The sequence below is a fragment of the Lactuca sativa genome, chromosome 2 (genome assembly GCF_002870075.4).
Source record: "Lactuca sativa cultivar Salinas chromosome 2, Lsat_Salinas_v11, whole genome shotgun sequence".
In the NCBI taxonomy this organism is placed as follows: domain Eukaryota; kingdom Viridiplantae; phylum Streptophyta; class Magnoliopsida; order Asterales; family Asteraceae; genus Lactuca; species Lactuca sativa.
The window spans coordinates 170,249,176-170,321,264 of record NC_056624.2 but is presented as its reverse complement, the minus strand read 5'-3'; the positions used below and the strand labels follow the sequence as shown (position 1 = coordinate 170,321,264).

The 72,089-nt window shown below is 40.3% G+C and overlaps 2 protein-coding genes and 1 long non-coding RNA gene across 3 annotated transcripts; 1 reads left to right on the top strand and 2 right to left on the bottom strand.

The window, feature by feature from the left end:
* Window positions 1-5,201: 5,201 nt before the first annotated feature.
* Window positions 5,202-6,222, bottom strand: LOC111908253 (ribulose bisphosphate carboxylase small subunit, chloroplastic-like). Its single transcript, XM_023904084.2, has 3 exons — window positions 5,968-6,222; window positions 5,748-5,882; window positions 5,202-5,626 (listed from the first exon to the last, which is right to left on the bottom strand). The coding sequence occupies exons 1-3, from the start codon at window positions 6,142-6,144 to the stop codon at window positions 5,393-5,395; spliced, it is 546 nt and encodes a 181-aa protein (XP_023759852.1). The 5' UTR covers window positions 6,145-6,222; the 3' UTR covers window positions 5,202-5,392.
* A 140-nt stretch (window positions 6,223-6,362) lies between these two features.
* LOC111908254 (uncharacterized) lies at window positions 6,363-8,327 on the top strand. Its single transcript, XR_002855805.3, has 2 exons — window positions 6,363-6,617; window positions 8,041-8,327. It is a non-coding gene; the product is annotated as an uncharacterized LOC111908254 (long non-coding RNA).
* A 29,980-nt stretch (window positions 8,328-38,307) lies between these two features.
* On the bottom strand, window positions 38,308-39,332 carry LOC111908250 (ribulose bisphosphate carboxylase small subunit, chloroplastic-like). The gene is made up of 3 exons (XM_023904082.2): window positions 39,076-39,332; window positions 38,838-38,972; window positions 38,308-38,733 (listed from the first exon to the last, which is right to left on the bottom strand). Exons 1-3 carry the CDS (start codon window positions 39,250-39,252, stop codon window positions 38,500-38,502), a joined length of 546 nt encoding a protein of 181 aa, XP_023759850.1. The 5' UTR covers window positions 39,253-39,332; the 3' UTR covers window positions 38,308-38,499.
* Window positions 39,333-72,089: the final 32,757 nt, after the last annotated feature.

Below are 72,089 nucleotides of genomic sequence, written 5' to 3'. Positions count from 1 at the left end.
AAAATCTTTAATTACCATATTTAACTATTAAAAGATAATTACAAGATATGGGATTATCCAAATCCCTAAAATTTAGGATCTTATCTTGGGAAAGGAGGTTAATTCGAAAATCCTAGGGTTTGCAAACCCTAGATTTCGAAATCTTGGATTAATGGAAAGGATTCAAAAAACCTTTTCACAATTTTCGCAAATTAGGGTTAGGAAACCCTAATCTCGAAATTTCTTGTCTCCTAGGGTTTATTGGCAGTAAACCCTAATTGTCAAGTTCATACAATTGTATAATACTAATTGAAAACATGTTAACCAAAGGCTCTGATACCACTGATGGGTTTTATACAAACAATTATATGTGTGCATGCAACCCTAGATTTGGATCTATGTTTTCACTATTAGATACACAACATTATGAACACATGAATAAAACCCTAATGTAGCTTTCTATTTTAGAAATTCATATATAAGGTTAGATCACATACCTCTTGTTGTTATATTGCAATAACAACTCAAGTCTTCAAACCATAAGTCTTGAAAGCAAGCACCACAAGTGTAGTGCCTCTAATGGCTCACAAACAGCACAAGCAATTGGAGAGGCTATAGAGATAGAAGGAAGGAGGTAGAAATCGGCCTTGGGAGCTCTTAGAAGCAAGTGTACAATTTCTCAAGGCCTAGGGGTCTTTATATAGGGTTGAGATTAGGGTTTCAGTCCTTATCCTTATCTAGTTGCTTGCCCACCAAGCAATCATAAGATAAGCCTTGATAACCCTTACCTCTTGGACCTTTGGACGATTTCAAGGATATTCTATCCCTTGAATTCGTCCAACCTTTAACAAGGATAACCATTGCCCTATTTTGCAACTATCACATAATTACAATTCAGCCCCTCTAGTTTAATTAATTACACTTGATCATAAAATTAATTCCTAATTAATTATTGACCAATATTAATTAAACAAATATGATTTCTCATTTAATATATTATTCTTATAACATATTAATAAATCATAACAACCTCTTTCTCTATTTATTTCTCCAGTCAAGTTGCTTTGGTGAAGGCAATCCAAAAGGACCATGTACAACCAGGTCAAGTACTTACCAAATATGGTTACGGGCTTAGACACTAATCCAACAATTCTGGCTTAGAGAGTCATAAAGTATCGGTCTTGGGGGGTGTAGGTGAAGCATGGTTGTCTTAAACCCGAGTATGGAGTGTTTTGGGCCTAGATCTCCTTAGCTATACGTAAAGTTTGCAACGTTACGTGAGGAATAGGCCTTGGATGAGTGGATCTACAGTTTGGAGTCCCTGCATGACTCAAAAAGCTTCTGAATGTATGAATGACTGAATAGACTCGGCGAGTCCTTCAAGTGGACTCGGCGAGTAGTATGAAGATTAGGAGGAACTCGACGAGTTGGATGAACAACTCGGCGAGTCTGTTGAAGTTTGCCTTGGACTTGGCGAGTCTGTTCTTGGATTCGGCGAGTCAGGTCGCGAAACCCCGAACCCTTCGAGTTAAGACTCGAATCAGTGAGTCGGGTGGAGACTCAGTGAGTTGGTCAGGACAGGACTCGAAAATTGGTGGACTCGGCGAGTCATGGGCTGACTCGGCGAGTCGAGTCGCGAATGGAAGGACTCTGCGCATATGAACTCGACGAGTCAGTAGGCAGACTCGGCGAGTAGGGTTAACCTGGAAGGTTCACTTTGACCAGGACTTTGACTTCGACCAGAGTTGACTTAGTTGACTTTCGGAGGACAGTTAGACTAAGTGTTGCATTGATATTGGTAGCTCGGGGAGCTAGTGGAACAGAAGTTCAGAGAGTTGTCGGGCAGCAGCTAGAAGGGTTATCAGCAAGTTCAGCAAGTATAGGTGAGTTTCCCTTTGTGTGAATGGGTTTACCGCCACAATGTCAGCCCATGTAGTTATGAGTAGGAAGACCCGGGGTTAGACCTAGGCACAGTATGCTAGTATGATATTCAGGACGAGGTCCAATGTAGCGGGCGGGAGCCCAAGGAATGGTTTGCATGATAGTTATACTTGTTGTCTGTGTGATACATGTATGTGCCTGGTAGGAAGGTGAGTGTGGACGAGGTCCCGTATCTCACCAGCAGCAGAGTATGGACGGTGTTCCATATCTCATTAGCAGCAGAGTAGGGGCGAGGCCCAGGTTAGGGAAAGAGTGAGTGTGGGCCGGGCCCGTATCTCACTATCAGTAGGAGCATGGACGGGGTTCCATGACTCATCAGTTGCAGGACATGGGCGAGGCCCAAGATAGGCGAGGCCTTTAGAACATGATTCGGTAGTGTATGTTTAGTTTATGTGTTGTGATATGTTTATGTGTTAGTATATGTTAGCGGGCGAGGCATAGTGACAGGCGAGGCCTAAGTAAAATAGATCTGTATCCGAACGGGGCTCGAAGACAGTCGGGGCCTGGAGCGGCGGGGATGTTGTAGCGGGCGAGGCCCGAGGTATGGGGGCGAGGCCCAGAATAGCGGGCTTGGCCCAGTATGTGCAGTATGTGGTTATGCATGGTGTGTGGTAGGTTGGGGGAACTCACTAGGCTTTGTGCTTACGGTTTTCAGTTTTGGTTTCAGGTACTTCCGGTAGCGGAGGGAAGAGCTCGGGGTGATCGAATGGCACATACCATAGATTAGACAACATGGGATGTTTTACTCTGATAATGAACATATGTTTTGGAAATTAATACTCTGATTATGTTATTGATTGATAATTATGTTTTAAGTAATGTTTTATAAAAGAAATTCTTAGTCTTGAATTTTGGAACGTTACAATTTGAAACCTAACCGACCCTAAACCCATGGGTTCGGTTTTATGGTTTATCGGTTTCTAAATCGGATTTTCAGGTTCGTTTTAGGTTTAAGCTAAACCAAACCTGAAACTATTTTCCTATCATCTCATATCCTCACTAATTTAGAAGTGAAGATGGCTTCTACTTTGATACCTCAAGTGATGTGGGACAAAGCTAATAGATTAATAAAACTGAAGAGAATATCTGTTATGCTTATGTACAAGAGCATATGTAGCTACATTTCAATCATGTACCGATGTGGGATGGGTTTATCTAGCTGCGAAAATAAAAGAAGAGAAATATTAGACGCAGGTTTCGAACTTGAAACCTCCAAAAAAACATGCGAGAGCCTTACCCACCTGAACCAACTCATGCTTTTGACATTACTTCGCTAAACATATTTATATTTGTACATAAATTATATATTTTTATAAACAATATATATAATCGGTTCGGTTCGGTTTCTATCGGTTTTACGAAACCCAAAAACCGAACCCAAACCGAAATTTTCGGTTTTATAAATATATAAACTCAAACCGTCGGTTTATGCTTCGATTTCAGTTTCTCGGTTTCGGTTTTGTCGATTTTTATCGGTTTTTCGGTTTCCGGGTTTGGTTTTGCTCACCCCTAGACAATATTAAAAATTTAGTGTGTTTGTGGGTAAAATGTAAAGGCAAAGGTGATTTATGTAACCGGGAAGAGTGGCTCTCTTGTCCTTTTTCGTCTTAGTCTTAAATTTTCTTTGCATATGTAATATGTAACCGCTAAATTTCCCCCTATAGTTTATTACTATTTGGGTGCGTTTTTATAATATTGGCCGTTTCCAAAAAGAAAAAAAAACAAAAAAAACCTAATTATGCAATGATATGACGTTGTTGGGGTAAAAAAGATTTGCCAATGGTACAGTCTAGCAATTCTTTCAGTAGGCGCCGTCTATTTTTGAAAGGAGTGCCTATAGACACGACATGTCATCCCTATTTCTTTTTCGTTTTTGATCTTCTTTAATTTTCAATGTAACAACAAAGGCTATAGAAAAACATTTTTAGCGTAGCTACAACCTTCTAAAGATGAAGTCTAATGCTACGACATGTTGGAATCTATAGTGAAAATATTGATACATTCAACGACAAGATAAGTCGTCATAGTAGAGGTTGTTTTTTGTAGGGATGAACAAGCCAGACCAATTCCTAAACCTGAAACAGTTCTCTGAACCGAAACCATACAATACCCGAACCAAATGCATGCATTCGGTAATGTACGTACTCGACCGGTTCCAATTTCTGACCATTTTGGTTTCAGTACTATGGTTCCGATACGGCAGAACCCGAATATTTCCCAAAATCGCTAATCGAACCGAAAGCTTCAGAGTCATTAAGATTTTCTACATCTCCCAATCTAAATTTCAATCCATTGCTAAAATTTCAAGATGTAATTATACAACTGGATGTATTACATCGTACACAAAAAGAATAAACAATTATATATCTTTATGTTCTAACTATACTTGTGAGTATGTAATATTTGAATGGTCAAATATGTAACAAGAGTTGATGAATATTCTTTATATTTTAACATCAAAAGAAAACGGTCAATAAGAAGGGACAATAGAAACCAATATATGGTGCAGCTTGTAAAAAAAAGTTACAAATTTTACTTGGATTTTAATTATAAAGATAGGGATATGATGTGATATTCACAACGGACAGTTTACTAAACATGATTTCCAAATGAGAAATTAAATATCTTTTTCCTACAAATCATGATATTCAATTAAAAGATAACATATGTCATTTTGATATACTAAAATATCATTAAATGAACATTAAATATGATAAATATCATCATTTAATTGGATAGAAAAATTCATAGTAAAAAAAATAGAAAATATATTTAATTTCTCTTTCAAAATTGATTCTAGAATCGATTTTTCCAGTCCGAAACTGTAACTTAACCATATCAAATATGTATCAAGTATTCTGTACTAGATTTGGTCTCCAAAAATAATAATAATAGCACATCCCTAGGTTTTTGATTTTGTAGTACTACATGAGAAATAAAGAAGATTGTTTTTTCTATGCTTCTGATGCCCCATTTTTATTTTTATAATTAAAGACGATTCCTTTAATTAATATGGGAAAAGTGCGTTAATCTACCCAATATCCAGTTAAAAGGGTAGGTCAAAACTTTTTCACCTTCCAAAATTAGAAAAATTAGTTAATCAAGGATTTGATTTTGAATATAATTTGTACGATCGCACGTATATATAGATTTTATGGATTTGTTTTGTAAGAACATGATTACGTGTCTTTAGCACCACAAATTAAGGGGTCTATCCGTCTACAGTGATACACTCAATTTATGTGATGAATATTAACTATAAAGAAATATTGAAGCCTGAGTTAGAAAATACCCGTTTACTTATATTCATATAAAAACAAAACAACAATAAGTTGAGTTTGAACCATTGATCTTGAAAAGCCTTACACCAATCAATTTTGATTTTAATTCCACGTTGTTTAACTCAACCACAGAGCCTATAGTCTTGAAGAGACTGATCAATCTTGGTGCAAACTAGGGTCGATTTTGGTGCTTAGAGAACGCCTGGGGGCTTGGAGACAATGAAACTGATACACTGCACTTGACGAACGTTGTCAAATCCAATAACACGGATGAAGGCGTTGGGGTACTCCTTCTTGCATTCTTCAACCTCCTTCATGACCTGAGCTGAGTCAGTGCACCCGAACATAGGCAATTTCCACATTGTCCAGTAGCGTCCATCATAGTATCCAGGGGAATGGTGGTGCTCACGGTAAACGAAACCATGCTATTAATTATAAATACACACCACAAATATAAATATTTACTCACTTTACAATTAATTATGTTTTGTTTATATTAATCAATTAGTTAATAAAATTAATAAAAGGCGATTAAAAGAAATAGACCTCCAACTCGAATTCCAAGCAAGGAACCCACTTGTTGCGGAGAAGGTAGTCAATTTCCTTAGACAATGCGGCGTCGGACAATGGTGGTAGGTATGAAAGGGTCTCGTACTTCTTTAACCCTATTGGTGGCCACACCTGTATCACATAAAATTTGGTAAACTGATTCACATTCTGATACTGATTAGAATACTTAATTATGGTTTATCCACCATATATATACCTTCATGCATTGCACTCTTCCGCCATTGCTGGGGAGGGAGGAAAAGTCATTGTTAGCCTTCTTGGTGACTGGGAAAGCGACATTAGACTTGAGACCAGTGAATGGAGCAGCCAAGCTAGCTTGGGTGGCGGTGGTCCGGCTGACATTGGCGACAATGGAGGAGGAGATGGACGCCATTTAAGTAATTTGCTGTTCTTCTCTTGGTAGTGGTTAGGAATGGACTTCTAGAATCCAATGAGTGATTTTAGTCGCCATTGGTGTATAGGTATATATAGTAGTGATTGCCATCTAACGGACAAAAACACACACACACACACACACACACACACACATATATATATATATATATATATATATATATATATATATATATATATATATATATATATGTTGATTCTAACGTATGGTGTGGCTGAGGACATTACATGCATAATGTCCACAAAGATTTTAAAAGGATGTAATGCCTTATCATTGAGTAATTAACCATTTAGTAACGTATGGTGCATGTGGCTGATCATATCCACCATCTGTCAAGCTCTTCCTCTCCCTCTATCGTGTAACTTTCACTCTCTCATCCTCTCTTTCACATGTTATCACCTCTGCGGCCCTCCCTCCAGCTTCTCCCCGCTCCAACAAAAGAGCTATACAAGGTAATCATTTTGTTTTTTTATAACAATTTATTTGAGTTTTTTGTTAAAATTTATGATATTTTTTGTGTAAGATTTCATTATGTATTTTTTTTGCTAGATAAATGTGAGTCTGGTAGATATCTTTTTTCACTCTTGTATTTTATGTTTATGATGTTTTTAGCCAAATTACATGTTTTGAATTTTATTTTGAAAAATAAATCATAATTTGACACCTAAATAGAATGTTTTTCGTAATTTAATTAGGAAGGGGCACGCATAAACAATCATAGATTGCTTGTTTGGTGTTCATGTATATATGTTATTATGTGAGTTGCCAATTTGAAACTTATGTGGAATATGCATGTACTTGTGTCTTGCTAGAAATTAACACTTTATACACATTCCAGCTTGTTTCTTTGTTATATTAGTCTATTGCTAGTTCCGTGGATATTATTAATCATTGTTTAGTTCTGGCCTCCTTGGGGTGCATCTTTAAGGTATTTAAAATTTTATATTAACATGTTTGTGGATTTTTAGTGTATGTTTTGTTTTTTAGGAACGTTGCTTATTTTGTTAAATGATAAAGTATATTGCATATATTGGTAAACATGTAAAGTGCAATGGATGAAAGTTACAGTATGGTAATTAATTAATAGCTTATAAGAAAAACTAACATTTTGATTAATTTAAGAATTTTACCTAATCTATTTTGTATAAAACATTAATGTAAGTCCATGGCTATTATAGATAAAACTTTGAAGTATGTTGATATGTTAAGAAAAAATATAAGTGTGCTACTGTTATGGTATTACAAATTTTATATCTAGTTGTATTTTTTAACATTTATATATGACGATTGATAAGAGTTAAACTAGTTTAAAATTGAAACTCGGAAGAGTTATTGAATGGTCTCAAAAAATTGATTGGGATTGTGAATGGAGGGACGAATTTAGGGTGTTCCCGGGGTAGCCTATGGAATCCTTAAAATTTTGCAGAACAGTGTAACTTCTTTCAGATATTTTTCTTCGTAATGTAATTTTTTTTGGCGTGCAACTCCTAAAATCATGTATGCAACCCCTGGAATTTTTTTCTATGTCCGCCCATACGAATGAGCATTTTGACGACAGGTCGTTTCGTGTATCCTTTGTGCAAAAATGAGTTTGAATTCATTGCTGAAATAAAATATGGCTCATGAAAGGATGGTTGCAATTTTAATGCATAATCATAGCATGTAGGATATTCATCTCCATCTTCATTGGATGAAGCTGGAATCTTCATAAATATGCTTCATGAACATCATAGTTGTTGTCATGGAGTTTCATAAATCCTAAGATGTCCTTCGATTTATACCATTGATTTATCTTGATACTACATCCAAAAGTTGAATGAAGGAATCGTTACTAGGCTTATGATATTATTACTATGTACTATTTCATTGTAATAGTTTTGTAATATAATGGCGAGCACCAATCCTACATTCCAATGGCCATCAAGGCCATCGCCGCTTACATACGACCTTGATGCGCATAAGACTAGCTTGAATCGACCACCATCACCACAACAATATGATGAGAATGACAATCAGGAATATTCAGATGACAGAAAATTAGATTTTACTATCAAACTTTAATGATATGTATTTAACTTTGAGAGACTTTATATTAAACTTTAAATGGTTTGTAATAGTATGTAGGCATTAGACATTGAATGATAGTATATTTTTGTGAAAAATTTGAGTTGTTTTATTACTTTTATGGAATAATAAAAAATAAAAAATAAAAATCAAAACTAGGCCATACCTAAACCGACGATATGACGTTGTAGGGGGACAAAAAGATTTGCCAATGATACGGTCTAGCAACTCTTACAGTAGGCCCCGTCTATATTTGAAAGGGGTGCCTATAGACATGACATGTGTAACGTCCCCAAAATATGTGTAAAAATTTTGTTTGTAAATTCATTCAAAACATATGTTACTCATATCAACTCAGTCAAAAGTGTATCATATCAACATATTATCATAGTGCAAATTCCCAAAATCTCAAAATGCAGAAACCGTAGGGTGATGCGGTGCGATCAAGCCAGGCCCTTCCCCTTCGAACTGGAAGTACCTTAAACATAAACCAAAAATTGTAAGCACAAAGATTAGTGAGTTCCCCCAAAATACCTCATATCATACAAACATACAACCAAACATATTTGGGTGCTTGCAATCCCCTTCAGTCTATTTCAACCGAATACTGTCAAACATATCTGGGTGCTTGCAATCCCCTTCGGTCTATTTTAACCGGATACCTAGTCTATTTCACCCATTACCACTACTATATAATATCATAACAAAAAATCACAGAGTCATTAAGCAAACACAAGCATAACTAACAGTTTTCACGAAGTCAACCATTGTACTACTACATGAACTAGTGGGCAGACAATATTGGTGCCTTCGACCCACAGATACAGTGAAAGAAACTCACATTGGACTGAAGGTATCAAATCACACTCAACGAATGACTCACGAAATCCTCTCCTTAAGGCACAAGTATAAAACCCAAATTAGAAATTAGTCCAATATTCTAACCCGATGGTCCAACCCTAATTCTCGTCTTAAAATCAGAAAGGATTGCTTAACCCTTGCCTCATTGGGTCTACCCCACTAAGGCCCAAATCCAAATAGTCCAAAAAGGCATTCCAAGCCCAACAACAAGGCCCTAAGGCCCAATATGGCCCAAAAGCACCAAAAGTGGCCTAAAGCTCAAAAATGTCTTGCTACAACAGGTGGGCCTGAGGCCCAAATTTAAACAAGTCAAAATCCCGACAAGAGTCGAGCACAAAAATCTCTTAAGTCTGCAGATTGCATATACAACGTACACGGCTCGTACGCCCGTCGTATGCTGATGATCTGGAATCAGGGCACTGGCAGTGTACTCTAGAGTACATCCGACGTACTAGTCAGTCAGCCCATAATTGCTCGAATATCTTAATCCTTTAAGCTTTAACGTCCAAAACTTAGATCCAAGCTCATAAAAGTGTCTTAATCCATAAAGTTGCAAACTTTATGCTCTTGCATGCCTTATTGAGACTCAAACCATGAATTAAGCCCTCTATCTCTCTTAGATGATCACCAACTCATGCATGGTTGAGTCTTAACCTTCAAGATAGGATTTTTGTGACTTCAAGCACCCCTAAGAGTCCAAAAGGACAACTCAAATGGTCTGGAGTAGCCCATACTCCAAAATTCCAAGTTATGGGACGAATAAATGCTAAAATCTTCCCTAAACCTAGATCCAAACTTAGAATGAGCAAGTTTCAGACTTTATACCTTCAATAGGCTAGAAATGATACACAAACTTTGGATCTACAAGTTCCTTCTTCTCTTTTCACTACAATAAAAAGACCCTTTTACGACGCGCAAACCACTACACTCATTGATTTATGTTACGCAAAAGAGAGTGACATTAAAAAAGTGTCATCTCTTCCAAAAATTAAGGATTTAGGTCACGCATTATTGCGTGCCCTTAAATTAGTGTCATAAGAAAAAAATTAAAAACACGGAGGGCGCTCTATCTTAAATGTGTGTCTTCTGTAAGTGAGTGAGACCCAGAAACCCTAATTTTCGTGAGTGAGATCTTGGAGAGTGTTTTGGAGCTTTGGGAAGTGACTTTTGGGAAGGAAATTTGTAGATCAAGGGGCTAGCATCAAGACTTCTGTGTGGATTCAGATTCTACTTCATTGTGGGCACGTTTTGGAGGTAACCAGCTATTACCTTAACCTCTTTTTCTTCTAGAATCATTCATATGTGAAAACAAGGGCTTCTATAGTTATTCATGAAGGGATTTTGGTATGGAAGCTAGATCTGAAGTTGAAACTTCAGATCTGAACCTCTTTTGAGTCCTAAGTCCATAAAGTTTCTAGCTCTTGCAAGGATGAGACTCTCCTAAGGTGTAAAGATCCATTAGATGCTTAGATTGGTCATTTAGAGCATTTAGGGCCTTGTATGCGCGTAAAGTTTGCAACTTTACGTGATAAACATGCCTTAGAAGCTTGGATATGTAATCTGGAACCTTGGAATGGCTTAAAAAGTGTATGCATGGTTGAAGGTCTGCAAGGACACGGCGAGTTGCATAGTCAACTCGGCGAGTAATATGAAGATGGTCATGAACTCGCCGAGTTGATGAACAAACTCGACGAGTCCGTTGAAGATTGCCTTGAACTCACCAAGTTGATGAACAAACTTGTAGTTGTAGGATGGTTGCTATGTTAGAGATCAGTTAGATCTGTACGACTATCTGTTATTGTATGCTAGCGTATGATATTTGTGTGCACATGTTTATTGGTTTGGGGAAAGGGTTGAGGCAGGTCCTGCTGTGTGCAGTAGGCCAAGACACCCTGGGGGGACCGGGTAGACTGTAAGCCCAGGCCGGGAAAATCTAGTCAGGCCGAAGGCCCATCGAGCAGTCCGGATAGACTAAAGGCCCCGATGATGGCGAACCAGACGTGCCGAGGGCTCTTAGAGCGGTCCAGATAGACTGAGGATCGGGAGTCGGCCCAGTCAGACTGATGGCTCATTATGCATGTTGTATATGCTTTTTTGTATGTTTATATGATATGGTTATATCTGTATGGCGTTGGTATTTTGAGGATATCTCACTAAGTCTTCAAGCTTACATTTGTCGATTATTGTTTCTGGTACTTTTGACGATCGCGGGAAGACGAAGGCGTGATCGTACTGCTCCTCACATTTTTATGTTTTCATGATTTGATTCTGGGATACTTTGACAACATTCTAGTTTGAAAACAAATTTTGTAATGATCACGAGTTTTGAAATGTTTTAAAAAAAAGGTTTAAATTTGGCATGATTTTTATGGGTGTTACAGACATACCTGTCACCACATCCGGTACAACACGTGCCTCCTCGATGGTCAGCTAAAAAGCCATGCTCCTCATAACAGACACATCTGCCTTGCCCTAACGGCCATTAGCAATCCGTAGGATCGTTGAAGCAGCTACCACTGGTCCTCCTGATGCTAAACTCGAGTAGTTGGCCTTCTTGTGGCCTCTCTGATTGCAATGGAAGAAAATCTGATCCGATGTCTGGGTGGTGATGATAACTGTAATGTCCGTGTTTCTGGGCTTGCCATTTTTAGCAATGTAATAGTCTAGGTTAACCTTTGTAACCCAAATTTGAAATAATAAAAATATATTATTTGTGAATTATGTGATTTACGTGTGTTTTCTTAATTATTATAATTTAATTGAATTAAGAATAAAATGAGCGTCAAAATTTAAGTGTAAAATAACTTGATATCTTTAGATAATGTTTTAGTAGTTGAAACGAGGTTTCCGAATATATATAGAACGCTAAAATCTGACTTCGTATGAGGAAATTATGATTTTCTGAAGTTTCGACTTAGCGGTATACAACCCGAATACTCGATTTGAGATCGAGCGATTTTTAGCCGAAACAATCTAAACGAGAATCGAAGATCTCGTTGTTAGTAGAGAAACGATGAAAAGTTAGGCGAGAACGGACGTCGGACGAAGAAGTTATGAATTTATAACGAAGTTTTTCTGTCCCGGCCTACTAAAAATAAATAAAAAAAATAAAGTCAAAATTAGCCGACGGAGTCTAAACGAAAGTTGTAGAGCATAGTCTCACCTACGCGTGGATTTAAAGAACGTCGAAAACGGAGTTCGTATGAGGGAGATATGAGTTTTCAAAGTTTAAATAAATATTTAATATTTAATTTTAATTCAAACTTCTGATATTATCCGAAGAGGAGTCTCTGGACTCATCCGAAGTACGCCTAGCGTACAACGAAGCGTGACGAAGCCCAGCACTCGAGTACCTATGATGACGTAAGCGCTGACGATCCGAGGCGTACGCCCCGCGTAGCCTCGTACGCCCAGCATACGTGCGAGGGTCCAGCCCCCTATAAAAGGCTTGCGAAGGCAGCCGATTTTCTTTTGCCATTTCCATCCTTTTCTCTCTAGTTTTTCCTCGTTTAGCATGCCATTTATATCCCGAAGCCCCGGTAATATTCTCGAGCCCCGAAGCAAGATCCGAAGCCCCAAGGACCCCGAAGAGTGTTATTCCCGAGCTGAAGCTCTACCCGCGAGGAGCCCGGTTTTTGTGAAGATCTTCCAAATCTACGGAGAAACACTACTTCTGCAAGCCCTAGTGCTGCCCGATCATCTTCTGATCAGGTGAGTGTGTAGTCATTTTCTTCCAACGCAATATTATGAAGTATTTTATATAAAATACGTGCTACGTGTATATATTTTGTTGTTATATGTGTGAATGTATATTCACTTTCTTCTATCTCATAGATCTGATTTATTCTCTATGAAATACGTGTTATGTGTATATGCCTCATCTGTTATGTGGAAAAATGTATTGATCGAGCATGCTATATAGTTTTTACACTTTGTATAAAAATGTATATTTTTATCTACTACTATGTTGGGTAGAACATGGGTAGATAGTTGGTGTGTAATAAACAGATGAGAGGCCTCAATGTTGTTGGTGTTATTCTAGTCATTCAGCAGAGTATGGATGATGACCACGGATTATTCTAGACTGTCATGTGGAACACTAGCAGGCTCATAACCTGTAGGTGTTGTGAACAACGTGTTCACCGGTGTACTCTATCCCCCTCATGGTTGCCTTTAGGATATTTATTGCTAAGGAAGCCCCTTTGCAGTAATGTCCGTCCCGATGAAAAATCCTAGATTAGGTCCCTTATAACAGATGTTGTTTTAGGGACGTAAAGTGAGGATAACGGGAATGGGTAATCGGGTTTGTTGTTGATTGTTGAAATTAAATATAATTATTGTGGGTTGAAAACCCTATATGCTCACCAGGCTCCCAAGCCTGACCCACTTAGTTTATTTGTATTACAGGAAGTGGCGCAAGAGCTTAAGATGGACGAATCATCAAGTTGTTTTGTTTACAAGTCTGTATATGTATATATTGTTAAATGACTTGTAATGGTATCGTTTATGCTTTATGATCTGTATCGGAACATGACATCCCGACTTTTGATTATGAAATGAAATCATATTCCTTTGTGAAATGTTTTGATAAATATCTATTTTATCATGTTTTGTTTTTCGAAACAAATTCCGCATCTCTTTTAAAATTAAAACGATTTACTCTGAAAATGTTTAAAAAGCATAAATGAAATCGGTCTTTTCTGGCCGAGATTTTGGGGATGTCACAATAACAGTAGTGCAATCCTTGATAAAGTGTCCAGCCTTGCCGCACTTGTAGCAGCCTGTACCACCTGATCTGCAAAACCCATCATGTGACCAGCCGTATTTTCCATAGCGGCTCCAGCTCTCCTGGCCCTTCGACCTAGTGTCGAAACCCTTGGGTTTCTTCGCTGAAACCCCAACCGTCTACCCATGCTCTGCCTTCCTCTTCCGTATATGCTCCAAATCAATCTCTCGTTTATGCACCCTGGATATCATCTCATCGAAGGTTGGGGAGGCAGAAAAACTAACAAACTCCCTGATGTTAGATCTCAACATATCATGGTATCGGTTCTTCCTCATCTCCTTATCGGCTTCATACGGGGGTACCAACAAAGCCCTCTCTATGAACTTAGGAATGATCTCTACCAATGTATCAGTCATCTGCCTAATGTCAAGAAACTCCCTAGCTAACTATTGCACCTAAGTAGTTGGTGCAACTCTGCTCGAAACCGGGTCACAAATCTGGCCAGGTCATGGTCTTAATGGCTTGGGCTCCCAAAGCATAGCCGACCTCCTCCTACCAATCTCGGTCTCACTCCCTCAAACATAATGCAGCGAACCTTACCTTTGACCCTTCGAGACAGAAGCTCGTCATCTGAGCACACTCAAGTGCTAACACTGGTCTTCCTGATGCTAAACTCAGGCAGTTGCCCTTCTTGTGGCCCCTCTGATTGCAATCGAAGCAAATCAGATCCGATGTTTGGGTGGTGGTGATAACAGTAGTGCAATCCTTGCTAAAGTTCCCAGTCTTGTCGCACTTGTAGCAGCCTGTACCACCTAATCTGAAAACCCCATCATGTCACCAACCGCATTTGCCACAACGGCTTCAGCTCTGGTAGCCCTTCGACCTAGTGTCAAAACCCTTGGGTTTCTTCGCCGAAACCCTAACCGTCTACCCATGCTCCGCCTTCCTCTTCCCTATATGGTCCAAATCTATCTCTCATTCTTGCACCCTAGATATCATGTCATCCAAGGTCGGGTAGGAACAAAAACTAACAAACTCCCTGATGTTAGATCTCAGAATACCATGGTATCAGTTCTTCCTCATCTCCTCATCGGCCTCATATGGGGGTACCAACAAAGACCTCTCTCTAAACTTGGCAATGATCTTCGCGACAGTCTCAGTCATCTGCCTCATGTCAAGAAACTCCCTAGCTAACTATTGCACATCAACAACTGGTACAAACCCTGCTCGAAACTAGGTCACAAAATTTGGCCAGGTCATGGCCTCAATGGCTCGGGCTCCCTAATCATAGCCGACCTCCTCCCACCAATCTTGGTCTCACTCCCTCAAACATAATGCAGCGAACCTCACCTTCAACCGTTTGAGGTAGAAGCTCGTTATCTGAGCACACTCAGGTGCTACCATTCGTCCTCCTGATGCTAAAATCGGGCAGTTGGCCTTCTTGTGGCCCCTCTTATTGCAATGGAAGCAAATCATATACGATGTCTGGGTGGTGGTGATAGCAATGCAATCCTTGCTAAAGTGTCCCGTCTTGCCGCACTTGTAGCAGCGTGTACCACCTGATCTGCAAACCCCATCATGTAACCAACCGCATTTTCCATAGCGGCTCCAGCTCTGCTAGCCCTTCGACCTAGATTCGAAACTCGTGGGTTTCTTCGCTAAAACCCCAACCGTCTACCCATGCTCCGCCTTCCTCTTCCCTATATAGTCCAAATCAATCTCTCGTTCCTGCACCCTGGATATCATGCATCCAAGGTCGAGTAGGAAGAAAAACTAACACACTCCTTGATGTCAGATCTCAACATACCATGGTATCGGTTCATCCTCTACTCCTCATCCGCCTCATACAGGGGTACCAAAAAAGCCCTCTCTCTAACCTTGGCAATGATCTCCGCTGCAGTCTCAGTCATCATCTACCTCATGTGAAAAAAACTCCCTAACTAACTATTGCATCTCAACAGGTGGTGCAAACTCTGCTCGAAACCAGGTCACAAAATCTGGCCAGGTCATGGCCTCAATGGCTCGGGTTCCCAAAGCATAGCGACCTCCTCCCACCAATCTCGGTCTCACTCCTCGAACATAATGCAACGAACCTCACCTTAGACCCTTCGAGGCAGAAGCTTGTCATCTGAGCACACTCAATGTCAGCTATTCAATTCCTGACTACGATAGGGTCCTTCACCCCAAAGAAATTTGGTGCCACACATCCCCTGAAATCCTTGAAGGAGAGAGTGTGGGCCCCAGACTGGCTAGCAGCCAGATTGGCGCTGAAGATCCGAAAGTGATCCTCCATTAGCTGGATGATACCCTCCTTGATTAACCCGTACATCGTCGAGATCACATCAACGATGCCTCTAGTAACCTCAACCTTAGATGCAATAAACTCGCGTAGCCTCTCATCAATCAGTTCGGTGCTCGTACCCGAACCAGATCCAAATCCAGAACCCTTTACTCCATGACGTATCACCATCATACTGAAATATAACCACATAAACAATTAGCAAACACACGAGAAGGCTCACACTCTCGAGTTCCGTAGACTCATCGTGGTCTTCCTGATCTCGGGTATAAATCCTATGCTTTTAGTATTACGGGCCTAATACTACCATTCATACCTATTTATACCCTCGTCAAGGACTACCCCGATTCCTCCAAGTCGATCTTCCCAACTAGCACAATCCTCATACTATAAGGGTCCTACATACCAATGCATCTCTCAGGGATTTCCTAGGACACCCTTCATCACCCCTATCTACTATCAGCTGTAGAAGGAACTTCCACTAACACCGCCTAACTACCACATGAAGACGATTACATACTACTAGTACTAGATAACTCTTCGAATGATAGGTCTCACACTACAACGGTTGGAATCAAACAAGAACTGCGCAATAGAGTTAAATCTATCCTTCTAAAATTATCCAATCACAATAATATGTAACCAATAGTTAGTTGGTATCAGTAGAATTTCCTAAAGCACAACATTCATCCACTAGTTAGTTGGTTTCAACAAAATTTCCTAAAGTACAAAGCATGCAACATTCGAGCATCAGGCAATTCAAATCAAAACATTACCTATACATTCCATCCTATTAATAACTGATCTGATACTAGCATGCAAATCTATAAGCTCATACATATTGGCACATAAATCCATATCTCCTAGCATTCTATCATGCAAATCCTAAGCAGATCCTTAGCCACTAATCTAGCATACAACTCTCATATCATACCATAAAACATATAATATGTATAGGTATTTTGGGAAGACTTACTTGAGCTCAGTTTATTGCACGCATCACATCCCTTCGTCTTTTATTATAATCTTCTGATTAAAATGTTTCTTTTTATGAAAAATCTATCCAACCCTCAATTTAAGTCCAGACGCACCCAATTGTATGCTTGAATCCCTCAAACCAAGGCTCTGATACCAACTTGTAACATCCCCAAAAATATAGATAATTTTTTTTTTAAAATTCATTCAAAACATATGTTACTCATATCAATTTAGTCAAAAGTGTATCATAGCAACGTACTATCACAATACAAATTCCCAACATCTCAAAATATGGAAACCATAGGGTAATGCGGTGCGATCAGGTCGGGTCCTTTCCCTTTAAACTGGAAGTACATGAAACATAAATTGAAAACTGTAAGCACAAAACTTGGTGAGTTCCCCCAAAATATCTCATACCATACAAACATACAGCCAAGCATATATGGGTGCTTGCAATCCCCTTCGGTCTATTTCAACCAGATATAGTCAAGTTATATTGGTGCTTACAACCCCCTTTGGTCTATTTCGACCGGATATAGTCAAGCATATATGATCGCTTGCAACCCCCTTCAATATAATTCAACCGGATATTGTCAATTATATATGGGTGCTTGCAATCTCCTTCAGTTTATTTCAGCCAGATATTGGGTCTATTTCACCCCTACCACCACCATATAATATCATAGCAAAGAATCACAGAGTCATCAAGCAAACACAGGCATACCTAACAGTTGTCATGAAGTCAATCATCGTACTACTACATGAACTAGTGGGCCGACATTGGTGCCTTCGACCCATAGATACAGTGTAGGAAACTCACCTCATATTGAAGGTATAAAATCGCACTCAATGAATGATTCATGAAATCATCTCCCTAAGGAACAAGTATAAAACCCTAATTAGAAATTAGGACAATATTCTAACCAGAGGGTCCACCCTAATTCTTGTCTTAAAAAAAAGAAAGAGTTGCTTAAATCTTGCCTCATTGGGCCTGCCCCACTAAGGCTCAAATCCAACAAGTCCAAAAAGGCATTCCAAACCCAACAACAAGGCCCTTAAGGCCTAATATTGCCTAATAGCGCCCAAAATGGCCTAAAGCTCAAAAATGCATTGCTACAATAGGTGGGCCTGAGGCCCAATCCTAAACAAGTCAAAAGACCAACAAGACTCAAGCCCAAAAAATCTCCAAATTCCACATACTGCATACACACAGCGTACACGGCTCGTACACCCGACATATGCTGATGATCCGGAATCGGGGTAGTGGCCTAATACGCGCAGCGTACACTAGAGTACGCCCGATGTAACACCCAAATTTTCAAATAATTTTTCACATTTTAAAACACACTTCCATTCATAATGGTTATAAAAATATCATTGTCTCAAATATTCAGTTCATAACATCACATCCCAAGATCATAAAAATGTAAAAACTCCTCATGTGTGTACTGATCAAGCCGGCGCCTTCCCGCGATCCTCACTGGTACCTGAAACACAAAACATAACACTGTAAGCATAAATGCTTAGTGAGTTCCCCAAAATACCACACACAACACATATTAGCCACTCGAGGCTATAACTCTGTTTGACCCTTCGGTCAATATGTATCAGTGGGACCCTCTAGTCCTATAACTCTGTGGGCCCTCTGGCCCTAACTCTATGGACCTTCCGGTCCTAACACTGAAAACTTTGTAACGTATATAGCATAAATCACATAGAAATCACATCACACAAAAGCATAAAAAATACTCTGTCACATAACTCTAATTACCACTCTAGGTAAAGTATAGTGAGAAGACTCACCTCGAGTAACTTGGTAAATCTCGAACGTTGTAAAATCGGGTCTAGCCTCCGCCTAATCATATGAAATAAACACTCTAAATCAATACATCTCTCAAGGCTAGACTATTCCTTCTCTTAGTGCTCTTAGAAGGGTAAAATACCATTTTAACCCTCTCATTGCTCAAAGACCCTAGAGTTGACCCAACCCTAAAAGTCAACAAAAGTCAACTATCCGGGTTACGCTGCGCGTACCAAACATGTAAGTTGGGCCTACCCCGTGTTCTCACAGAAACGGGGTACACAACCCCTTACGCCACGCGTACTGGGATTACACCCCGCGTAACTCCCTGTTTCAGACTTTAAGCTCTTGAGGTCTTACACTGTTAAGACTCACATCCCACTTCTAGATCTGACCATTTCTAAGCCTTTTAATCCATAAAGTTGGTGACTTTAAGCCTTTGCATGGCTGGACAAGTCAGTAACACCCATAACATTCCATTTCCTAACTCTAGAAAGCTCATAACTCAAGCATGACCTCATAACAACGACCAAGATGGAAACTTTATGGATCTATAACAAAAATATCACTGAAATGGGACAGATCTAGGTCCATGGAGTACATTACACTCATAAAGTCTCCACCTTTGGGACTCTTAACCCTAGAAATGGCCCATGCAATCATCTAACCAAATAAAGAGGAAATTTTTGAACTTTATACCTCTAGATGAAGCTCCTTTCTCTGTATATCTCAGATCCAAACTTGCACTTCAAGCCCTAGCCTCCACAAGCTCTTCTCCTTCTTCTTCACTAACACACCAAGACACTTTTAGCTCCAAAACACACACACATACAAGCTAAGGACGATGGAAGGCTCTCTCTTAGGGTTTCACTCTCTGATATGGAGGCTGAGAAATGAGCCTTAGCATCCTTTAAATAGTGCACAAGCCAAACATTTAGGGTTTGCATTTGGACCTGTTACGCCCAACGTAACCCTAGGTACGCCCAGCGTAGCCAGGAGATTCCGCATCCAAATTAAGCACATGAGTACGTGCAGCGTACTCCCCAGTACGCCCAGCGTACTCATTTGCTACAAGAACTCTCTCAAGGGACCAATCTTGACAACTTGATAAAATGGAAGGGTTAAATAGCTTACTAGAATTTCGGGATGTTACAATTCTCCCCCATTAGAACCAGACTTCGCCCTCGAAGTCTCATGCTGAAAACAACTCTGGATGCTGCTCCCGCATCTCTGACTCCAACTCCCAAGTCAGCTCGGACCCCCTCCGATGCTGCCACTAGACCTGAACCAGAGGCACCTCCTTGTTCCTCATAACCTTGACCTTCCGGTCTAAGATCGCGATCGGTCTCTCAACATAATTCAGACCCGCTTCCACCTGGATATCCTCAAATGGCACCACTGTCGACTCGTCGGCTATACACTTCCTCAGTTGAGACACGTGGAAGGTATCATGAATCTGGCTCAACTCCGCAGGTATCTTCAATCGATATGCCACCCTGCCAACCCTCACAATCACCCTGAACGGTCCAATGTACCAGGGCCCCAACTTGCCCCTTTTCCTGAATCAGATCACTCCTTTCCAAGGAGACACTCTCAGGAGTACAAAATCTCCAACCTGAAACTCGAGCTCGGATCGACGCCTATCCGCGTAACTCTACTGGCGACTCTGGGCCGTCAGCAACCTTTGTCTAACTTGTTGAATCTGCTATGTCGTCTGAAGCACTATCTCAGTGATGCCCATCACTCAGTGCCCTACCTCTCCCCAACAAATAGGAGTCCGACACCTCCTCCCATACAATGACTCAAAGGGAGGCATACCAATGCTCGAATGGTGGCTGTTGTTATAGGAAAACTCAGCCAAGGGAAGATACGTATCCCAAATCCCTCCAAAGTCCAACACATATGCCCGAAGCATGTCCTCGAGCGTCTGAATCGTCCGCTCACTCTGTCCGTCCGTCTGTGGATGGTAAGCGGTACTGAAATGCAGCCTACTACCCAACTCCTCATTGAACTTCTTCCAGAACCTGGAAGTGAAACGCACATCTCGATCTGACACAATCGAGATCGGTACACCATGTCGTGATACCACCTCCCTCACATACACCTCTGTCAGCCTCTCTGCGGAAGAGCTCTCACAGATAACAAGAAAATGAGTGCTCTTTGTCAGCCGGTCGACGATCACCCAAATTTCATCGACGTCTCTTGCAGTCCTCGGCAATTTGGTAATAAAATCCATGGAAATCTGTTCCCACTTCCACTAGGGAACCTCAAGCGGCTGCAACTTGCCATGTGGACACTGGTACTCGGCCTTAACCCTACGACAGGTCAAGCACCTCTCTACAAACCACGCCACATCCCTCTTCATATAGGGCCACCAATAATCTTTTTTTGGGTTCAAATACATCTTAGTGGCCCCGGGATGGATAGAAAATCTCGACCTGTGCACCTCCTCCATCAAAATGGCACGTGCTCCACCCTCATATGACACCCAAATCCGGCCCTGGAAAGTCATAGGCCCCCGACTATCGACAATGAACTCAGATATTTGACCAATCACCCGCTCTTGCTTGCGGTTCTCCAGTCTCATGGCCTCTACCTAGGCCTCCCGAATGGTGTCCAATACCAGAGTCATCACTGTCAACCTCATACAAACATCTCGCAAAGGGGCACTCTCTGCCCTGCGACTCAAGGCATCGGCTACCACGTTAGCCTTGCCCGGGTGGTACAGGATCACACACTCATAATCCTTTACCACGTCCAACCATCTCCTCTGACACATGTTCAGATTGGGCTGATCCATCAGATACTTCAAGCTCTTGTGGTCCATGTATATGGTAAACCGAACCCCATACAAATAGTGACGCCAGATCTTGAGAGCGAACACCAAAGCCCCCAACTCCAGGTCGTGAGTAGGATACCTTGTCTCATGGGGCTTCAGCTGCCCCATTGCATATGCTATCACATGCCCTCTCTGTATCAGCACCGTACCCAGTCCTGATATCGACGTGTCACAATATACCACAAAGTCCTCCATTCCCTCTGGAAGGGCCAACACTAGGGCTTCGCACAATCTCTGGCGAAGTGTCTCGAATGAGGCCTGCTGCTCCGGGCCCCAACTGAAAGCCACGCCCTTTCGGGTCATCCTGGTGAGAGGAACAACAATCCTGGAGAAATCCTAAATGAATCTCCGATAATATCCGACCAACCCTAGGAAACTCCTGATCTCCGAAGGGGATCTCGGCGCCTCCCAACTCATCACCACCTCAATCTTGGCCGGATCAACCAATATCCCATTCTGGTTGACGAGGTATCCTAGAAACTAGACCTCCCATAACCAGAAATCGCACTTGGAGAATTTGGCGTAAAGCCTCTCCGATCTTAGAACTCTAAGGATCTCCCTCAAATGCTCTTCATGCTGCTCTCTGGACCTCGAATACACCAATATATCATCAATGAACACGATCACCGAACGATCCAACATCAGCCAGCACACCCTGTTCATTAGATCCATGAACACCGCTAGTGCATTGGTTAGTCCGAAAGGCATCACCACGAACTCGTAATGCCCGTAACGAGTCCCGAACGTTGTCTTCTAGATATCCTCATCATGCACCCTCATCTGATGATATCCAGACCTCAAATCAATCTTGGAGAACCAAGACGCTCCCTGCAACTGATCGAACAAATCGTCTATCCTCAGTAAGGGGTAACGGTTCTTGACCGTCATCTTGTTCAACTCCTAGTAATCAATGCACATCCGATGTGAACCATCCTTTTTCTTGACAAAAAGGATCGGCGCTCCCCACACTGAGCTACTCAGCCGTATAAACCCCTTTCCTAGCAGCTCCTGAAGCTGCGAGGATAACTCATGCATCTATGGAGGTGCAAGGCGATAGGCGCTGCCCCCGGAACCAAATCGATACGGAACTCCACCTGCCTCTCGGGAGGCACACCCGGTAACTCCTCGGGGAAAACATTCGGGAACTCACGCACTATCCGGAACTCATCGACCGACCTCGGTCTCTCTGCAACTACCCTCGTATCCATCACATAAGCCACATACCCACTACAGCCCTGCTGTAGACTCTGCCTCGCTCTCGTGGCTGAACAAAATGCCGACCCAGAACGGGTACCCTCGCCATAAACCGTAAGAACTCCCCACTAGGGTCTCGTATGGTCACCAGCTGACGCTCGCAGCTGATGACCGCTCCAAATCTGCTCAACCAGTCCATGCCCACGATGACACAACCATCTCCCATAGCAATCGGGACCAAATCAATTGAAACTCAATGCCGAAGATCTCGAGTGCACATCCTTAAGTCACATCAGTGGCATACACTGCTCTCTCGTTAGCTATGGAAACTCGCAAAGGTCGACTCAATGCCTCTCGACGAATACTGATGTGCTGACTAAAGGCTAACGACACAAAAGACCGACTCACACCTGAGTCAAATAACACCAAAGCAGGTACAGGACACACAAGAAATGTACCTACGCATATCACAATATAAGCATAACACCACAAACTCAAAATAAACAGAGGAAAGAATACATACCAGCCACAACATCGAGTGTTGCACGAACCTCCTGCGCTGTCAATTGGAAGGCTTTCCTGCGAGCCTTCGGCGTCTCGGCCTTCACCGGCCGACTCTCTGTAGCTCGAAAAGCAGCAGGGACAGACCCCTGAGAAGCTACCTGAGCTGACCCTCCTAACTGCGGACACTCGGCCTTCCAGTGTCCGGTCTGGTTGCAGTGAAAACAAACTGCAAACCCCTTGGGGCAATCCTTGGCCATATGCCCCTCCTTGCCACACTTGTAGCAAGACCCTGCTCTGCACACCCCCTCATGACTCTTGTCGCACTTTCCACAAGTGCGGCCCTTCTGGTTCCTTGATCTCAAATCGGCGGGCTTAGCTCGCTTGGCAGCCAGCTGGGACTGTGTCGGTCGCCGATCCCTCCCTTGAGACTCCGCCTCCTCCCTGGCCCAAGTCTCTAGCTCAATCTCCCTCTTTCGGGCATTTGCCTGAAGCTCGACAAACGTTTGGTACGTCGAGTTCTCCATGAACTCACAGATATCTCTCCTTAAGATACTCAAATACCGGCTCATACGCGCCTGCTCGAAAGACACGTGCTCAGGGCAAAACATCGCGCTCTCATGAAACATCTTGGTGATCACAGTAACAGACTCAGTACCCTGTTTGAAGGTTAAGAACTCCTGGGCCAAACGCTCCCTTTCCACCGGGGGAACGTACTCATCATAAAACATAGCAGTGAACCTCTCCCAGGTCACCGCATCGAGCTCTGCTGAAGAATAGTGCGATGTCACAAACTTCCACCCGTCCTTCGCCCCCAAGCGAAGCTGGTTCAGCGCGAACCGAACTCTCAGATGCTCTGGACATGAACATGTGTAGAAGCATCCCTCAATGTCATAGATCCACCTCATCGCGGCTATCGGATCCTGAGTCCCATCAAACTCTGGTGGCTTCGTGTTGTTGAACTCTCGGTACAGCAACGTGTCACCCCCTGCGGCCTGGCAGCAGCAACGGCCGCAGTGGCTGCAGCATCAGTAAGAGCAGCATACCGCTCATCAAAAGTCTCAATCAGTGTGGTCTTGATAGACCCGAACATCTATGGAATCTCAACGCTGATGGCAGCAGCCACCTTATCATGAATCATCTGGCGGAGCTCCTCATCTCTCACACCCCCCTCGCTAGTCCCTGGCCTGTGGCGTGTCCCCATCATGATGTCTCTCTGAAATACAACACAAGATATCAGAGACTCGCTCGAGTGTACACACACCCGATATCCCAATCATACTTGATCCCTGGTAACCTAAGGATTCTTACTTGGGCTGCGCACTGATCCGGTGCCTTCGGTAGTACGGGCCCAATACTACCGTCCACACCGCATCAATATTCACCCCAAGTCCTCCTCTTAGGATCCCAAATCCCAAGTACTCTACGCTCTCCTTATGCATAGTCTACTCTCTAGCAGATCTCTCATAAGCTCCTCGCTGCTATCTATTCACTCTCAAGCATCTCCTAGCAGCAAAATCCCTAGGCTAAAGCATCACAAATCAGGCTACTCTAGTCCTAATAAGAATACCTAGCCTACTCTAGCATGCACATCATATCATAACATATCTCATAACTCATAATGTAAGGGTACTTTGGGAAATCACCGTTCGGGTGTTAGTTGATCGTACACACTGCTCTGCTCTGCTCTTTCAAAAAAAATTTACTCTTTAAGAAAATTTTTGAGAAATTTAATTTTAAAATCTCTCAAATCCTCAGTTTGCGTTCAGATACGCCCGAAGGTGCACCCGAATCCCTCAAACCAAGGCACTGATACCAACTTGTAACACCCAAATTTTCAAATAATTTTTCACATTCTAAAAGACACTTCCATTCATATTGGTTATAAAAATATCATTGTCTCACATAATCAGTTCATAACATCACATCCCAAGATCATAAAAATGTAAAAACTCCTCATGTGTGTACTGATCAAGCCGGCGCCTTCCCGCGATCCTCACTGGTACCTAAAACACATAACACAACACTGTAAGCATAAATGCTTAGTGAGTTCCCCAAAATACCACACACAACACATATTAGCCACTCGAGGCTATAACTCTATTTGACCCTCCGGTCAATGTGTCTCAGTGGGACCCTCTAGTCCCATAACTCTATGGGCCCTCTGGCCCTAACTCCGTGGACCTTCCGGTCCTAACTCTAAAACTCTATAACATACATAGCCTAAATCACATAGAAATCACATCATGCAAAAGCATACAAAATACTCTGTCACATAACTCTAATTACCACTCTAGGTAAAGTATAGTGAGAAGACTCACCTCGGGTAACTCGGTAAATCTCGAACGCTGTAAAATCGGGTCTAGCCTCTGCCTAATCATATGAAATAAACACTCTAAATCAATATATCTCTCAAGGCTAGACTATTCCTTCTCTTAGTACTCTCAGAAGGGTAAAAGACCATTTTACCCCTCTCATGGCTCAAAGACCCTAAAGTTGACCCGACCCTAAAAGTCAACAAAAGTCAACTCTCCGGGTTACGCTGCACGTACCAAACATGTAAGTTGGGCCTACCCCGCATTCTCATAGAAACGGGGTGCACGACCCCTTACGCCGCGCGTACTGGGATTACGCCCTGCGTAACTCCCTGTTTCAGACTTTATGCTCTTGAGGTCTTACACTGTTAAGACTCACATCCCACTTCTAGATCTGACCATTTCTAAGCCTTTTAATCCATAAAGTTGGTGACTTTAAGCCTTTGCATGGCTGGACAAGTCACTAACACCCATAACATTCCATTTCCCAACTCTAGAAAGCTCATAACTCAAGCATGACCTGATAACAACGACCAAGATGGAAACTTTATGGATCTATAACAAAAATATCACTGAAATGGGACAGATCTAGGTCCATGGAGTACATTACACTCATAAAGTCTCCACCTTTGGGACTCTTAACCCTAGAAATGGCCCATGCAATCATCTAACCAAATAAAGAGGAAATTTTTGAACTTTATACCTCTAGATGAAGCTCCTTTCTCTGTATATCTCAGATCCAAACTTACACTTCAAGCCCTAGCCTCCACAAGCTCTTCTCCTTCATCTTCACTAACACACCAAGACACTTTTAGCTCTAAAACACACACACATACAAGCTAAGGATGATGGAAGGCTCTCTCTTAGGATTTCACTCTCTGATATGGAGGCTGAGAAATGAGCCTTAGCATCCTTTAAATAGTGCACAAGCCAAACATTTAGGGTTTGCATCTGGACCCGTTACGCCCAACGTAACCCTGGGTACGCCCAGCGTAGACAGGCGATTCCGCATCCAAATTAAGCACATGAGTACACGCAGCGTACTCCCCAGTACACCCAGCGTACTCATTTGCTACAAGAACTCTCTCAAGGGACCAATCTTGACAACTTGATAAAATGGAAGGGTTAAATAGCTTACCTGAATTTCGGGATGTTACACCCGATGTACTGGTCAGTTAGCCCATAATTGGTCCAATTTCCTAATCTATTAAGCTTTAACGCCCGAAACTTAGATCCAAACTCATAAAAGTGTATTAAGCCATAATGTTGCAAACTTTTTGCTCTTGCATGTCTCATTGATACCCAAACAATGAATTAAGCCCTCCATCTCTCTTAGAAGATCACTAACTCATGCATGGTCGAGTCTTCACCTTTAGGATACAATTTTTAAGAATTGAAGCACCCGTAAGTGTCCAAAAGGAGAGCTTAAATGGTCTGGAGTATCCCATACTCGAAAAGAGCAAGTAATGAGAGCTAAAGTTGCTAAAATCTTCTCTAAACCTAGATCCAAACTTAGAATGTGCAAGTTACAGACTTTGTACCTTCAATCGGCTAGAAATGATGCACAAACTCTAAATCTACAAGCTCGTTCTTCTCCTTTTCTTCTCCTCAAGCTTCCTTTTTCTTCAAAACCACAAAAGAACACCCAAAAACTCTATATAAGCTCAAAATGCACTCAAGATGGATAGGGTTTTGATATTAGCATTAAAAGGCAATGGATGTTGAAAGTGTGATACACTTGAAGGACTGAAGGGCCTTAAATAGGGTGCAAACCCTAAAAAATTAGGGTTTGCCCTTGGCTTGAGTACACCCAGTGTATGCATGGGTACGCCCAGCGTACGCCGGCATTGCCCCGATAAGGCACATGCATGGAGTACGTCGTGTGTACCTAGTGTATGCCCAACGTACTCACAATCCCTTCACCACTTTTAACTTGAATTAAATTGAATAACGGATTAATTTCATACATGGCAACTCGGGTGCTTTAACATGCCATCCATATTTCTTTTCCCTTTTTGATCTTCTTTGATTTTCAATATAACAAAAAGGCTATAGACAAACATTTTTAGCCCAGCTACAACCTTCTAATGATGAAGTCCAACCTTCTAATGATGGAGTCAAATGCTACGACATGTTGGAATCTATAGTGAAAATTTCAATACATTCAACGACGAGATAAGTCGTCGTAGTAGAGATTGTTTTTTTGTAGGGATGAGCAAGCCAGCCTAAAACAGTACTTTGAACCAAAACCGTACCATACCCGAACCAAATACATGCATTTGGTAAGGTACTCGGTTCCACTTTTCTAACCATTTTGGTTTCACTAATACGTTTCCAGTACGACAGTATCGGAATATTTCCCAAAATCCCAAATCGAACCAAAAGCTTAAGAATGATTAAGATTTTATACATCTCCCAATCCAAATTTCATTCCATTGCTAAAAGATTAAATTATATCAATGGTTCCTGTGGTTTGGGGTAATTTGCGTGTTTGGTCCCTAACTTATTTTTTTAATTCGGACCGTCCCTATCATTTGGTTTTAGTGTGCCCTTGGTCCCTGGCAGACCTAAAAAGACAATATTACCCTTATTAGTTTTTAGAAATTTATTTGTTTGCTTGTTTAATAACTAATAATTTTAAAAAAATTATATGATCCCCGACCTCTCCTTCAACGAGAAATCACATGCTTTTACTTTTCTCCCATTATTTACATCTTAAATCCAAATCACTAATTCACCAATATACACCATTACTTCCATAACAATATTTCTTTCACAATTTTCAACCCAAACAATCATCGTGGCCGCTGTTATCCTACATCAAACCTATATCGAACAATTTATCAAGAAATTACAAAAATTGCACAGACCTCCATTTCTAAAGAACAATTATGAATGACCGTGAAGAAAACACATAAACATATTCTAATGCATCCAAACCCACCTCCAGTGATTCTGACATCCTCTGCTTCTAGGGATGGCAAAAAAACCCGAACCCGACGGGAAACCCGAAACCCGATCATTTCGGGTCGGGTAACGGGTCGTTATCGGGTTTTTTATCGGGTTCGGGGCAGGGAGTGGGTTATCCTCGCCCCGACCCGCCCCGCCCCGATTATATATATATATATATATATATATATATATATATATATATATATATATATATATATATATATATATATATATATATATATATATATATATATATATATAATATGTTCAAAAAATTTTGCTGTTAATTGTACGCGTTCAAATATAAAATATTTATTGTGGACAATTTTTTTAGTTATTAACAATCTGGTGTTAATGATCATTTTTATGTGTTTTGACGTATTAAAAAAAACTTAAATCAAATAATTTTTAATATAACGTCCAGTTTATTTTATTAAAGTGATGCATCATGTTTTTAATTTAAAAGAGTTGCTAGAACATGTATATTTTATAAGACATTGGGGTACCCTAAAATAGAATAAAGATTTCGTTATCAATTGTTGTAAACCCGATAAGATACCCGAAACCCGACGGGGAAACCCGAAACCCAATGGGGCGCCCCGATAAGATACCCGAAAGTTATCGGGGCGGGTTTGGAAATCCATGCCCCGCCCCGAACCCGCCCCGTTGCCATTCCTATCTGCTTCTTTAGTAAATGCCTCTATCTTCTCAAAACCACTCACTCGCAAACTCCTATCTATCAAAAAACCACTTTTCTGAAACCCTAAAATTGCTAAATTCGTATAGAAAGAACGAAAACAAGTGACCAATCATATGGATCGCCATGTCTGAGTTCAACATTCATGTAACATAAATTATAAGCTTCAGATGAATCAAATTACTAAGGAAGGTATGGTTTCTGTTTCTGGAAAGATCGCAGTCAAATCTCACAGATGTAGGGATGTAGAGTCGACTCTGACTCTCTGCTCCAATGTTTTATCTACATTGAGAGAAATCGAGGGGTTGACCATCTGATAAGCTTTGAGGGCGAAAGGTGTTATGATGTTATTAGATTTTGATGATTTCAACAACGTGAGGGAGAAGGCACTATGGTCTCGTTAGATTCCATGATTTCAATTTCTAGATTCGATTTGATTTTCTTGAGGAGTACTTCAATGGTGTTAACACAAAACTTCTTTTGGAACAAGGATGAAGAAGAGGGTGGGGGAGGGGTGGGAGTAGGGTTGTGTTTTCTCATCAGAAAATTGGTATGTTTTCGATCGTGGATCACCGGTTGCGTCAAGAAGAAGGGTTCAAAGGTGGAAGGTAAAAGGAGGCGGTCAATTCTCTCGTTCGTTTACTGCTTGTGAAAGAGAAAAAAGGAAGGGGGAATAGGTTGGTAAAGGGGAATGATCGGATGGGATTTGTTTTATTTATTAAATATTTTTTTATTATATCAATAAGATATAAATAATAAATGGTTGTTGACATAAAGACACATGAAAGTTTTACGTTTTGTTTTAAATGATCATTTAACTTTTTTGTTTTAAACTTTTTAGACCATTAAACTAGAAATTTACCTGTTCAAAACATGATCAAAGTTAGTAAGTTTCCCGGTTAGATATTACTGACATCATTTTGATCAAACTTAGTAGGTTTCCTCATTATATATTACTGTTGAATGCTGATGTGTAATAAAATACCAAAAAAAATAACACACTCCCATTTTCTTTGACCAAGTCTCTAATAATCCTCCTCTTGCATCTCTCTTTTTTCCTCTGTGTGCTTCCCGATAGAAACAATAACAAAAACAACCATACTATTTTCTCAATGGATGAACATGTGTGAATTTCCCCTTTCTCTATTATTGATCACAGGTCTAAAAAATTGGCCAATCTTCTTCCCTTTCTTTCTCTTGTAGCAGGTTGCAAATGATATGATGGTAGAGACGAGGTTGTTATGATGGAGATGGTGTGGTTCTGATATGTGGTAATAAAGTTCGGCATGGTTAGTACCAGTCAACAATGGCTCAATTGGTTTCTTCTACATAACCAAATCCGTAAGCCGATTCTATCTCAAAAATCATCTTAAATCTCAGTATCGATATACTTGATTTTTTTTCGTGATAGTCAAGATCAAATCTTTATACTAAATTTATCTAGTGATTATATATATCTCTCTTGCTCAACGCGTTTGACGAACTCAATTAATTTCACATATTTTCTATCTCGATTTGAAGAAATTTGTGTTGGAGTTAAAAGAGAAAGAGTTGGGAAACTACTGCTTTTATTGATCTCAAAAGACACGTACATAACAAGGAAAACACAAGACTTATTTAAACTAAAAACATAATAGTAAAAGAGAAAACTAAGGAGCAATATCCCACTAATTGCAGTAGCATCTTTATCCCGAAAGACTCACCTAATACTTCCTGATTACCAGGTCACTTAGCTGACTAATTCCAAGTTACCGTTGATGCAGATTTGGATCAATATTCAACACGCCCCCTTGATTCAAATGTGCATACTCCAAGCAGATCTCTAAAGTAGCTGAATTTTCCAACTGGTAGTGCCTTTGTGAGAATGTCAGCTAACTGCACATTAGTACTACAAAACTTGACAATGATCTCTCCTTTGCCTACCAGCTCACGGATGTAATTAAAACGAGGGTCAATGTGCTTTATACGACTGTGAAGTGCTGGATTTTTAGCCAAGAAAATTTCAGACTTGTTGTCATAGTAAATGTCAGTTGCCCCGAGTTGCTTTTGTTGAAGTTCTTCAAGTACTCTTCTTAACCATACACATTGACATGCTGCAGCAGTTGCAGCTATGTACTCTGCCTCGGTACTTGATAATGCTGTGCTTTCTTGTTTCTTTGAGCTCCAAGTTAATGCACCTGTGCCTATGGTGAACACATTAGCTGAAACACTTTTCCTGTCATCACTACATCCAGCCAAGTCGCTATCTGTAAAACCACATAACTTGACTTGTGTTGCTTGAGCATACCATATTCCATGTTTAAGAGTACCAGCTACATATCTCAGAATCCGCTTTGATGCTCCAAAGTGTATCTTTGAGGGATGATACATGAATCTAGATACAACCCCAACAGAGTAGGCAATATTAGGGTGTGTGTGTGTTAGGTAGATCAGACCTCCTACTAAGCTCATGTATCGTGTAGCATTTACTTTCTCTTCACCATCTTCCACAACAAATGTTTCACTAGAATTCATTGGTGTTGCAGTGTGAGTGCAACCTATCATACCCATTCTAGTAAGAAGGTCTTTTGCATACTTGGCTTGATTAACAAATATTCCATCAGCACTTTGAATGACTTCCAGACCTAGAAAATAACATAGCACCCCCATGTCACTCATTTCAATCATACTCATCATTTGGGACTTGAACTCATCAATCATTATATTGGAGGAACTCATGTAGATAATGTCATCTACATACATGCAAACAATAATGATATCACATATACCAGATTTCTTTATATAGAGAGTTGGCTCATTTTCACTTCTACTAAATCCATTTCCTTTAAAATAATCATCAATCTTGCTATACCAGGCCCGGGGTGCCTGCTTTAGGCCATAAAGAGCTTTCTTTAAACGGTACACCTTGTTTTCATTTCCAACCACAGCAAATCCTTCCGGTTGCTCGACATATACTTCCTCCATTAGCTCACCATTGAGAAAAGCCGATTTCACATCAAATTGATAGACAATCCATTGCTGTTGAGCTGCCAAAGATAGAAGCATTCGCACTGTTTCAAAACGAGCCACCGGTGCGAAGGTTTCTTCAAAATCAACACCAAATTCTTGTGCATAGCCTTTATCGATGATTATTGCCTTGTACATATCAACTTTTCCATCAGCGCCATACTTTGTCTTGAACACCCATTTCAGTCCTAAGGCTTGCTTTCCTTCTGGTAATTCCACAAGCTGCCATGTTTGATTTTTTGTTATAGATGCCATTTACTCAGCCATTGCTTTCTTCCATTCTTCTTTAGTTGATGCCTCTTTATAAGTTTCGGGATCTGCACAAAAGAGAGCAAATTGGCAAGATGCATAAATATCGGCCAGGGACCTGAATTTCGCAGGTGGAGTGCTTTCCGGCGATTGTCCCACTGAAGGTGAACTGGAGCTTGAGAAAGTAGTATTTGATGCATGGCTTGCCGGTGGATAGGATGGTGGTGTGTTGTTGTTTTCCGAAGAGCTTGACAACTCATTGGGTACCAGACCATCTTCTGGTTCAAGACTGAGAGGCGCCACATTATCTTTTTCTTTTTCTTCTTTGGTCCATTTCCATTGTTCATTCGCATCAAACAATACATCCCTTCTAGTCATGATTCTTCCATTTTGTGGATGATACAACCGATAGCCTTTAGCATGGGTAGAGTACCCAACAAATATGCACTTAATAGACTGTGCATCCAATTTTTTTCTTGACTGAGATGGAATCAAGGAATATGCAACAGATCCAAAAACACGTAAATGGCTTACCGAAGGCTTAATACCGCTTCATGCTTCAAATGGTGTTTGATTTAATACTGCTTTTGTTGTTGATATGTTCCGTAGATACACCGCTGTAGCAATCGCCTCTGCCCAGAACTCATCAGGTAAACCTTTTTCTTTCAGCATACTGAGGGCCACTTCAACCACTGTCCTATTCTTTCGTTCCGATACACCGTTTTGCTCCGGGGTGTATGGTGTAGTGAGTTCTCTATGTATACCATGTTCATCACAAAATCGATTGAATTCTTCAAGAACAAATTCACCTCCATTGTCGGTTCTAAGAGTCTTTATATGGAACCCACTTTGATTCTCTACTTTAGCCTTGAATGTTTTAAAATTAGCAAATACTTCTCCTTTACTCTTCAGAAAAAACACCCATGACATTCGTGTATAATCATCTGTTAGTAGTAGAAAGTACTTACTACCTCCAAATGATGTTGTCGGCATGGGTCCATAGACGTCTGCATGAACCAACTCAAGTAAATTAGAGGCTCTCCAAGCACCACCTGTTGGGGACGATTTTCGATGTTGCTTACCATAAACACAACATTCACACAAATCCATTTGTGTTATTTCTTGTAGCCCATGAACCATGTTGTTTGTATGAAGGAGCTTCAGACCTTGCTGATTTAGATGCCCATATTGAAGATGCCACAACCATGATTTACTCTTTTCTTTTGCAACCAGTGCAAAGTTTCCAATTGCTGAAATATCTAAAGGAAACATTTTGTTCTTTGTCATTGGAACCTTAATAATCTCCTGAAGATTTTTGCTAATAACACACATTTCATCTTGGAAAAGAACGGAATGCTCGGTTGATATTATTTACCCAACACTTAGAAGACTATACCCTAAAGAAGGTATATAGAAAACTTCATGCACAAGACATGTCTTCCCAGTTGTCAATTGAATTTTCACAGTGCCCTGTCCTTCTCCATATAATTTCTTTCCATCACCAACTTGAACTACCATCCTCTGCGTGTTGTCAAGTGTAGAGAAGACATCTCTCTGCCCGGTCATATGATTCGAACATCCACTGTCAATGAACCAAATGTTGTTTGCTGATTTCATTTCAAGAAGTATGGACACTGTGAGTCAACTGAGAGCATATGGTGAAGAGATAAGTGATCAAACCATTGTCGAGAAGGTGTTGCGGAGTCTACCATAGAATTTTGATCATGTAGTAGCATCAATAGAAGAATAAAAGGATCTCTCAATTCTCTCCGTTAATCAATTGATGGGGTCCTTGTCGTCCCATGAGGCAAGAATTAAACGTTCACCAAAAAAAATAGAAGAAAAGGCTTTGAAGGCACATGATACATCATCCTATGGTGGACGTGGATCAAGAAATTTCCAAGCAAAAGACACAACATCATTTGGTGGTCGTGGATCAGGCAGCTTTCGAGGCAGATCTCGTGGTCGAGGAGGCTTCGGTAGAGGCCGAGGAAGAAATAGTGTGCACTGCAAACATTGCAATCATTTTGGTCACGTGAAAGATGACTGTTGGTTCAAGGATCAACATGTTAGTTATGCTGCTGAAGAAAACTTGGGTGAAACTGAGGAAGACAAGAAGTTGTTCATGGTGCGTATGGCGGAGGATGATCATAAAGAACGGACACACATGGCTCTCATGATGTGTGCTGGAGATGTGAATAAAGCAAATAACATTTGGTTCATTGACAGTGGATGTTCGAATCATATGACCAGGCAAAGAGAAGTCTTCTCTACACTTGACAACACGCAGAAGATGGTAGTTCAAATTGGTGATGGAAAGAAATTATATAGAGAAGGACAGGGCACTGTGAAAACTCAATTGACAACTGGGAAGACACGTCTTGTGCATGAAGTTTTTTTTGGATTAATGTCTAAGTCCATAACTATAATTGGTAAGACTTGACCCGACCCGACATGGTCCATTTGGGTTGCATGGCATCATGCATTTGGATAGACTATAATGAGAGAAATAACACTTAAGGTTGGTTAATATATTATAAGTTCTAATATATTAATAAGATTATTTAATTAGTATTGATCAAGAATTCATCTAGGATTAATTAAGTGATCAAAAGAAGACTAATTAAATATATGGGTTGATTGTGTAAATCATCCATACTTATATAATGGGCTAATGCTCCATGGATTATCTAGTTGGGCTAAAACCCATATGATGCTTCATGGATGCTCCATGGTGTTTTGTACCCATGGATCATGGAAATGAAAGGCCAAGTCAATTAGGGTTTACATGGTGTAACCCTAACTATATATGCATCTTATTCTTGACCAAAATTGGCACTAGTATCATTCTAGAGAAGGGCTAGCCGATATCAAGTGTTCTATATTTCTCTCAAGGTTATTCCAAAAGCAATTGATGTTGTGTGAACCATTTGAGGTGTCACACTTGGGGCACTAGGCACTCAAGCTTCATGAAGACTTTCTACATCAAAGAGGTATGTATTCTATCTTGTTATATTCATTGTTTTGTATGCTAGATTAGGATAATACCTTGGAAAGTTCATATTTGCATGTATAATAGAGAAAACATAGATCCAAGGTATTTAGGGTTGCATGTACACTTAGGAATGTTAGAATGTTCAAAAACCAACAGTTTTCTATATACCTTCTTTAGGGTATAGTCTTCTAAGTGTTGGGCAACTAATATCAACCGGGCATTCCGTTCTTTTGTTTTCTTTCATCAATGCTTCATCATCTTCAGTGGGACACCCATTTTCTACAAACTCCCACAAGTCTTGTGATTTGAGTAGTGTCTTGAGTCGTATGTTCCAATACTGGTATCCATCTCCCTTGAATACTGGAATCAATGGTTGTGCCGAACTCATACTGTTTCCCGAGTTTGCCATCACAGAACCACATGTTGCTCTGATACCACAATGTTGGAGTTAAGAGAGAAAGAGTTGGGAACTACTGCTTTATTGATCTCAAAAGACACGTACATAACAAGGAAAACACAAGACTTATTTAAACTAAGAACATAATAGTAAAAGAGAAAACTAAGGAGAACTATCCCACTAATTGCAGTAACATCTTTATCCCGAAAGACGCGCCTAATACTTCCTGATTACGAGGTCACTTAGCTGACTAATTCCAAGTTACCGTTGATGCAGATTTGGATCAATATTCAACAATTTGATCATCTGTGCATCTAGTTTGAATTGATAGTGATGAAAGATCGACGAATTAAATGAGATTGTTGATTTGAAAATTGTGAAGCATTAGTTAAAAACTCAAAAGTCCTGGTCAAAATATGATGAATGAAGTCTCAAGCATTAAAAAATTATGTTTTACTTTGGATTGATGAATCGGATTCACAAAGTTCATTATTTCTTCATGTGATGCTAAAGATAAACGAATCTGGATTAAAACATTATTTTTATTGCTTTGAACTGGTTGGTTTGATTTTTAATTTTTGGTGAAGTGGAACTGTATTAAACGAATTCGGATTCAATTTTGATAATTTGGTTTGTAATTGATGGTCAAAGGTAGCTTTAAGGAGTCTGAAAGTCAAAATTGGGACTTTACTAATTTTGTATTTGGTGTTGATGCTTTGATAAATGCTGACGGTGATAATCAAATTTAGTGGTTTGTATGAAATATAGTCGTTGCGGTTCCCATCGAGCCTATCAACGTGATTTTTCTTTCCATCGGTTCCTGTTACATGATTTTTTTAACCGATCCCAAGTATTGTTCCGACATGCGTGCCTCCGATCGCTGTTATAATGCAGTCGCTGCTACAGTGTTGCCACCTCTTCGCTTCTGCAACAATATGTTTTTGGTTTTCTCAGTTTACACTGCATCTAGTTAATGGTGTCGGTGATGGGGAAGGAACATGTTCTAAAATATCAATCGATGACGTGGCATTATTTAAAAAAAATGGATTTGCTATGTGTTTGGTATTAAACAAGAGTCAAACATAATTACATGTCCATGTCTAACCGGGTGACCTCTTTAACATGTTTGGAATAGGTATATTTGACATTTAAATTTGGACTTTAATGTTATAAATGATGCAACAAAAAAATGTTCAGGGACCAATTAAACTCAAAGGTGAGACTTTGTTGTGCTATTATCTTGATAATCCAATAATAAACAAATTAAAAATAAATAAATAAGGGTAATATTGTTTTTTTTAGGTCTGACAGGACCAAGAGCACAACATATCGAAATGATAGAGAGGGTCCGAGTTAAAAAAAATAAGTTATAAATCAAACACACAAATTACACCAAATCATAGGACCATTCGTGTAATTTACTCTTGCTAAAATTTCAAGATGTATTTATACAACTGGAAGTATTACACCGTATACAAAATAAACAATTATATATCTTTATGTTGTAATTATACTTGGTCAGATATATAACAAGAGTTAATGAATATTCTTTATATTTAAACATCAAAAGAAAACGGTCCATAAGAAGTGACAATAAAAGGCAATAAATTTTGCAGCCTATAAAAGAAGTTACAAACTTTACTTGGATTTATAAAGATAGAGATATGATGTGATATATATACAACGGGACAGTTTACTAAATATGATTTCCAAACTGGTCCTAGTCTCCTAGAATCGATTTTTCCAGTCTGAAACCGTAAATGAACCGGTATCAAATTCTGTACTAGATTTAGTCTCCAAAAAAAGAAAAAAAAATAGCACATCCCTGGGTTTTTGTTTTTGTAATACATGAGAAGTGGAGAAGATTTTTTTTTTCTATGCTTCTGATGCCCCAGTTTTATAATTAAAGACGATTACTTTGAATATGGGAAAAGTACTGCGTTAATCTACCAAATATCCAGTTAAAAGGGTAGGCCAAAAACTTTTCACCTTCCAAAGTTAGAAAATAAGTTAATCAAGGGTTGATTTTGAATATAATTTGTACGACCGCATATATATATATATATATATATATATATATATATATATATATATATATATATATATATATATATATATATATATATATATATATATATCGATTTTATGGATTTGTTTTGTAAGAACATGATCACAAATTAAGGGGTCTATCCGTCTATAGTGATACATTCAATTTATGTGATGAATATTAACTATAAAGATGAAGATAAAGAAATATTAAAGACTGAGTTAGAAAATACCCGTTTACTTATTCATATAACAAAAAAAAACAACCATGAATTCGAGTTTGAACCATTGGACTTGAAAAGCCTCACATCAATCAATTTTGATGCCAATTCCACATTGTTTAACTCAACCACAGAGCCTATGGTCTTGAAGAGACTGATCAATCTTGGTGCAAACTAGGGTTGGTTTTGGTGCTTAGAGAACGCCTGGGGGCTTGGAGACAATGAAACTGATACACTGCACTTGACGAACGTTGTCGAATCCGATAACACGGATGAAGGCGTTGGGGTACTCTTTCTTGCACTCTCCAACCTCCTTCATGACCTGAGCTGAGTCAGTGCACCCGAACATAGGCAACTTCCACATTGTCCAGTAGCGTCCATCATAGTATCCGGGGGAATGGTGGTGCTCACGGTAAACGAAACCATGCTATACCACAAATATAAATACTCACTTTAGATGAATTAATTATGTTTTCTTTATATATAATCAATTAATAAATTAAGTTAATAAAAAGATGATAAAAAATAGACCTCCAACTCGAATTCCAAGCAAGGAACCCACTTGTTGCGGATAAGGTAGTCGATTTCCTTAGACAATGCCTCGTCGGACAATGGTGGTAGGTATGAAAGGGTCTCGTACTTCTTCAACCCAATTGGTGGCCACACCTGTACGTATTATATATAAAACATTAATGTAAACTGATTTGATGCTTACGAATGTTTGTAATCAAAATAAAATCTATAATTATGGTTCATCGACCATATATACCTTCATGCATTGCACTCTTCCACCGTTGCTGGGGAGGGATGAAAAGTCATTGTTAGCCTTCTTGGTAACTGGGAAAGCGACGTTAGACTTGAGACCGGTGAATGGAGCCGCCAAGCTAGCTTGGGCAGGGGTGGACCGGTTGACGGTGGCAACAGCGGAGGAGGAGATGGACGCCATTTAAGTAATTTGCTGCTCTTCTCTTAGTAGTAGTTAGGAATGGACTTCTAGATTCCAGTGAGTGATTTTAGTCCGTATTAATGTATAGGTATATATAGTACTAGTTGCCATCTAACCGACAAATACACATATATATCTTGATTCTAACGTATGGTGTGGCTGATGACATTACATGCATCATGTCCACAAAAAGATTTTAAAAGGATGTAATGCCTTATCATTGAGGAACCATGAGTCAGGGTGCTCCTATACCTTATCTCTTCTTCTAAAGGAGAGGTTGATATACGTTATGGATCTATTTTGGAAATGCTCGTATGTGTACAATATGATACTATGATCCCTTCCCTAATGGGCTTAGGTCCAGTAAACATGCAGAAAAAAATAAGGAACATGTGCGGATGTGCCATTGTTAATTGTTAGACAAATGGGCCAAATCATTGTTGGTTTATAACTTTATATGCCCACTGAGATTCATCAGGGGATGTTCTTTATATGAAAGGGTTTATGTTTTTAAAGGCATGTGTTTATTTGTTTATGTGAGCTGATTTATAGTATAATATTTTTTAATAAATAATTATTTTTTGTTTAAAAGTTTTATATTGTACAACTTTATAAAGAATAAATTATTTAAAATTATTATGTATGGATTACTTCAATTTATTTTTGTGTGCGGATTATTTTATGCGTTAACAAAACAAAAATAAGATGATAAATTATTTGTAAGTGTTTGACAAAATCTAATTATATATATCAATGATAAAATGAGCATCTTTATCTATTATCAATTTATTTATTTTTCATATAACACTTTATATTTTTTATAATATTTTTTTATAAAAAGTAATATCAATAATATTACATGATATATATTTTATAACTTTTCTTATATATCATATCTTAATTAAGAAAAAATTTACGTTGCGACAAAAGAAAGTTGCGACAAAAGAAAGTTAGGAATTTCACAAATCTTGAGTTGTTAATCAAAATAAAAAAAAAAAAAAAACGAAGAAATAGTAACGAACATAATCTAAGAGAAATATAGGATGTATAGTCGTACATAGGGGTGGTAATTGATTACACGACACGACAAAAATACACGACAAGATACGAAATTTGGGCGAAACTGAAATTCGAATTTGTGTTTGTATCTTGTTTATGTCAAGTGTAAAAAACATGTTATCGTGTCGTGTCATGTTCGTGTTTTTCGTGTTTGTTGTGTTATGTATGATGGAAAATTAATTCAATAAACTAATTGTTATATAATAATATCTTGTCGTGTCGTCTTTATAGTTTTTTAATTGGTTTCTTTTTGTGTTAGTTAAAAAACACGATATCGTGTGGTTTCGTGTTCGTGCTATATAAAACTTTGTCATGTTGTGTCTCGTCAAACAAAAAAACAAGACAGTTGCCCGATTTAAATTCACAATTCGAACCAGTTATGGGAGAAATTAAGGGCCCAATAATTAAAGCGTAAAGTGAGTTTCGTTAAGTTGTGGTGTCTCGTAGACATTCATCAAGTATAGACATAGTCGATCGCTTTGACTGTGTGAAACATGTAAAATTTGTGTGTTATTGTTTTTCATTTTGTATTATTACTCTGTTGAAGATATTATTTATCGTTTGTTGAAGTGTTTAAATCCTAACAAGTTTGAAAGGAGATAATGATTTTCGCTCAATTATGATGTGCTTATTACCTCTACCAAATAAGTTAAAGTGATATAACTTATTAAAATGTGTTTATTATTGGTACCAAACCACAATAAAAAGAATTAAATTCATGTAATCCAAAAACTCAAAGTATTTTTAATTAAGAATGTCAAACTCTAATAAACTAATAAATACATTAATAAACTAATATATGTACGGGTTTGTGCGGAGTGCATGCATGTATAAGATCGAATTATAAGTCGGTTCGACGACAAGTCGGGGGTCCAGGGGCAGCGCCCCTCGGTTTGGGGTTTCCAAAAGGGCAGGGTCTAGGGGCAGCACCCCTAACGGGGTGCAAGTGGTAGAGCCCCCGACTCGGGTCCCGCTAATGAAATCATATTCTTGAGGGTGATTATGGTAAAACTAACGAAACTCGTTAGTTTTGGAAACCCTATATCCTCATTAAATCCGAATTACACTGACTTGCTTCCAAAGCAACTCATGACGGCCAAACCCTAATGAAATCTTAATCTCGTTTATTATACAAACAACTCTTCCTTTTGAGAAGTTACACACGAATATTAGCTCTCATTTTTCTTCAAACACTCGCCGAATCTTTCTAGCAATTTGGCTTACGACTTCTGTGCCTAGAATCATATGTGTCCTTTTGGATTATCCTATGCTGAATTTCTTGTAACTCAGACATAGGGTAGAAATATCAGTTCGGAAAATGTTCACATGATCTGAGTTGGTATCCAGATCTTCACTACAAATCCTACTTTCTCTAATATTTTTTTGGTTGTCTTTTCCAGTTAGACATTTAAAAGAATGATAACATGATTATTACTATACGTTGTGGGTGATTAGAGTTATTTAGAGAAACAAGGTTATTATATTTTTGTGGTTGACTTTTCCGGTTAGACATTTAAAAGAAATATAACGTGATTATATTTTATATTTCAATTGGTATTGATGATATAAATATATGTTGTGACTTGTTAGGGATTAGAGTTACTTTGGTACACAAGATTTGAGTTAAAACAATCATACAAATTTCCATGATTTTTTTATAATCATCATAAACTGTACTTTGCATGGAATTCTTTTGTTGAACATGTTTTCTTAAAAAAAGTATTGCATTTTTTGTTGTACTTATTTTTATTTTAGTTTCCTTATAAGTAGTTTTTTCACAAAAACAGTTATTGGACTTTTTTTTATTATGTGGGAGTATGAATATTCTTGATTACACCAAGTGATACTACTAATTTGGAGGTTTTCAATGTCATTAGGGGTTTTTTGAGTTGTATTGACACTCAATGCAAGGCTATAAATAAAACCCTTATATGTTTTATTTATTAATCCATTAATGTTTTCTTCTCCTTCTATGAAACATGTCAAGTTTATTTACATTCTTCTGTTGTGTTGGTGATTTGTTTCACTAATGTGATTTAAGTGTAATGGGATTACTTTGTATGACCAAAAGTATCTTGATAAATATTAAACAAGTAAGGAAGGTGTGGAGTGCACATTTGTTTAAATTTATTCAAAATTAAAAGTAGACTGTCATTTAGGGGCGAAACCCCTAAACGAACAAGGGTTCGGGGGCAGCGCCCCTGAGAGTATTGAAAATGCATTAGAAATCCAAATTTAGAATATTTGACCCGTTTTTGGGTTGGTATTAATTCTTATAGAAAACCCGGATTTATGACAGTTTTTTGACTACTGTCGAACTGTTTTATGACAGTTTTGACAGTTTTCAGACAAATGAGGTATTTAACCAATTTTGGTCAATTTTTTCTGGTACTCACGAAATTCATATCTTATTCTCTGTTCTTTTCTCTTATGAGTCTTATCCAATCAAAGATTAGGGAGTCCACCCAATACTTTGATTTGATAGTGAAATCACAATTCTCAGAATTTCCAAGGTTATTATTATCCCATTTTCTAACATGTTGAAGGTTTATTCGTTTAATATGAAGTATCGTTCATAGTGGCTTTCACGGTTTTAAGTTTCTAGTTTATATCTTGGTGTTTCTTTGTGGTTGTTTTTTTTATTATATTTTGCAACAAGTGGATACAAAGAAAGGATCGAGAGCAATACATTATACATATATGTTTGACCATTATAATCTTAATATTAGCAGATTTTGTTTAACCCTTCAAAGAGTTTTGTGAAGTCGGTTTTATCTTACTCGTTTGAAGATCACAACTATATCTATGGATTTGGTAATTTTTCTTAAACTCTAAAAGGTTGCTTCTTAGCTGGTTTTCTCTATACTAAACCGATTGTTACAAAGCATTTAAGAGTTCTTTTCTTTATTCTATTAAACTTGCTTCTCATGGGTATCAAAGATGTTGAAGATCACAACCACAACCATAGGTCTGGTCGAGTGTTCTTGACCCCAAAAGGGTTACTTCTTGGCTGATTTTCTCTTCTATTCGACTGCTATGAAGGGTTTCAAAGAAGAAGTTTTTATTGTCCATATACCAACCTCTTAATCATTCTTATTTAAAGGCACGTAACAACCTCATTTTGTTTTTTCTCTTAAACCCTCATATTAACTACAATGATCATTATTCTCAAGCCATATTATAAGCCACTAGTACAGTGTAATAGTTTTTTCTTTCGTCTATATTGAAAACGTTTTTTATTTCTATCCCCTAAGATATGTTGGTGATTTTAGTGTCACCAAGTATTTTGGGTAATTGGAACTAACATTGGGCTAAGAAGCTTATTATTTGTACTTTATGGTATATGTTCGGTGAATGCGAAGTGCATCCATATACAAGATCGAATTATAAATCGGTATGAAATAATGGCGGGGGTTAAGGGGGTCGCGCCCCTAGCGAGGTCCAAGGGGCTTTTTAGCTCTTCTTAAAAAAAACGTATAACTCTCTGGCGATTTGGCGTTTTGTTTCTATGTCCAGATACACAAGTGTCTTTTTTGGATTATCCTACATTGGATTTCCTGTAACCCAAGTATAAGGTGGAAATATCAGTTCGGAAAGAAAACTTACAAGATCCATCAGGAATCTAGCTAGTTCTCCACTATCACCCCACTTACTACTCCCCGACAATATAAAGCCATAATACCTTCCATTAACTAATTTTTTCAAGCAACAAAATCACTCCCAGTAATCTTTTTCATTATGAATACCTACAATAGGAGCTTTTGGAAGTTTTTTCAAGAGAAAAATCACTTGAAAATTGAAAAAAAGTTATTGGAGTAGTTTATTTATGCCAAAGCGTTTTACAGAAGTTAGTTAAATAAAATGCTCTTACCAAGAGCTCTTTGAAGATCGGGTAGATTGGTCATAAATTTTCAACCAATTATAAATAAACAACTTATTCTGATTGTGAGCACCATAATTAAACAAAATTGGAAAAGTTATCCTATTATGAAAATAAAAATGATTTTTTTTAAATTGAATCTTTTTCATGGAAAAGATCCATCAAGGAGATCTCCTTTTGTAGATGATATAAACCATTAAACTTTCTATTTATCATTTTATTAAGTTGATTCTTGGTCCCCATTAACCGTTTTTAAAAGGCCTTCATACCAGTTGTTGGTAGTCAGCTCAAGTGGTCTATCTAGTAAGCTTGAGATAGCTCTAGTAAGCTTGAGTCATCCGAGCCTAGTAACTTAAGTTTCTGGCCCAACTGTTGTGGCGCAAAGTTAAAAAGTTCATCCTTATTTTTTATGTAGTTCTCAGTGAAGATATGTAGGGTTAGAGTGTGTGGAAGAACATCACATATTGTAAAGGGAAAAGTGAGGTGAAATTCTTAACCTAATAAAAAAGACTTTCTCTTCTGGTGTGGATGTAGGCAAATTTGCTAAACCATGTAAATCACTACTTTCATTACTTGGTTGTTGTGCAACATCTTATGCTTCCAGGTATTCACCCTTTATCCCCTTAGTAAGTGATTTTATGCAAAGTGGCCCTTTATGGCATTTTCATATTTTGGGTGCAGCATGGGTACATTGGGCGTACACAATGGTATGTGGTGTGAACCTTGTCTCGCACGTGTACGCTGACCATACGCTGACGCAGGTTAGTGCATCTGAAAAGCTAAAATTTTACATTAAGCAATTTTAAGCAAAATAAACTTTAAAATATTATGGTACATCTTCCCTTGTTTTCGAAAATATAAAGAACATCCAAAATGGAGTTCATATGCAAAAGATATAAAATTTTATGAAAACAGACAGTAAAACACTACTTTTCTTTAATCGCGTTAAACTGAATCGACCCGTTGAGACACTTACACATTGCCAATGGGATTCCCGAGAACGTTTTTGTAATTAGACTATGATCTAATATTTAATTCACACTCGAAATATTTTTAGCAAAAATATTTACAAAAGTCGCGAAAACGGATATCGTGAGTCGTTTACACGTGAAACTTCAAACGCAATTTCCCGAAGTTCCATAACTGCAAAAATTAATCCATTTGATGTTCTGGAATCCTTGAATTAAACTCTATCTAATGGTACTTTCGAAAAAATTTCTCAACTTTTGGATCCCGATGCACCCTATTTGAAGTGTTTTTGAGCATCTAATGGGAATATACCCCCACGTAGGACCCATATATGATTCTAGAAGCCAAAAATCAGATTTTTTTGGTCTTCTACTTCTTCCCACATTTTTTTTCTTCCCTCCACCATCTTGGATTGAGTACACACTTCACCAAAGAGTACCAAGTATGGGGTAAGAAGTGTGTTTTATTGGTTTAGAATGTAAGGTGTTCAAGGATGTGTGTATGTCTTTTATCTATAAATAGAAGTCATTGGAGACTTCAATCCTAACTCGATTCACAGCTTCTATCTCTCCCTCCATATCTCTCTATCTTCCTTAAATTGAAGCACTACCACACAGCACCACAAATCACCTTATTCTACCACCATTATTACCCTTATTTGATCAAGATCATCACCTAACCATCTTAGCCCCTTCCTCATGTCTTCCCTCTCTCCTTTTCACTATTTCTGCCAAGAAAAACAAAGAAAGAACCAAGAACAGCCACCACCGGCCACCCACTTCCACCACCAGCCACCCACTGCCATATCCTTATTCCACCTTCAAAACCTCACCACCACCTGCTGTAGACTCGAAGAAACTCACCTCCACCATCCTCTAACTTCATAATTGCCGGAAAGACAGAAAAATCTGATAGCATGAGGCTGTCGGACTTCAATCACCATCACCACCACTGTTCGTCATCACCACCTGTGCACCTGCTACTTCTCCACTGTAAGTTCCTATGCCGCCACCTTGCACGAAGAAAACACAAAGGTAAGGAATTAACGAAGGAAAATAAAGTGCAAGGTAGTGCCATAGGGGCTTACGGTGGAGAGGTAGCAGGTGCACAGGTGGTGATGACGCATAGTGGTGGAGATGGTGATTGAAGTCTGACAGCCTCCTGCTGTCGGGTTTTTCTGTCTTTCCGGCAATTATGAAGTTAGAGGATGGTGGAGGAGAGTTTCTTCGAGTTTACAGTAGGTGGTGGTGAGTTTTTGAAGGTAGAATAAGGATGTGGCAATGGGTGGCCGGTGGTAGCAGTGGGTGGCCGGTGGAGGCTGTTCTGGGTTCTTTATTTGTTTTTTTTTGGCAAAAACAGTGAGAGGGAGAGAGGGAAGACGTGAGGAAGGGGCTGAGATGGTTGGGTGATGATCTTGATCAAATAAGGGTAATAATGGTGGTAGAATAAGGTGATTTGTGGTGGTGTGTGGTAGTGCTTCAATTTAAGGAAGATAGAGAGATATGGAGGGAGAGATAGAAGCTGTGAATTTATTGAGGATTGAAGTCTCCAATGACTTCTATTTATAGATAGAAGACATACACACATCCTTGAACACCCTATTTTCTAAACCAATCAAACACACTTCTTAACTCATACTTGGTACTCTCATGCGTGTATGCAGAGCGTACGCTGGTACACAGGGCGTACATAGTTTGGACCAAACCCTAATCTTTAGGGTTTATGCACAATATAACCACCATTATAGCTCCAAATCCCTTCGTCTTATTAGCCTCCATCCCAAAAATCGACCCTCCTTGCAAACCCTAACCTATTTTGAGCATTTGAGCTTTTGAGCGAGTTGTGGGTTTTTTTTTTTGTGAAGTAAGATCATCAAGGAAGTGGCTTTGTGTAACATTCGGTTTTAAGGTACTTACATTATTAACCATGAAATTGAATTATAATGAAATTTGGTCCAAACGCCAGGCGTTTGCACGCAAAGACCAAACCCTAACTTTTAAGGTTTGCACCCTATTTAAAGAACATTATGGACTCAAAACCCTTCACCACTCCACCCTCCATCCTCATTTCGAAAACCCTAAGTGTGTATGAGAATTTGAAGTTGTTTGCATCTTTTTAGTATCATTTTAGTGTTCTTGATATATAAGGAAGATCATTGGAGTGTTGGTGTAGCTCCCATGCTTGTGGATCTACACTCTTGGCATCTTGGAGCATCATTTTGTGGTATAAAGTTCTAAACTTGATCATCATATATCTAGATCTTGCTTATGTTAGAAGTTTATGCTTATTAGCCCCATTTTCTTGGTCTTTTTGGGTAATACATACCTTAGACCAAAGGAGTTCTCATTTTGAACATTTTAGGGTAGATTAAGTGATAAAAGTGTGATCTTAGACCTTCCTTTCACTTCATGCAAGTTTTGAGGTGTCTTAATGGGTTAAGGAGTTGCAGTTTTAGGTTTTGGGATCATTGTAACCATGCATAGCCATAAAGTTTGCAACTTTATCGATTTAGATGTTCCATTATGATTGGATCTGAAGTTTGGACATGAGATCTTAAGCCATTAAGACATTGGCATGGAAGTTAGTAATCAACAAGCAAACGTCATGCATTTTCATGGGAACGCCAGGTGTTCTCAGTAGAAGCCCAATGGATCGATTTTGGGCCTTGGGCCATTAGGGTTTTGGGCTTAGTTTAGTTGGGCTTGCATATAAAGGGAAAATCGTCTTTTTTTCCTCATCATGATGAGGAATGGACTAGACCATGGGTTTGGGTTAAACCCTAATTATTGGTTGGGTTTATTTCTGGTTTTGGTTTAGATTGAGGAGCAATGTTCGCGGAGGATCGAGTGTTGTTTCAGTTATCATCAGTAGAGGTGAGTTTTCCTCACCGTACTTATGGGTCGAAGGCACCAAGGCTAGCCCATTGAATTGATGTCCTAGTTCACCATATGTTGATATGCTTTAGTGATCTGTTTGATTTGTATCCTGGTATATAGGATGTTGCAATGTTGCAGTGATCTGTTAGATCTGCTTGATGTCTGATGACTGGTTATATGTTTATCTGTTATGTATATGTCAACATGTTATATGTGATTGGGTTGAGGAAGACCAGTGGAGACTGAAGGCCAAGAGACCCAGGGCGGCCCGGATAGACTGAAGGCCTGTGAGGCAGGCCACTCAGGCTAAAGGCCTAGAGAACGGTATAGATAGTCTGAAGTCCCGGCGAAGCAGTCCAGTCATGCTGAAGGTTCTATGAGCGGTCAAGATAGTCTATAGGCTGGCACGGCGGTCGAGTTGTGCTGAAGGCTCTGTATGCATATTGTTTGTTATTCTGTGATGTGGTGGTACTTTGGGGGAACTCAGTAAGCTTTTGCTTATAGTTTTTAGTTGTTGTTTCATGTACTTCTGATGATAGTGGGAAGGCGAAAGTGTGACCATACACATCCTCTGTTTATGACTTATGATTTTGTGATACTCAAATGTGATTGAAGAATTTGGAAACAATGATTTTGTAAACATTTTATGACTATGGGTTGTTTTTAAAAAATTTAAATTATTGTGATTTTGGGATGTTACAAGTTAGTATCAGAGCCTTAGTTTGAGGGAATTGGAGGAACACTCGTGTGAATCCAACCTCACACTATGGAAAAGGTTTTAAAAATGATTTCAAATTGTTTTCAAAATAATCAAAAGACGATGTGATGTGTACGACCAGCAAGAGAGAGTAAGTACACCCCAAATTACCACACTGTTATTTCATATTATGATATGTTAGAACAACATGCTAGTGATAGATTAGGGATCTTCAGGAATTGCATGATTGAATTTCCTAATTATATGATGCCTGGTAGCCTAGGGTTTCTTTCTCATATGGAATTGACATCATAACTGTAGTTTCTTAGTGTATGCATCATAGTTGTACATAACTAAGATTCAATAGCCTGAGAATGTTTGGTTTATCCTTATTTCCCGTTCTTGTTTGATGAAGTGCTTAGGGTAGAATCAAGTATTCAACTGTCTATAGGGTCCAATGTTATCTATGATTAGCATACACGAGCGTTGCAGGGTTGGTGGAAGTTTCATGGATGAGTTGTGTGGGCTCAGCAGACCAGTAGCGTAATGTTTATCCTTCATCTAGGAAGTGAGGATAAAGTGTATGCGTATTCTAGTTGTGGTAGGTGTAGAAGTGTAACATCCAGAATCCTAGGTATATTAATGGTGTGTTTATTTTGGGGTTTATTGAGTGACTCGACGAGTTGTGAGTCCAACTCGCCGAGTAGAGTCGAGATGAGTTCATGGGTTTAATGAGAGGACTCGATGAGTCAGAGACCCGACTCGCCTATTAGGTGCTGTGCAGGGAAACCCTAAATCCTCGGGTTTGGCGCTTATATAAGGGAACTTATAGCCTCATTTGCAGCTCATGAGTTGCCCAACTTCACTAACAGAAACCCTAGTATCCTTTTGAGCTAAAAGAGGGAATGTTGAGCTTATATTGAGTATTTTCATGCATCTTTGGAAGGCAAGAGAAGGAATTCAAGCAAGGAACGAGAAGATGTTGTTAGATCTGTTGCTTGTCATCCAAGAGCTTATGTAAAAGGTGAAAAGTTCATACCTTTATCATTCTTATGGTTAGATCTCTTGATTTTGGAAGGTTAGGGTTTCTGCCACCTTTATTGGGGTTTTGAGCTTACAGAGTTTTGTTGAGGTTTAGACCTCAGATCTGGACCTTGTGAGGTCCCTCGAGTCCAAAGGTCCCAACTTTATTCACCCATATGAAGGATATTGTGCTTAACACATTATGAGAGCATGTTTTGGTATGTTGGAGCAAAACTACCATGCATGAAGATAAAGATTGAAGCTTTACGTGACAATTGAGTCTTGGGATGCTAGATCTAGTGTTTGGAGCAGTAGAGCTGCTTTGAATTGTCCGAAAGAAATCAGATTAAAGGGACTTGTTGAGTCTATGAGCTGACTCGACGAGTCGGCTGGTGTTTTTGCCCGATGAGTCTGGACATGTGTGACTCGGCAAGTTGGCGATACAACTCGACGAGTCAAGGTGGATTTTCGCGATATGACAGAAGAAACAAGGGGACTCGATGAGTCACATAGATGTACTCAGCGAGTCGGGTCAAATATGGACTGTTGACTCGAGTTTGACTTCTGTTGACTTTAGGGTTTGGTTATACATGAGTAATGGAAACCATGGAGGGGTAAAATGGTCTTTTACCCAATCCAAGAGTTAGAAAGAGAAAGAGAGGGAAACCTTTTGGTATTGAGAATGAATAGAGTATTAATTAGAGATATTTATCCTATGTGATAGGCAGAGGCTAGATCGAGATTTCCGTGTGCGAGATTAGTACTTGTTAGCTTTCGAGGTGAGTCTTCTCACTATACTTACCATGTGTGGTATCTTTGTGTGAATGAGATGTCTTATGTGCTTATCTGTGTATTGTGATATTCTGCATTATGTCTTTGTGATTTATGTTGAGTATTATTATTATTATGAGCTTCCTGAGTTAGGACTGGAGGGTCCACCGAGTTATGGGACGGGAGGGTCCCACTGAGACACATTGACCGGATGGTCTTATTGAGTATAGCCATGAGAGGCTACTGAGATGTGTGTGGTATTTTGGGGAATTCACTAAGCTCCGTGCTTACCATGTTATGTGATATATTTCAGGTACTTTTCATGATATCGGGAAGGTGTTGGCTCGATTGTACACACGAGAGACAGAGTTATGTTTGAAGGATCCTGGATTTGTAATAAAAAAATTTAAATAAAAATGTGTTGATAATTTGTTACTAGTGGTTTTGAGGAAATGTGACATATGATTATTTGTGTTTTGAAATGAAAAATTGGTTTTAAATTTTATGGTGTTACAAGTTGGTATCAAAGCCTGGGTTTGAGAGATTCGGATGCACCTTCGGGTGTGTCTGGACTCAAACTGAGGATTTGAGAAAAGTTTTCAAGAGAAAAGATTTTATGAAACGAGTATGAGTTCTAAGAGGAAAACGAGAAGGAGCAGTGTGTACAATTAGCTAGAGCCCCGGTGATTTCCCAAAATACCCTTACTTATTTATTTTTCTTATGAGTTATTATTGAAATATTAGTGATACATACTAGAAGATAGGCTAGGTATTTCATATATTAGGGCTAGAGTTGCCTGATTTGTGATGCCTTAGCCTAGGGATTGTCGTCATCTATTATGTGCCTTGAGTTTGTGTTGTGTAAGAGTATTTAGCAGGAATCACTTAGAGAGGGAGTTCTGAGTCGAGAGATAATCTAGGAAATATACCTAGATGAGCATTGAGGAGTCTGCTGAGAAGAGTAATTAGATAGCATGAGAGGTGAGGTAGCTTGAGTTCAGTGATGCCTTTTGAAAGCAAGTAGAGCGAATAGAGTTGTAACCTAGAGTGGTTTTACGTGCTGGTGGAGATTATTCGACGCCCGAATGTTGCTTGCTTTGTGCTTTGTGAAACTCTTCACAATGGGAGTCAGCTACTAAGTGAATATGACGATATTCAGGAGGCAGGTGGATGCCATCATAAGGAGTTCTTTAGAAGATGATGGAAGAGAAGTGTGAGAACCTAGGAAGAGCCTAGACAGTGTCTGTAGTCAGAAGAGTATGGTGATAGAGGAGAGTATTTTCTAGGTAGCGACCGAGTATATCAGGATTGGTGATCGAGAATGGTTGAGTAGCTACTTAGGAAATCTGGGACGATTCGTTTGGAAAGTACGAGTAAATATGGCAGGTAGTATGGGCCCGTACTACTGAAAGCAGAGGACCCGTACTCGAAACAAGGAGAATTCCAGAGGTTCTAAGTAGCGAATTGAGAGGTGATAAAATGGTTCGGGTACCATGATTTTTGGCAGATCGAGAGGTGATAACATGGTTCAAGTACCATGGTTCATGGCAATTACTACTTCATAGTTTATCAGTCATTCTGTTGTGATTGACCAGAATGAGAGCAAATATGATAGAGTGTGGGGCCAGAGGGCCAAGTCAAACGAGTTTCAATGGAGCATACCTTGAGAGGAAATCGGGTTAGTTTCCGAGAGATTTTTGGAGGTGCCAGTTAGAATTGCAAAACTCTGGGATGAGTAGAGTTGATGTTTATTAGAGGATCACGGTCTGAGTTAAGCAATCGACCGATAAACGAAACATCACCTTCTGTGACAAAAGTTGCATTGTCCTTGTTTTGTGGGAGAAGCAAAAGAGATAGCAAGTTCCAATTTCAGAGTTTGGAGGCAAGCCTCGTGGGGTAGCACATGGTTGCAAACTTTCCGCCATTGTATTTGGGTAGTATGTTGCAGCAAGGTATTTCTTATACCATGAGAGAGTCATTAGTGAGACTGAGATGTGAGAGACTAGAAAGGTGCCTTTGTGTATGAGGCATGTTTTAACAGCAATTCCAAGCGATCAAGAGGAGTACATCGGGGAGGTGGCCCTTGTTGTCTACGTTATGTATCGACTATGAGAGTGAGGTCTCTTGCTTTTATAATTTCGTGCGATGGGAGGCTGGTCGAGGAATCAGAGACGAGGTGTGTGATAGTGCATTATTTCTAAATTGAGAGTCGATACTGTTTCGGAATAGTCGGGGTATTCTACGGTGTGTCGGTCTGAGGCATTCAAGATGACTAGAGGCAGTCATGTTGGGAGGATTCAGAGGTTTTGTCTGAGATGCGGGATATTTGGAGTTGCTTGGTTTCCATCGGGAATATCATTGAATGATTGTGTGGTTCGTTTCAAGAGTCAAGTGTGATATATTTGGAGTGGCTTGGTTTCCATCGGGAAGATCAATGAATGATTGTGTGGTTCGTTTCAAGAGTCAAGTGTGATATACCTGGTGAAACAATCTATGGAGTAGATTGTTGGTATGCCTATGGTGATGGCTCGAGCCCTGAGTGGGGGAGATCCAGGTATTTTATTGAAAGGATCAGAGATTTGTTCAAGGGCGGTTAGAGAACTGGATATAGAGACCTGCGGTACGAATTCATGAGACCAGGGTTTATTAGTGGTCGAGGCGAGGTGTAGAGCGAGATAATGCATGTTATATGTGTTCAGGAAAGGACAAGTGTCTCCACGACAAGTAGTCGTTGGTCAGAGACCTTGTGGTGGTTAGAAATTCTTCAAGGTTGTAATGGTAAATTCGAGGTGGTTGGCTCGAAATGATAGTTTCGGCGGTTGAGAACTTTGGGCTCAATGTATGGGTTGTTATATGCACCTTAAGAGAGGGCAGAAGTTGATTGGGAAACGAACTTCAGGGTCAGAATGAGTATTCTTGCATGGGTTTTGAAAAATAGAACAGAGAGACTTGGATTGTCATCAAAATGTTCTGGGTTATTGACGATTCCTCCGTATTTCAAATTGAGAGTTGGAATATTTCGAAGTTACGAGTGGTGCGAGAGGAATATCTGCTGTGAGATTCTGAAAGGATGCATTGCGGTATCAGAGTATGGTGCCGTAAGTAGGAGGTTAGTGGATGAGGCAATACCTTATGAGGTTCTGTGATGGTGTACCGAGGTATCTGAGTATGATTCCCTGAATTTCGGATCATTTTGATACTTGAGTTATAAGATGGCAAGAGGAGCATCAAGTGACTATGGTTCCAGCGGGAGCCCTTCAACTATTGTCATCAAACGGGAGTATCCAAGAGTGTAAATTCCAGCGAGAAAAGTGTTTGGTCACGACGGTTGTCGTCAGGAGTGGTGATGCTTAACTCAGGTGGGTGTGTGTACCCATCTATGTTGGACCGTGGAGTATTCAAAAGTGAACTCAGTGGGGTGATGAATCGAGAATGAGATTATGGGGTGATAATAGGGTGAGTGGATCCGAGTGGGAGTAATCACTTTGGGTTATCAAGGAAAACCATGGAGTGAACCCATGGTAAGTCAGCGAGAGAGTGTTGTGATACTGCGGAGATCCATAGTATTCACGAGTCAGCGAGAGAGTGTTGTGATATTGTGGGGAGTCGTAGTATTCACTAGTTAGTGAGAGAGTGTTGTGATACTGGGGGAGCCGTAGTATTCACCAGTCAGTGAGAGAGTGTTGTGATACTGCAGGGAGCGGTAGTATTCACCGGTCAACGAGAGAGTGTTATGATATTGTGGGGAGCAGTAGTATTCATGAGTCAGTGAGAGAATGAGGTAGGCATGCGGGGAGCCATAGCCTTCACGAGTTAGTGAAAGGGAATGTTAAGATACTATGGGGAGCCGTCTTATTCGCTAGTCAGAGCATGACGCGGAAGAGGTTTTAGGCTTGGGTAGCCTTATTATTCGAGTTTTTGGGAACTTGGTGGTTGGAACAGGGGCGAGACTGGGGTCTCCATATTGGTCAGGAATAGTTATAGGCCGAGTTAAGGCATGGTTATCACAATTGGAAGGAATTGGAGAAGTGATGTACGCGTGGATAGCGGGTCATGGGTCATGGGTTGAGTGCTACATTGGGATGAGTGGTTCCAATTCTGTGTCGGATCAGATTCTCGAGTTGAGTTTGACTCTATCGGTGTAGTGAGTAGGCAAAATGAGATTCTGGATTCAGATATGGGTCTCATTTTGGAGGGGTATTGTTTTTCATCTGACGTCTTAGACTTGAGTGCGTCAGCTCGTTGGTATGGAATGGACTGAGAGACGCATGGAACTAATGAGTAGTAAACGACAGAGGTCGATGAGACGATTTCAGTTGGGATTTTAGTATTCGCTTGGGGTATAGCGGACTTTGTAACTCGTGTGTCAGAGTGGGCCGAGATAGTTATTGTGAGAAGGAAGCCAGCGAGATGTTTTGGGTATGATTTGGGTAACCTTTGAAGGTTCAACTATTGGGTCGGGAGTTGACCTGGTGCTCAAGTGTTGAATGGAATATTTGGAAGGAAGCTTGGGCTTATGATTATAGATATTAGAGGATACTTCCGAGCGAAGATGATCATTTTCTTATGTCTGAGGACAAGGTGTTGAGAGTTCATTGTTCAGATGGGTTATGATAGCAGTTCAGTGGATGAGTCCCTGGTGGAATGTGACCCTTTTCGTTCCTTTGGAGTATGGACTAGATTGATTAGTATATCTGGTATGAGTGATTGGTAGCCAATTATTGGCCATTAACTCAATTCTTTCAGTCACAGCTAGAGAATCAGAGGGACAGTGAGTTATCTGGGTCTGTTATTCTAGGAGAAATAAGCATGGTGATATCGTGCAAGGGCGGTCTGGCAGGAAGACAGACCACTAGAGTTTTCCAGGTTCTGTAGAGTCAGATCGGGTTTTGTAGCGGCAGAGGAGTCTGTGCTTTTTTGGGATTGGGAGCTCCTGTTTGGGTTCAGGTATCCTTTCAGTGGTGTTTTGCGGGTTATTAGGTTTGATCTCTGTGTTGCTAAGGAGCGATTTCGAGTGAGAAATCTAATTCAAGTGGGGGAGAATTGTAACATCCGAAATCCTAGGTATATTAATGGTGTTTTTATTTTGGGGTTTATTGAGTGACTCAACGAGTTGTGGGTCCAACTCGTCGAGTAGAGTCGAGATGACTGCATGGGTTTAATGAGTGGGCTTGACGAGTCGGAGAGCCGACTCGCCGATTAGGTGCTGTGTAGAGAGACCCTAAATCCCTACTTTTGGGGCCTATATAAGGGAAATTATAGCCTCATTTATGGCTCATGAGTTGCCCAACTTCACTAAGAGAAACCCTAGACGCCTTTTGAGCTAAAAGAGGGAATGTTGAGCTTATATTGAGTATTTTGGTGCATCTTTGGAAGGGAAGAGAAGGAATTCAAGCAAGGAATGAGAAGAGGTTATTAGATCTATTGCTTGTCATCCAAGAGCTTCTATAAAAGGTGAAAAGTTCATAACTTTATCATTCTTATGGTTAGATCTCTTGATTTTGGAAGGTTAGGGTTTATGCCACCTTTATTGGGGTTTCGAGCTTATAGAGTTGTCTTGAGATTTAGACCTTAGATATGGACCTTGTGAGGTACCTAGAGTCCAAAGGTCCCAAATTATTCACCCATATGAAGGATATTGTGCTTAACACATTGTGAGAGAATGTTTTTGTATGTTGGAGAAAAACTACCATGCATGAACGTAAAGATTGAAGCTTTACGTGACAATGGACTCTTCGGATGCTAGATCTAGTGTTTGGAGTAGTAGAGCTGCATTGAATCATCTAAATGAGCAATCAGATTGAAGGGACTCGCCGAGTCTATGAGCTAACTCGACGAGTTGGTTGGGGTTTTTCCCCGATGAGTCTGGATATGTGTGACTCGGTGAGTTGACGAGACAACTCGACGAGTCAAGGTGGATTTTCGCGATATGACAGAAGAAACAAGGGGACTCAATGAGTCACATAGATGCACTCGGCGAGTCGGGTCAAACATGGACTGTTGACTCGAGTTTGACTTCTGTTGACTTTAGGGTTTTGGTCATACATAAGTAATGGAGACCATGGAAGGGTAAAATGGTGTTTTACCCAATCCAAGAGTTAAAAAGAGAAAGAGAGGGAAACCTTTTGGTATTGAGAATGAACAGAGTACTAATTAGAGATATTTTTCCTATGTGATAGCCGGACGCTAGTTCGTGATTTCCGTGTGCGAGATTATTACTTGTTAGCTTTCGATGTGAGTCTTCTCACTATACTTACCATGTGTGGTATCTTCGTGCGAACGAGATGTCTTATGTGCTTATCTGTGTATTGTGATATTTTGCATTATGTCTTTGTGATTTATGTTGAGTATTATTATTATGAGCTTCCTGAGTTAGGACCGAAGGGTTCACCCAAGTTATGGGACGGGTGGGTCCCACTGAGACACATTGATCAGAGGGTCTTATCTGAGTATATCCATGAGAGGCTACTGATATGTGTGTGGTATTTTGGGGAACTCACTAAGCTCCGTGGTTACTGTGTTATGTGATATGTGTTTCATGTACTTTTCATGATATCGGGAAGGCGCCGGCTCGATTGTACACACGAGAGAAAGAGTTATCTTTGGAGGATCCTGGATTTGTGATAAAGTATTTTATGTGTTGATAATTTACTACTAGTGATTTTAAGGAAATGTGACACATGATTATTAGTGTTTTGAAATGAAAAAATGGTTTTAAATTTTATGGTGTTACAGGAAGGTAGTATTGGCTCGTACTATTGGAAGCACGGGAACCGTAAGCATAGCAGGGATGTCCCAACCCCTAGGGTTTTGTTGTGAATGGGTTCCCATGGTGTTATATGCATTTTATATGATATCTCCCTGGTTTATTTTCAGTATGGTGATTATGAGGCGATTTAAGGCAGGATCCAGATCAGGATCAGGAGCTGGTGGCCAAGATAGGCAAACATTGACTGAGGACCAGGTTAGAGAGATCATTCTGTAGGAGGTTGTTTCCCTCTTTTGGGCGCAGTTACTGAAGATGTTTGGGTATATTAAGACCGCTATGGTGGAGTACTTTGACGAGCGACACGCTGCACTTTCTGAGACTGCTGTTGCTACAGCCACCGCAACCGTTGTTGCTACCGAGATTGGTTCTAGGAGAGCCTTACAGTACCGGTACTTCAACAATACAAAGCCCTTGGTATTTGATGGATTTTAGGATCCAATCATATCCATGAGGTGGCTGTCTAACGTTGAGGGATGTTTCTTCATTTTCTATTTCCCGACTGACTAGAAGGTCAAGTGCGCTCTAAACCTTCTTCAGTCGGAAGCGAAGGACTGGTTGAGACTTGTTACTAGCTCGTATTGTTCTAAGCAGAGGGCTGTTGTGACTTGGGATAAGTTATCTAGGATGCTCTGTTCTAGATCGGTTCTATTAGTGGAGCGAGTGAGGCTGGCCTAGGAGTACTTGGATTTGAGATAGGGGACTGAGTCGGTGACGGAGATCACCAAGATGTTTACGGATAGAGCCAGCTTTTGCCTAGAGTTTGCTGCTTCTGAGCAAGCTCAGATGACTCAGTACTTGAGCATGCTCAAGAAGGACATCCTCCAATTCGTATCTACCCAGCACTATGGATCACTCCTTAATTTGCAGGAGGCCATGAGGCGGCCTAAGGTTGTTAATGTTAGATCCGGGAGACAGAGGGGCTGCACTTTCCGTGTGAATGGCTGGGTAGGCAGGGTGGTTATCGGTTGGATTTACCAAGCGAGATCAGTCAGACCCACAACACTTTCCATGTCTCTTAGTTGTGGAAGTATGTGTTGAACAGTGAGATAGTGATTCCTTTGGATGATATTCAGGTTGATGAGCGCCTGAATTATATTGAGAGACCATCGACTATTTTAGAAAGAAAGATGAAGGTCTTACGCAACAAGGAGATACCTTTGGTAAAGGTTCAGTGGCAACATTAGAGAGGCTCCGAGTGGACCTAGGAGCCGTAGGTTGATATAAGGGAGCATTATCCTGATTTATTCACTGCATCAGACTTCGAGGACGAAGTCTAAGTCAAGTGGGGGAGAATTGTAACATCATGTTCTAAGGTACTTTGATTATTAACCCTGAAATTGAATTATGTTGCATTTTGGTCCAAACGCCAAGTGTTTGGCATAGAATGCTAGGCATTATATGATGGACGCCAGACATTTGCACGTAGAGACCAAACCCTAACGTTTAGGGTTTTAACCCTATTTAAAGAACATTATGGCCTCAAAACCCTTTACCACTCCAACCTTCATCCTCATTTCGAAAACCCTACGTGTGTATGAGAGTTTGAAGCCTTGTGAATCTTTTTGGTATCATTTTAGTGTTCTTGATAGATAAGGAAGATCATTGGAGTGTTGGTATCGCTATCAAGCTTGTAGATCCAAACTCTTGGCATCTTGGTGCATCATTTTGTGGTATAAAGTTTTGAGCTTGATCATCATATTTCTAGACCGTGCATATGTTAGAAGTTTATGCTTATTAGTCCCATTTTCCTGGTCATTTTGGGTAGGAGCTACCTTAGACCAAAGGAGTTTTTCTTTTGAATGTTTTATGGTAGATTAAGTGATAAAAGTGTGATCTTGGACCTTCCTTTCCCTCCATGCAAGTTTTGAGGTGTATTAATAGGTTAAGGAGTTGGAGTTTTAGCTTTTGGGCTCATTGTAGCCATCCATAGCCATAATGTTTGCAACTTTATGGCATTAGACATCTATTATGATTAGATCTGAAGTTTAGACATGAGATCTTAAGACATTAAGACATTGGCTTGGAAGTTGGTAATCAGCGAGCAAACAATAAGCGTTTGCATGGGAACGTCCGACGTTCGGACGCTAGGCATCATAAGGTGGAACACCAAGCATTCTCAGCAGAAGCCTAATGGATCGATTTTGGGCCTTGGGCCATTAAGGCTTTTGGGCTTAATTTATTTGGGCTTGCATATAAAGGGATAAATGGTCTTTTTCCCTCATCATGATGAGGAACGGACTAGAGCATGGGTTTAGGTTAGACCCTATTTATTGATTGGGTTTGTTTCTAATTTTGGTTTAGTATGAGGAGAAGTGTTCGCCGTGGATCGAGTGTTGTTTTAGTTACATCAGTAGAGGTGAGTTTTCCTCACTATACTTATGGGTCGAAGGCACCAAGGCCGGCCCAATGGATTGATATCTTGGTTTACCGTATGTTGTTATGATGTAGTGATATGTTAGATTTGTATCTTGGTATATAATATGTTGTTGTGCTGTAGTGATCTGTTAGATCTGCTTGATGTCTGTTGACTGGTTGTATGTTTAACTTTTATGTATATGTCAACATGTTATGTGTAATTTGGTTGAGGCGGACCAGTAGAGACTGAAGGCCAAGAGACCTAGGGCAGCCCCGATAGACTGAAGGTCTATGAGGCGGACCAGTCAGGCCGAAGGCTCGAAGAACGGTCCAGATAGGTTGAAGGCCCGGTGAAGCAGTTCGGTCATGCTGAAGGTTCTGTGAGCGGTCCATATAGTATGTAGGTCGGCACGGTAGTCCAGTCAGGTTGAAGTCTATGTAAGAATGTTGTTTTTATTAAGTTATGTGGTGTTACTTTGGGGGAACTCACTAACCTTTGGGTTACGATTTTTAGTTGTTATTTTACTTACTTCTCATGATCACGGGAAGGCAAAGGCGTGACCGTGCACATCCTCTGTTTTTGACTTATAAATTTTGGGTACTTTGATGTGGTTGAACAATTTGGAAACAATGATTTTGTAAATATATTAGGACTACCGATTTTTTTAAAATTTTTTACATTATTGTGATTTTTGGGATGTTACACTTTGCTCTCAAGACCTTGGATCCATTATTTTTTCTTCATTGTGCACCATTTTGGAGGTATAAATCTCCAACCTTGGCTAATGTTTCTCTAGATCTTGGTTAAGCTTAGATATTCTTCCCTTTTCTCCCAAAACCTAGGTCTTTTTGAGTATGAGGTACTTCAAAGCCTTTAAGTTGTCCTTTCGGACATTTTAGGGTATGTTAAGCCATAAAAATGCAAGCTTGGATCTTGGTTTGACCCCATGCAAGAGTTATGGTGTAGAAAATGTTTGAGCAATTTAGGTTCTTAGTGTTGGGCTCCTTGTATCCATGCGAAGGCATAAAATTTGCAACTTTATGGCCTTAGAGGTTTTAATAAGCTCACATCTAAAGTTTAGACGGAAGGTCTTAATGTAATAAGACCTTAATGGGAGTTTTAGCATTAGGGTGCATACGTTGTGCGTAAAATCCAGTATGTTGCGCGTACTGCACCTCGACCATGGTCCCTTTTTTCGCATAGGACGTGTACACGGGCCGTACAAGATGGTATGCAGGGTGTACGACAAAATTACAGGGTTGGGCCAATCTTTTGGCCCTTGGATCATTAGTGTTGGGCTTTTCAGGATTGGACCAAATACGAAGGGAAAATGACCTTTTTGCCCCTATTTAGGATATGGGGTTGGTTGGACCATTTATTATGGAAGAAAAGCCTAGATTATTAATTAGGGTTATTTTCCTTGGTATATCTTTAGTCTTAAGATCCGTATTAGCAACAACTCGAGTGTGTGACATAGTTATATTTTTTGGAGGTGAGTCTTCACACTATATCCATGGGTCGGAGGCACTAATGTCGACCCATTATTGTATTACTTAAGATGATAGCTTATATGTGGTTTATATGTGATTGTATGATGGGTTGAAATATAACACAGGACGGGGCCCATTATCGTATGTTCAGTTTGAAATAGACCCCAGGGAGCGGCCAACTGTTATATGATTGGGTTGAAAGATATCCCATGGCGGGGACCATATGTGTTTATCAGGTTGAGATACACCCCAGGAGGGTCAGGGCGGGGTCCACATGTGTGTATATTGGTTTGGATTATACCCTATGGTTAAATCCAATTGTATGATTGGTATGTGGTACTTTGGGGAACTCGCTATGCTTTGTGCTTACAGTTTATGTTTATGATTTCAGGTACTTCCGGTTTGAAAGGGAAGGGCTCGACGTGATGGCATAACATCCTCCGATCATGATTTCTGCATTTCGAATAATTGTACTCTAATGTTTTGAATTGTAACGCTTTGTTCGGAATTGACTCCTAGTCTAAGGCTGTAGCTCGAAGGACTGTCATTATAAGGATTATAGCCCTTAGGAAGGTAAGACCTAGGCTCATTTGGGTGTGGGGGATGTATTAGAAGTGATCCGGGTGTTTGGTTTGCGTTTTGGAGCCTAGGGGTATTTCGGTAAATTGGCAGTATGGGCTTTTGTGTAAAAAGGATATTTGTTTAGAAGGTCTTAAGAAAGGTTTGAGTTGTTAAAAGTGTAGGTCTTCTCGTCGCCTTTTCATGGATATAAGGATCGTCGAAATCGGGCCTGTAACGAAGAATTTATGGCCTTCCGAAGTTTTGTGGTTTTCAAGCTTAGCCGAGTACACTGGGCGTACACAAGGAGTACACAGGGCGTACTAGTAAAGAAGGTAGTATGCTGGGCGTACTGACCAAGATGGTCGTGAATGTTCCCCGGAGTAGTGTAACACCCAAATTTTCAAATAAATTTTGACATTTTAAAAACACATTTTCATTCATCATTGTTATAAAACATCACTGTATCACATAGTCAAATCATAGCATCACATCCCAAGATCATAATAAAAAAAACTCCTTGTGTGTGTACTGATCAAGCTGGCGCCTTCCCGTGATCCTCACCGGTACCTGAAACACATAACACAACACTGTAAGCATAAATGCTTAGTGAGTTCCCCAAAATACCACACACAATACATACTAGCCACTCGAGGCTATAACTCTATTTGACCCTCTGGTCAATGTGTCTCAGTGGGACCCTCCAGTCCCATAACTTTGTGGGTCCTCTGGCCCTAACTCTGTGGACCTACCGGTCCTAACTCTGAAAGCTTTGATGCATACATGGTATAAATCACATAGAAATCACATCACACAAAAGCATACAAAATACTCTGTCACATAACTCTGATTACCACTCTAGGTAAAGTATAGTGAGGAGACTCACCTCGGGTAACTCGGTAAAATCTCGATATCAGAATACTGCCCTAGCCTCCTCTTAGACACAATAATAAATTACACTAAATAAATGTCTCTTCACAAATTGGATATTCTCTGATGCAAATCCCTAGAAGGGTAAAAGACCATTCTACCCCTCTTCAGACCCGAAGGCCCATTTGTTGACAAACCCTAAAAGTCAACCAAAAGTCAATTGTCCATTTCGACCAGACTCGCCGAGTGCATACGACGACTCGGCGATTCCCATCGTTCCCACAAACTCTTCCCTTACTAAGCCTCACTCGACTCACTGAGTCACCCCTCAACTCGCTGAGTCACCACTGGAGTCAGACCCCGGGGCAACCCAGTCCGACTCGTCGAGTCTACATATGAACTCGGTGAGTTTCCTCCATGGACTTGCTCAAACAACCTCCTGAGGTCAGATCTGCTTAACCAAATCATAGATCTAACCCTTAATCACTCAAAAGTCACGTAAAGGTGCAACCTTTACGTGCATGCAACCCAGATCAAGCCTCAAATGGAGAAATAACACTAGAAATGGCAACCTAGTCTCCAATTCCTTATTTGCTTGCAAAAAAGCTGGAAGATAATAACTCTAGGGACCTCTCATGGTCCAGATCTGATGTCATAATTCCAAAGGGGACCTCATACTCACTAGATCTTCCATAAAAATGAGGGTAAAAACCCTAAAATCAAGAAATCCAACAACATACACGAAATGGAAAGGATTATACCTCCAAAGATGATATCACTAGATGATTAGCTCAGATCCGGTCCCCTTCACACTCTAGATTTGTGCTCCTTCCTTCCTTTAAGCAAAACCACACAAAAGATGAAGAAATAGCCCTTTCTTGCCCTCAAACTCACTATCTCTGCTCTCTAGGGTTTCTCTGGAACAAGGTGGACGCAAATGAAGGCCATAAAGGACTTTAAATAGGCTCCCAAACCCAGGGATTAGGGTTTTCCTAATCAACACCGACTCGGCGAGTCAGATACCCGACTCGTAGAGTCCGGTCGCAAAACCCCGCCAACAGATAAGACTCTACTCGACGAGTTGAGGCACCAACTCGTCGATTTCCCTCAAAATAATAATTCCAAAAATAAAATTACATACCCAAACTTCGGCTGTTACAAGTAGGTTAGGCGTACCATATATACGCTGGGCGTACTCCAGTCAGATCAGAACCCTCTTTTAGGGTCTTTGACCTTATTTAAGCTCCTTATCTCATAACCTAACCCAAATATCTTCAGCCTCCACCCCTCTAAACCCTAGAAATCATCATATATCATCCATGGTGGCATTTTGAGCTTATGGAGTCCATTTTTGGGGTGTTTGATCCATTTTAAAGAAGATGGAGTTTGATGCAAAGATGGGAATCAAGGAGGAGCTTATGGATCTGGCTTTTAGGACTCATTCTCAGCTTGATAAAGGTATAAAGCTTTGAACTTGATCATTCGTCTCTTAGATCTACCATTTTTGGGTTTTGGTTCCTTTTTGGTCCCAAGGATGAAGCGGTATGGTTCAAATTCGATTCTTAGACTTGGGGTTGCCACCCTTGATGCTATTTGAGTCCCTAAGACAGAAAGTTGCCATCTTGAAGGTCTTAACTGGTTCATTCATGGGTTAGGGTCGCTTTTATGGAAGTTGAATGCCATTTTTTGGAGTTTGGGTTTGTGTTGGGGCATGCAAAGTCACCAAGTTAGTGACTTTATGGGTTTAGACGTTAAGTATAGCTCAAATATGTGATTTGGACTTGTTGGATCAAGTATTATGCACTTAATGGATTTTGGGTTGGAGCTGTTTGTACACTGGGCGTACTATGTAGTACGTTGCGCGTACTGTCTATTTGTCCAGTACGCCATGCGTACAGAAGAGGTACGTTGGGCGTACACTCTAAGAAGGATTTGGGCCTTAGTGGACTTCGAACCTTTGAGCCCTAATGGTTTTTGGCTTGGATTTGTGGTTTGTTAGGTCTGAATGTATCTTGGTCCAATATTGGAATAGTTGGGACCATTGGGCCTTATGGCCCAATATAGAAATGGACTTCACATTTATGGGCCTCGGTTTGGGCCAATTATTGGATTAGGTTGTTATGGGCCTTTGTGGGCCAATTGGGGTCAGGATTATTGACTAAGGAGAATATTAGGCTTTAGTATAAGGTCCACTAGAAAGGTCCGAGCCCAATTTGGAAAATTGGGCCATTGATGGTTTTATGGACAATATAGTGTTGGGCTTTTGTTATGGGTTTGGGCCTTAGTTTTGGATCATACTAGACCAGGGATAGAATGGTCATTTTACCCCATGCATGGATTAGGAATTATAGTATGGGACCCAATTGCTAATTGGGTATATTGATTGGTAGTGACAACTCGGGAAGCTGGTGGGGCAGCAGCTACGGAATTCTTGCGGGAAGCTTCTGAAGTGCGAGGTGAGTTTTCTCACCATACCAATGGGTCTAAGGCACCAAGGCTGGCCCATTTATCTAGTTGTGATGATTGTTGTGAACGTGCTATTGATACATTATGTATTTATGTGAATACCATGTGGGGGTTCCCATGGCAAATAGCTATATATGCCATATGCTAGTTGATTGTGTGGTATTTGGTATGCTAGTTGTCTTTGTGATACTTGCATGAAAGACCCTGGGGGGTTCCCGAGGTAGTTGGACATAAGACCATGTGGTGTGTTCCCATGACAGTGGGCTTAGACCACGTGGGGGTTCCAGTGGCACCCGGTGTAAGACTTTGGAGGGTTTCCAAGGCATCCTTATATGTTGTATGTTTAGCTCATATCTTTGTATGTATAGTTTGCATTATGTCTTGTTGGCAGGAAGACCATGTGTGGGTTCCCATGGCAGATAAGACCACGTGGGGATTCCCGTGGCACAAGGTGTAAGACCCTGGAGGGTTTACATGGCTTCCTTATATGATTCTATGCAGGGCTTATGTGGTAGAGATAGCTTTTATAGCTAATATGATATGTGGATTGTGGATTGTGTGTGGGGTATGATATGGGGGACTCACTAAGCTTTGTGCTTACGGTTTACACTTTTGGTTTTAGGTATCATCGATTTGTAAAAGAAGAGCTCGGATTGATCACAGTGCAACCACCTATGATTTCCGTAATGAATGATTTTGGGATAAGCTGTGATAAATGATTTACTTGACTATGATTTGAAATGTTTGAATTAAATGGTATTAATGTTTTCCTTATATTAAAACAAAATTTTTACCCTTGATTTTTGGTTCGTTACAAGTTGGTATCAGAGCCTTGGTTTCAGGGATGCGGGGATACCTTCGGGTGTGTTTGAACTCAAACTGAGGATCTGCAAGGTTTTAAAAAAATTTAAAAATAAATTGTTTTCAAGGAAAAGGTTTTCTAAGACAAGAAAGGGTGTGGTGCATGCAATAAACCGAACTCAAGTAAGTTTCCCCAGAATACCCACATTTGTTATCAGTTATGATTTATGAATCTGTGAATCGCATGCTAGTTAGGGATTGGGGAGATGCCTGTATATGTTGAATGCGCTGGTAGACTTGCATGCTAGTGTTTAGTAGTCAGCAGTAGGTTGGCCTGATATGTGGTGCTTGTAGTCGTGAAAATATTGGATGCCATGATGGAATGAGAATGATAATTGGTATTTGTAACTGATATGTTTATGCTTTTAAAATTATATATAATTAGGATCTTGTAGCCTTAGAATAATTCATTTGACCTTATTTCCTGTTCCTTGTCTGGTTGTGGTCCTAGGGTAGAGTCTATTATTCGATAGTCTATTATATCCTGTTATGTGTATAATTTGCATGCACAAGGCAGCCAACAGCTAGGGTAGATGTGGACAGCATGGGTTGTGGTATATGGTCTGAATGTTCAATGATAGTTTGCAGGTCAGAGGTTACCCTAGGGTAAGCCTAAGATGAGATTAGTGACATGAGTCACCTGATTGTGAATTGGATGCATAGATAGAATTGTTTGACTGGAATATGTTGTTTAGCTTTCTGTTGTACGAATGATGCTTGCTTTGTGCTTTGTGGGACTTCTAGCAATGTGAGCTAGCTAATAAGTGAATATGCTAGGTCACATGTGGCACAGGCCGGATAATCTCAAAGAGATGGAGTTGGCCCTATTGTGTAGCTCTCGTTTGATTCTAACCGTTATAGGATTAAGCATGTTGCTCGAAGGATTATCTGATCTCTGTTGCATGCAACTATATTCATTAGGTAGTTAGTTGACATTACTGTAAATCTTTCAGCAGCTGAGGACTGGGTGGGTTGGGAACCTAGGAGAGCCTAGGAGGTGCTTTGGGGGATATTGTGTTGTTGTTTAGCAGACACTTAGTACATCAGCGGAGTAGGTGACTTAGAGGATTCGGGATAATTCTATAGGAAAGTATGGATAGGTGTGGAAGATAGTATTGGGCCCACACTATTGAAAGTACAGGATCCATACTTGAATCAGGGAAAGTCTTGGAGAATCTAAGAAGCATGGGAAGGAGAATTCCTGGTTATGCCTTGATTGTGGGAATAGCTGCTTTGCAGAATGAGGATGAGCATGCATGGGTAGGACCAGGGTTTGGTCCCATCTCCGGTAGTGAGCTAGTTAGCGGAAGGACTGCTAGGATTTCAAGTTCGCCTTGGATGTCTTGTATCAGGCGGCAAGGGTTGATTGTGCGATTTATTGCGCTTTAGGAATTGAAACTATGTCTTGGGAATAGTTTGTAGCCGGTTTAGAGCAGAGGTTGCTCTAGCTACTGCAGTTCAGTCGTTGACGATTGAGCAGGTGAGTGTGTCAAGGTGCGAGACCCTGAATGATATGGATCTCAGAGTCGGGGATAGAAGATTGACTACAAGTACCTCAACGAGAGAGGTTCAGGTCAGATGAATTTATTGGAGGATCTCAAGCGGAGACCCAAGTGTTCGGATAAGCTTTTGAGAGGCCAACATGGTCGGATTCAGTGCAGCACTTGCGGAAACTGCACGATGAAGTTTCATTCCAAGGGTTTAGATTGTTATTGGGATCGGAATGAGGTGTTACATTCTGTTCTAAGGGTGTTCGAGGTATCACAGGAGGAGGTGGTCAGGATTCCTTCAGATGTTTGCGAATATGCTATCTTAGGCCATTTCTGGTGGATATCAGGTATGTGTATTACTTAAGAATTGTGATAAGTTAGATCTCGAGTCGGTTTTATTCTATTGTCTAGGTAAGCAAGGGTCGTCAGATGACATTCAGCATGTCGAGGAATCTTTGAGAGATCTTCAGACGAATGTATCTCGTGGAGCGGATCCTACGTGTACCGTTATTGTTCTGAGTCCTTGTCGGAAATCGGTTTAGGGGTCTGGGTTGCTACAGGTGTAGCAAAGTTGGTTACATCAGCAGGAATTGCCCCCAGAGGCAAGCCAGTTATATTTTTCGTTGTGATCAGGTGGACGACAAGGAGGTCTACTGTCTGACGATCAGGGAGGAGTACTGAGTGCACCTGCTCCAGACATTTTTGGGGTTGGTTCAAGGGCTTGATTGAGAGAGTTATGACTAGTTTTCAGTAACCTTAGTATTTGTGTTAGGAAGAGCCATCGGGATTACCGAGGGAAGAGAGAGTTGTTGCTGAGGTTTTGATTAGATTATCCATTCATTGGACTCCGAGATCTGAGTGTAATATCGCTTTTAAGCGTTTGAAGTCATTAATGTCATTGGGATACAAGAAGTGTTAGCTGGTTTTCAGGAGTTGTGTCGTTTTGGGAAGGGTTACTTATGGTGAAGTGTTTGGGTAAGCATCGGTCGTCATCAGATTGATTATTGGAATGTAAGAAGGATTTAGAATCCTTCAATTTTCACGAACCAAGCAGACTTAGTCGATTCTAAGTGGGGGAGAATCATGCAGGTGTGCAGGAGAGGGGCAGGTATGAGCCCGGGATGGGTTTCTCATCCTCATCGAGGAAAAATGGCAGCCCAAGTGGCCATTTGGTTTGAGGTTTGTGTGAGTTTGAAGTTTGGTAAAATTTCCCAGCATATGAATCGCGTCTCAGTGGTGCTTGATATCAGAATTTGGGGAATCGGGTTGGGGTTCCGGTCATGGTTTGAGTTTAGTTAGGGTGTTTAGTCGAGTGCGTGCTTGACTCTATATGAAATTCGAATTGATAGGTTAGGGTAAGGAGTTGGGTTGTGTTGATGTTAGGGCGGGAAGTGTTGTAAGACTACGGGGGTTCCGTAGCATTCACTAGCAGCTATATGGTGCGAGAAGTGTTGTAAGACTACGAGGGTTCTGTAGCATTCACTAGCAGCCAGATATTATGGGAAGTGCTGTAAGTATGCTGGTGTAGCCGTAGCATTCATGAATTCGTTCAGATGATTTAGGCCAGGATGGGCCAGTTCGCAAGGTTGTGAGTAGGTTACAACATAATTGGAATCAGGAAATGATAGGTTGAAGAAGACTGGGTATGATGTAAGACTATAGTTATTCTGGTAGCATTCATCTTTTGTGTTGGATTCAGTGGTGACAGGTTGTCAGCCCATCATGATCGGATGGATCAAATGGACGGAAAGAGCCATGAGTGGCTGTATAGATAGGGCAGTTATTGTCAGACGAGGTATCCTTCGGAGATCATGTGGGACTGGTGTACGTGTGCTTCTATCTCAGTGATCGGGTAGATGTCTTGTGTTTCGGACTTTGGCAGTCAAGTTGGGACCAGAGAGGTCCCGGTTGGTCTTCAGGGAAGCAGCTATGTGGCAGCAAGAGGAATTGGAGCGACTTCAGTGAGTTAGGGTCCATGTATGGAATTGCTTGTTATTCGGTAGCTGCAGTTGACCGATGATTTCATTTTTTGGAATCCTCAAGGTATTTCGCGTGGAAAGTATTCTATTTTGGCTGGTTTTCTTGGGGGAATCGGTTCGATAATGATTCGATCTGGGCAGTCTATTAGGGAGAAAGACCATCTCGAAACATCGGCATTCAGATGGACCAGATGTGATCAGGTTGCAAGGAATTCATTAATATTCGCGTTCTAGAATCCTACGAGGGTTGGTTTCAGTTGCCTTGGGAAGGTTGTGGTTCTCGGGTTTGTGGTTGTGTTGCTCAAGTTGTCTGGTATGTCGGGGATGGTGATGCATGATTTCGAGGAGGAAATCTAATTTAAGTGGGAGAGAGTTGTAACGCTCTGTTCGGAATTGACTCCTAGTCTAAGGCTGTAGCTCGAAGGTCTGTCATTATAAGGATTATAGCCCTTGGGAAGGTAAGATCTAGGCTCATTTGGGTGTGGGTGATGTATTACAAGTGATCCAGGTGTTTGGTTCGCGTTTTGGAGCCTAGGGGTATTTCGGTAAATTGGCAGTTTGGGCTTTTGTGGAAAATAGATTTTTGTTTGGAAGGTCTTAAGAAAGGTTTGAGTTATTAGAAGTGTAGGTCTTCTCTTCACCTTTCCGTGGATATAAGGATCGTCGGAATTAGACTTATAATGAAGAATATGGCCTTCGGAAGTTTCGTGGTTTTCAGGCTTAGCCGAGTACACTGGGCGTACACAAAGAGTACGCGGGGTGTACTAGTGAAAAAGGTAGTATGTTGGGCGTACCTTGGAGTATGTTGGGCGTACTCCAGTTAGATCAGAACCGATTTAAGCTCTTAATGAATTTTGGACTAGTGGAATTAAGTATTAAGCACTTAATGAATTTTGGGTTGGGGTTGTTTGTACGTTGGGCGCACTATGTAGTACGTTGCGCGTACTATCCATTTGTCCAGTACACTAAGCGTATAGAAGAGGTACGCTGGGTGTATGCTCTTAGGTGGATTTGGGCCTTAGTGGACTTCGGACCTTTGGGCCTAGATTTGTGGTTTGTTGGGTCTGAATATATCTTAGGCCAATATTGGAATAGTTGGGACCATTGGGTCTTATGGTCCAATATAGAAATAGACTTCACATTTGTGGGCCTCGATTTGGGCCAATTCTTGGATTAGGTTGTTGTGGGCCTTCGTGGGCCAATTGGGGTCAGGATTATTCACTAAGGAGAATATTGGGCTTTAGTATAAGGTCCATTAGAAAGGTCCAGGCCTAATTTGGAAAATTGGCCATTGATGGTTTTATGGACAGTATAGTGTTGGGCTTTTGTTTTAGGTTTGGGCCTTAGTTTTGGATCATCCTAGGCCAGAGGTAGAATGGTCATTTTACCCCATGCATGGATTAGGGATTATGGTATGGGACCAAATTGCTAATTGGGTATATTGATTCGTAGTGACAGCTCGTGAAGCTGGCGGGGCAGCAGCTACGGAATTCTTGCGGGAAGCTTCTGAAGTGCAAGGTGAGTCTTCTCACCATACCAATGGGTCTAAGGCACCAAGGCTGGCCCATTTATCTAGTTGTGATGATTGTTGCGAACGTGCTACTGATACATTATGTATTTATGTGAATACCATGCGGGGGTTCCCATGGCAAATAGCTATATATGCCATATGCTAGTTGATTGTATCGTATTTGCTATGCTAGTTGTCTTTGTGATACTTGCATGGAAGACCCCGGGGGTTCCCGAGGCAGTTAGACATAATACCATGTGGGGGTTCCCATGGCTTTCCAAGCTAAGACCATGTGGGGGTTCTTATGGCAGTGGGCTAAGACCACGTGGGGGTTCCAATGGCACCCGGTGTAAAACCTTGGAGGGTTTCCAAGGCATCCTTATATGTTGTATGTTTAGCTAATATGTTTGTATGTATAGTTTGCATTATGTCTTGTTGGCAGGAAGACCATGTGGGGGTTCCCATGGCAGATAAGACCACATGGGGGTTCCCGTGGCACTAGGTGTAAAACCCTGGAGGGTTTCCATGGCTTCCTTATATGATCCTATGCAGGGCTTATGTGGTAGAGATAGCTTTGATAGCTAATATAATATGTGTTACGTGGATTGTGTGTGGGGTATGCTCTGGGGGACTCACTAAGCTTTGTGCTTACGGTTTACAATTTTGGTTTCAGGTATCATCGATTTGGAAAAGAATAGCTCGGATTGATCGCAGTGCACACACCTATGATTTTCGCAATGAATGAATTTGAGATAAACTATAATAAATTATTTACTTGACTATGATTTGAAATGTTTGAATTAAATGGTATCAATCTTTTAGTTATATTAAAAATGAATTTTTACCCTTGATTTTTTGGTCGTTACATGAATAGTATGAATTGGTGTTGATTTAGAATAATTAATGAATGATTTGATTTTCGGTCCAAAGGGAAAAAACGGGAATTTAAGTTACAAAGGTTAGTTTTTGTTTTTCTTTTGATTTCTGCATGTTTTTTTTTCTAGAACAACAGTTGGTGGCAGAGCTTAATATCAAATCTGGGTGGTAGAGCTCAGATTTGAAGTATTTAGGTGGTATTTTGTGTTCTTCACACAATGTGTTTGATAAAAGTCCTAAGAGAGGAAGATTCTGAAACAAGCGGGTAAATGACATATAGGAGCGAAACGGTTAAAGTTGGGAAGTATGAATTCGAGAAGTACAATGGGAAGAATGA

Bases quoted from the DNA above. Each gene is read 5' to 3' on its own strand.
- LOC111908253 (XM_023904084.2), bottom strand. From the start codon at position 6,144: ATGGCGTCCATCTCCTCCTCCATTGTCGCCAATGTCAGCCGGACCACC. The intron at 5,883-5,967 runs GTATATATATGG...TATGTGATACAG, and splicing joins GAAGAGTGCAATGCATGAAG to GTGTGGCCACCAATAGGGTT. The intron at 5,627-5,747 runs GTCTATTTCTTT...TATAATTAATAG, and splicing joins GCTTGGAATTCGAGTTGGAG to CATGGTTTCGTTTACCGTGA.
- LOC111908250 (XM_023904082.2), bottom strand. From the start codon at position 39,252: ATGGCGTCCATCTCCTCCTCCGCTGTTGCCACCGTCAACCGGTCCACC. The intron at 38,973-39,075 runs GTATATATGGTC...TAATACGTACAG, and splicing joins GAAGAGTGCAATGCATGAAG to GTGTGGCCACCAATTGGGTT. The intron at 38,734-38,837 runs GTCTATTTTTTA...TTTGTGGTATAG, and splicing joins GCTTGGAATTCGAGTTGGAG to CATGGTTTCGTTTACCGTGA.